The 72,089-nt window shown below is 38.5% G+C and overlaps 1 protein-coding gene across 1 annotated transcript; it reads left to right on the forward strand.

Annotated features, from left to right (window-relative positions):
- The first annotated feature begins 34,513 nt into the window (after positions 1 to 34,513).
- LOC130936099 (probable xyloglucan endotransglucosylase/hydrolase protein 32) lies at positions 34,514 to 37,938 on the forward strand. Its single transcript, XM_057866086.1, has 4 exons — positions 34,514 to 34,865; positions 34,972 to 35,072; positions 35,153 to 35,370; positions 37,252 to 37,938. Exons 1-4 carry the CDS (start codon positions 34,670 to 34,672, stop codon positions 37,616 to 37,618), a joined length of 882 nt encoding a protein of 293 aa, XP_057722069.1. The 5' UTR covers positions 34,514 to 34,669; the 3' UTR covers positions 37,619 to 37,938.
- The last annotated feature ends 34,151 nt before the right edge of the window (positions 37,939 to 72,089 follow it).

The following is a 72,089-nucleotide window of genomic DNA, read 5'->3' on the forward strand; positions in this document are numbered from 1 at the left end:
GCGTTAAACGCCGGAACTGGCATAAAACTTGGAGTTAAACGCCCAAACTGGCATGAAAGCTGGCGTTTAACTCCAGAAAAGGTCTCTACACGAAATTACTTTATTGCTCAGCCCAAGCACACACCAAGTGGGCCCGGAAGTGGATTTTTCTGTCATTTACTCATTTCTGTAAACCTTAGGTTACTAGTTTACTATTAATAGGACCTTTTGACATTGTATCTGTACCTTATGACCTCATGACATTTTTACACGTTTCTTTGTGTACATTCCACGGCATGAGTCTCTAAACCCCATGGTTGGGGGTGAGGAGCTCTGCTGTGTCTTGATGGATTAATGCAATTACTACTGTTTCTTATTCAATCATGCTTGCTTCCATTCCAAGATAATGCTTGTTCTTAATCCGGATGAATGTGATGATCCGTGACAATCATCATCATTCTCAACTATGAACGTGTGCTTGACAACCACCTCCGTTCTACCTTAGATTGAGTAGTTATCTCTTGGATTCTTTAATCGGAATCTTCGTGGTATAAGCTAGAACTGATGGCGGCATTCAAGAGAATCCGGAAGGTCTAAACCTTGTCTGTGGTATTCTGAGTAGGATTCAATGACTGAATGACTGTGACGTGCTTCAAACTCCTGAAGGCGGGGCGTTAGTGACAGACGCAAAAGAATCACTGGATTCTATTCCGGCCTGATTGAGAACCGACAGATGGATAGCCGTGCCGTGACAGGGTGCGTTGAACATTTCCAATGAGAGGATGGGAGGTAGCCATTGACAACGGTGAAACCCTACATACAGCTTGCCATGGAAGGAGCCTTGCGTGTTTGATGAAGAAGACAGTAGGAAAGCAGAGATTCAGAAGATGGAGCATCTCCAAACCTCAGCCTATTCTCCATTACTGCAAAACAAGTAACAATTTCATGTTCTTTTGCTTTTTACAATCAATCCTGATAATTTCTGATATCCTGACTAAGATTTACAAGATAACCATAGCTTGCTTCAAGCCGACAATCTCCGTGGGATCGACCCTTGCTCACGCAAGGTATTACTTGGACGACCCAGTGCACTTGCTGGTCAGTTGTGCGGGATTGCAAAAGTGTGATTGCAATTTCGTGCACCAAGTTTTTGGCGCCGTTGCCGGGGATTGTTCGAGTTTGGACAACTGACGGCTTATCTTGTTGCTTAGATTAGGACTATTTTTGTTGGTTTAGAGTCTTTTAGTTGAGTCTAGTTTCATATTCTAAGTTTGGTGTCAATTGCATGTTTTTATTTTTCTTTTAAAATTTTCGTTTTTGCATATTCTTAGTCCCTTTTTGATTCATAAAAATTCTAAGTTTGGTGTCCTCTTTGTGTTTTTCCTTTAAAAATTTTCGAAAAAATTAGTGTTTGATTTCTAAAAATTTTAAGTTTGGTGTCTTTTTGTGTTTTTCTCTTTCCTCTTATCAAAAATCAAATCTTTTTCATAAAAATTTTTCAATCATATCTTTTTAATTGCTGTTTTCAAAATCTTCTCTTTTACTAATTGATTCAGTTCTCAATTTGCTTTGATTTCATTTCCCTTTTGATTTTCGAATTTTTTTTATTTTATTTTATTTCATTTTAATTTTTTCGGATATTTCAAAAAAAAATAATAAAAATAAACAAAATTCATCTCTTTGCAATCATTATCATTTCCCTTTTGTCCATTATGGACTTAAGTGGAATTAATCAGTCCAAGAGGACTCTGGGGTCATATGCTAACCCCATTACAGCCGCATATGGGAGTAGCATCTGTACACCTCCCATCAAAGCAAGCAGCTTTGAGCTAAACCCTCAACTCATTGTCATAGTGCAGCAAAATTGCCAGTATTCCGGTCTTCCACAGGAAGAACCTACTGAGTTTCTGGCACAATTTTTACAAATTGCTGACACAGTACATGATAAAGAGGTGGATCAGGATGTCTACAGACTATTACTGTTTCCATTTGCTGTAAAAGATCAAGCTAAAAGGTGGTTAAATAACCAACCTACAGCAAGCATAAAGACATGGAAACAGTTGTCAGACAAATTCCTGAATCATTTTTACCCTCCAAAGAGGATGACATAGCTAAGGCTGGACATCCAAGGCTTTAAACAAGAGGATAATGAATCCCTTTATAATGCCTGGGAGAGGTATAGAGGTATGCTAAGGAAATGTCCCTCTGAAATGTTTTCAGAGTGGGTTCAGTTAGACATTTTCTACTATGGGCTTACAGAAAAAGCTCAGATGTCTTTAGACCACTCAGCTGGTGGATCTATACACATGAGGAAGACAATTGAAGAAGCTCAAGAGCTTATAGACACTGTTGCTAGAAACCAATACCTATATTCTAGCAATGAGTTCGTTCTAAAGAAGGAAGTCATGGCATTAGTCACTGATCCTAATCCTCAAGAACAGATGAATGAGCTTAATCAACAACTACTCCTGATGACAGAACAGTTAGCAGAATTTAAGGAGATGCTCCATGAAACTAAAGTTGCTAATAAGAGCATAGAATTGCAGTTAAATCAAGCAAAACAGCAAATATCTAAACAGATAACAGAGGAATGTCAAGCAGTTCAATTGAGGAGTGGGAAGACCTTGAATAACACTGCTCAAAAGAACAAAAAGCCAAACAAGGAACAATTGACAGAGGACAAGCACACTACTGTTCAAAATCTCTCTGAGGACAGTAAGAGCCCAGAGAGGAATGTCATTGGCGTTCAAACGCCAGAAAGGGAAGGAAAGCTGGCGTTAAACGCCCATTCCTTGCCCAATTCTGGCGTTCAAACGCCAGAAAAGGAAGAGAAGTTGGCGTTTAACGCCCAAACTTCACCCTTTCCTGGCGTTCAAACGCCAAGGGAAGATCAGACACCTGAGAGTGCTGATAATTATCCCTCTAACAAGGCTTCTTCAACCACTTCTGTAAGGAATAAACCTGCAGCATCCAAGGTTGAAGAATATCAAGCCAAGATGCCTTATCCTCAGAAACTCCGCAAAGCAGAACAGGATAAGCAGTTTGCCCGCTTTGCAGACTATCTAAGGACTCTTGAGATAAAGATTCCGTTTGCAGAGGCACTTGAGCAAATACCTTCTTATGCTAAATTCATGAAAGAAATTTTAAGCCATAAGAAGGATTGGAGAGAAACTGAAAAGGTGTTTCTCACTGAAGAATGCAGTGCAGTCATTCTAAAAAGCTTACCAGAAAAGCTTCAAGATCCTGGAAGCTTTCTGATACCGTGCACATTAGAAGGCACTTGCACCAAGACAGCCCTATGTGATCTTGGAGCAAGCATCAATCTAATACCTGCATCCACTATCAGAAAGCTTGGGTTGATTGGAGAAGTCAAACCAACCAGGATATGCCTCCAACTTGCTGATGGCTCCATTAAACACCCATCAGGCATAATAGAGGACATGATTGTCAAGGTTGGGCCATTTGCCTTTCCAACTGACTTTGTGGTGCTGGAAATGGAGGAGCACAAGAGTGCAACTCTCATTCTAGGAAGACCTTTCCTAGCAACTGGACGAACTCTCATTGATGTACAAAAGGGGGAAGTAACCTTGAGAGTCAATGAGGATGAGTTCAAGTTGAATGCTGTAAAAGCTATGCAGCATCCAGACACACCAAATGACTGCATGGGCGCTGACATTATTGACTCTCTGGTAGAAGAGATCAATATGGCTGAAAGCCTAGAATCAGAGCTTGAAGACATCTTCAAAGATGCTCAACCTGATCAAGAAGAACTAGAGGAAGCAAAGGAATTTTCGAAAATTCCTCAGGAAGAGGATAAGCCTCCTAAGCCTGAACTCAAACCACTACCACCATCCCTGAAATATGCATTTCTGGGAGAGGGTGACACTTTTCCAGTGATTATAAGCTCTGCTTTAAATTCACAGGAAGAGGAAGCACTGATTCAAGTGCTAAGGACACACAAGACAGCTCTTGGGTGGTCCATAAGTGATCTTAAGGGCATTAGCCCAGCTAGATGCATGCATAAGATCCTGTTGGAGGATAATGCCAAACCGGTGGTCCAACCACAGAGGAGGCTAAATCCAGCCATGAAGGAGGTGGTGCAGAAAGAGGTCACTAAATTATTAGAGGCTGGGATTATTTATCCTATTTCTGATAGCCCCTGGGTGAGCCCTGTCCAAGTTGTTCCCAAAAAGGGAGGCATGACAGTGGTCCATAATGAAAAAAATGAACTGGTTCCTACAAGGACAGTCACAGGGTGGCGCATGTGTATTGATTACAGAAGGCTCAATACAGCCACCAGAAAGGATCATTTTCCTTTACCATTCATAGACCAAATGCTAGAAAGACTAGCTGGTCATGATTACTACTGCTTTTTGGATGGCTATTCAGGCTACAACCAAATTGCAGTAGATCCTCAGGACCAAGAGAAAACAGCATTCACCTGCCCTTCTGGCGTGTTTGCCTATAGGAGGATGCCTTTTGGTCTGTGCAATGCACCTGCAACCTTTCAGAGGTGCATGCTCTCTATCTTCTCAGACATGGTAGAGAAATTTCTGGAAGTCTTCATGGATGACTTTTCAGTATATGGAGACTCATTTAGCTCATGTCTTAATCACCTAGCACTTGTCTTGAAAAGATGCCAAGAGACTAACCTAGTTTTAAACTGGGAGAAATGTCACTTTATGGTGACTGAAGGAATTGTCCTTGGGCACAAAATTTCAAGCAGGGGAATAGAGGTGGATAAGGCAAAGGTAGAGGTAATTGAAAAATTACCACCACCTGCCAATGTTAAGGCAATCAGAAGCTTTCTGGGGCATGCAGGATTCTACAGAAGGTTTATCAAGGATTTTTCGAAAATTGCTAAACCTTTGAGTAACCTGTTAGCTGCTGACACGCCATTTGTGTTTGACACACAGTGTCTGCAGGCATTTGAGACCCTGAAAGCTAAGCTGGTCACAGCACCAGTCATCTCTGCACCAGATTGGGCATTACCATTTGAATTAATGTGTGATGCCAGTGATCATGCCATTGGTGCAGTGTTGGGACAGAGGCATAACAAACTTCTGCATGTCATTTATTATGCTAGCCGTGTTCTAAATGATGCACAGAAGAATTACACAACCACAGAAAAAGAATTACTTGCAGTGGTTTACGCCATTGACAAGTTTAGATCCTACCTAGTGGGATCAAAGGTGATTGTGTACACTGACCATGCTGCTCTTAAATACTTACTCACAAAGCAGGATTCAAAACCCAGGCTTATAAGATGGGTGTTGCTTCTGCAAGAGTTTGATATAGAAATAAGAGACAGAAAAGGGACAGAGAACCAAGTAGTTGATCATCTGTCCCGAATAGAACCAGTAGCTGGGGCGTCCCTCCCTTCTACTGAGATCTCTGAGACTTTCCCAGATGAGCAACTCTTTGCCATTCAGGAGGCTCCATGGTTTGCAGATATTGCAAACTATAAAGCTGTGAGGTTCATACCCAAGGAGTACAGCAGAGTGCAAAGAAAGAAATTAATTTCAGATGCCAAGTACTACCTCTGGGATGAACCATATCTCTTTAAGAGATGTGCTGACGGAGTGATCCGCAGATGTGTACCCAGAGAAGAAGCACGAAGGATCCTATGGCACTGCCATGGATCACAGTATGGAGGACATTTTGGAAGTGAGCGAACAGCCACTAAAGTTCTCCAGTGCGGCTTCTACTGGCCTACTCTCTATAAAGATTCCCGAGAGTTTGTGCGTAACTGTGATAGTTGCCAAAGAGCTGGTAACCTGCCTCACGGATATGCCATGCCTCAACAAGGGATATTGGAGATAGAATTGTTTGATGTATGGGGAATTGACTTCATGGGGCCATTCCCACCATCATACTCAAACACTTACATTCTGGTGGTGTTGCATGAGTTCAAAGGGTAAGTTCCAATCTGGGGGTGTGATAATTGGTGCTGTTGTGAGTTTAAGTTTTAAAGTTTCAAAGGCATGCTGGCAATTTTCATCAAAAACAAAAGGTTTATCAATCATTAACAGATTATTCAAGGGTTTGGCTATTTTAGAAAAATCCTTGATAAACCTTCTATAAAATCCTGCATGCCCCAAGAAACTTCTAACAGATTTCACATTAGTTGGTGGAGGGAGCTTTTCTATTATTTCCACTTTTGCCTTGTCAACCTCTATCCCTTTTCTTGAAACTTTATGACCAAGAACAATCCCCTCAGGCACCATGAAATGGCACTTCTCCCAGTTCAAAACCAAATTAGTTTCTTGGCACCGTTTCAAAACAAGAGTTAGATGGTTTAGGCAAGTATTGAAATTATCACCAAAAACAGAGAAGTCATCCATGAAAACCTCTAAAAATTTTTCAACCATATCTGAGAAAATGGAGAGCATACACCTTTGAAAAGTGGCTGGGGCATTGCATAGTCCGAATGGCATTCTTCTATAAGCGAAAACTCCAACTGGGCATGTGAATGAAGTCTTTTCTTGGTCCTTTGGATCTACCACTATCTGATTATACCCAGAATAGCCATCCAAGAAGCAATAATAAGCATGGCCAGCCAACCTTTCAAGCATCTGATCAATGAAAGGAAGTGGGAAGTGATCTTTGCGTGTGGTATCATTCAGCCTCCTATAGTCAATACACATCCTCCACCCCGTCACAGTCCTTGTGGGAATGAGTTCACTTCTCTCATTAATAATGACTGTCATTCCACCCTTCTTTGGTACCACTTGGACTGGGCTTATCCATGAGCTATCGAAAATAGGATATATTATTCCTGCATTCCACAATTTCATTACTTCCTTCTGGACGACTTCCTTCATTGCAGGATTTAGTCTTCTCTGAGGTTGAATTACTGCTTTGGAATTGTCCTCCAGGAGAATTTTATGCATACACACTGCAGGGCTAATGCCTTTCAGATCATCAATGGTCCATCCTAACGCATCCTTGTGAGCTCTGAGAACATCAAGAAGCTCTCCTTCTTCTTTCTTTGTTAGGGATGAATTAATGATCACTGGGAAGCTCTCTGAAGTGCCAAGAAATGCATATTTGAGATGAGAAGGCAATGGCTTCAGTTCTTGCTTTTGCACTTCTTCTTTCTTGCTTGGTTCCACTTCTTTGTCAATGGAGATCTCAACTCTGTGTTCCTCTATTGTTTCCTGATTGTCTTTTTCTTGCTCATGCTGATTAGTGTCCAACATTTCTTCTACCAGGCTCTCTATCATATCTACTCTCAAATGATCTTCCTGCTCAGGAGGGTGTTGCATTGACTTAAAAACATTTATGATCATTTGCTCATTGTGTACTCTGAAAATCATTTCTCCTTTTTCCACATCTATAATGGCTCTTGCAGTTGCTAGAAATGGTCTTCCCAAGATGATTGAATTGTTTCCTTCCTCGTCGGTGTCTAGGATTACAAAGTCCGCAGGGAAGATGAACTCTCCAACCTTCACTAACAAATTTTCCACAATTCCATTTGGTGTCTTGATTAATCTGTCGGCCATGACTAGTGACATCCTGGTGGGTTTGAGTTCTTCTATGGCAAGCTTCTTCATCATGGATAAGGGCATTAAGTTGATACTAGCTCCAAGATCACAGAGAGCTTTGTCCAAGGCTAGTTTGCCTATGGTGCATGACACTACAAAACTCCCTGGATCTTTAAGCTTTGGTGGAATTCCTTTTTGGAGCACGGCGCTACATTCCTCACTGAGCATTACAGTCTCCTTCTCATTCCAGTCTCTCTTCTTATTGATGAGCTCCTTTAAGAACTTGGCATATAAAGGCATTTGCTCCAATGCCTCAGCCAAAGGTATGTTGATTTCCAGCTTCTTGAAAGTCTCAAGAAATTTGTGGAAATGCTGATCCTTTGCCTCTTTGTAGAATCTTTGAGGATAAGGTAGTGGGGGTGTCAAGCTTTTCTCCCCTTGAAGTTGTCTTGGAATCCGTTCTTCCATTATCTGCTTTCCTTTCTTCAGATTCTGTGGTTGGTTGTTTTCCTCTGTGAGTTTTTCTGGGATATTCTTGCTTGTCATGTCCTTGTTGATGGCTTCATCATTCTTTGTTGGCTCATTGTCATTCTCCATAAGTTTCTTGGTTGCTCCTTGGTTACCATCCACTAACATCTTTCCACTCCTTAGTTGCACGACTTTGCATTCTTCCTTTGGGTTAGGAATGGTGTCACTTGGTAGTGAGCTTGATGGTTTTTCAACAGAAATCTGTTTGGAGATTTGTCCAATTTGCCTTTCTAAGTTCTTCATGGTAGCTTCTTGGTTCTTTGTTGTCAATTCTTGGTTTTTCATCATTTTCTCCATGAGCAGCTCTAGATTAGTGATCCTCTGAGATTCTTGTGAGATGGGTTGGTTTTGGGGTGTTGTTGGATGATGGTAAGTGCTTTGGTTAGTTGGGTGGTTATTGGGTAGGTGATGGTTAGAGTTGGGGTAATTATTTTGTGGTTTTCTGTATGTATTTTGGTTAGTGTTTGGCTGGGGGTTGTGGTTTGTGCTTTTCCAATTGTTCTGACTTGAGTTTCTTTGCCATGGTTGTTGGCTTTGATTGTGGTTGTCTCCCCATCTGAGGTTGGGATGGTTCTTCCAAGATGGATTGTAGGTATCACCATAGACTTCATTTGTTCCAGGATTTTGGTTGTGTATGTATTGAACTTGCTCTTGCTGTTGCTCCTCTTGGGTTTCTTCATTTTGCACCCATGCGGTTGATGGTTGGCTTGTGGTGCTCACTGCTGCTACTTGCAGGCCATCAATTCTTTTGGCCATTTGCTCAAACTGTTGTTGAATCTGCTGCTGCATCATCTTGTTCTGAGCTAGAATTGAATCCACTCCTTCCAACTCCATTACTCCTCTTCTTTGTGATGGTTGGCGTTGCCTTTGATGAGCAAATAAATATTGGTTGTTGGCCACCATATCAATGAGGTTTTGAGCTTCCTCTGTAGTTTTCATGAGTTGTAATGAGCCTCCAGCTGAATAATCAAGTGCCTCTTGAGCTTTTAGAGTAAGTCCTTCATAGAAGTTCTGCAACTTATCCCACTCAGTAAACATCTCTGGTGGACATTTCCTCAGCAGTGCCTTATATCTTTCCCATGCTTCATATAAATTCTCAGCCTCCATTTGAGTGAATGTCTGCACCTCAGTCTTCAATCTTATGATCTTTTGAGGGGGATAAAATTTCGCAAGGAACTTGCTCACCAAGTCATCCCAAGTGTTGATGCTTTCCTTTGGAAATGTTTCTAGCCATTGAGTGGCTTTGTCCCTGAGAGAGAATGGAAAGAGCAACAACTTGTAACTGTCAGGAGGCACACCATTGGTTTTGACAGTGTCACAAATCCTCAAGAAGGTGGATAAATGTTGATTCGGATCCTCCAATGGCCCTCCTCCAAAAGAACAGTTGTTTTGGACTAGTGTGATGAGCTGTGGCTTTAGTTCAAAGTTGTTTGCATTGACATTGGGGGTAAGAATGCTACTCCCATAATGTCTAGCATTTGCAAATGTGTATGAAGCCAGTACTCTTCTTTGTTGTGGGTTATTGTTGGCTCCTCCTTCTGGTTGATTGGGATTTGATGGATCTCCTTCCATTTCTTGGAATTCCTCCTCAGATTCTTCCTCTCCAATGACGTTCTTCCCTCTTTCAGCTCTTCTTATTCTTCGAAGAGTTCTTTGGTCAATTTCAGAGAGAATCGGGGAGGCTCTTCCTGTACCTGACATACAAACACACAATAAGAAACACACAGAACCAGAAAATCAATAAAACTTCAATCTATTGCTAGAATGAATTTTTAGTTAATTTAAGCAAAAATACAAACAGTTAGTGTGTTAGAGAAACAGAAAAGCAAAAGTGCTTGATCTAGACCTCCACTTCACTTAATCATTGTCAATCTAATTCAATCCCCGGCAACGGCGCCAAAAACTTGATGTGCGGAAAACGATCCGACACAAAACTCGCCGGCAAGTGTACCGGGTCGCATCAAGTAATAATAACTCACATGAGTGAGGTCGATCCCACAGGGATTGAAGGATTGAGCAATTTTAGTTTAGTGGTTGATTTAGTCAAGCGAATCAAGTTTTGGTTGAGTGATTTGTATTTAACAGGAAGTAAATAACAGAAAATGTAAATGGGAAAGGGAAGAATTGCAGAAATTAAAAGGAACTGAAAGTAAAAGGACCGAATCTTAAAGAACAAGAAATTAAATGACTGAAACTTAAAGTGCAAGAAATGTAAATTGCAGTAACTTAAAGTGCAAGGAATATAAATTGCTTGAATGAAAAAGGGATCTAAGGACTGGGATATCAGAATCTAAGCAAAGAGAAATTAAATTGCAACAATTGACAGAGCAGAAATTGAATTAGAAGTAATTAGAACATAAACAGGAAGGAAATTAATTGCAGCAGAGGTTCACAGAAGAACCAAAAGGAAAATGTGATCTCAGGACTCCAGAGACTAGGTAGCAAAGCCTAGATCTCAATTGCCTTCCCAGATCTAAATTCTCAAAGCAATTAACAAGGAATTAAAGAAGAAGCAGTAAAGGAAGTGTGTTTGAATTCAATTATGCAGAAAAGAAATCAAAGAGATCTTGAGTGGAGATTGAGACAGAATTTCCTCAATTCTTAACACCCAAGACTCAAACAAGAAAAGTAAAAATGCCCAAGTAAGAACCAGGAAGAAGAGAGATCAATTCTCCTCCTAAATTCTCAGAAATCTCGGTGAAGTCTCTCCAAGAAAAAGTTGCAAAATAAAAGTGAATATTCAAAGCTCAAAGCCAAAAGTTCAAAGTTCAAAAATCAAGTAAAAGGTCCTAATTACATCAAACTAGCTCCTATTTATACACTTTCTATTCTTGGATCTTGGGATTTGGATGGGCTTTTGATTTGGTGAAGAAATGAATTAAATTGGATTTTTAATTCAATTTTTGGCCCATGAAAAATTGCTTCCAGGAGGCTGCCCTGCCCTTGTGGAGGGCAGGGCAGAAAATGGTGCGTGTTGGTGCTTGCGTGCGTGTTTGGGCGCTGCAGGATGCTGCCCTGCCCTTGTGGAGGGCAGGGCAGAAATTTTTGGTGCGCCAGATTTGATGCCCGTGCGCCAGATTGATGCTGCCGAGCCTTCCCTTGGTGCGCCAGAATGGTGCGCTGGCCGTGCCACAACAAAATGCTGCCCTACCCTTGCGGAGGGCAGGGCAATGTGCCAAGGCTGAAGCTCCGTGTTCGAGACTTGGGTGACGCGCACGCTACCTATTTTCCTTGGTTCTCTTGGTACCAAAGTGAGGCTTAATTCCTTGCTTCCTCATGGTGCCGTGTTCGATTCTTGTGGCAAGCAAAGGTGAACTTTTTCTTTGAATTTCTTCCTCTAGTGAGCCCGATACTGCCCTTGAGGAGGGCATGGCAATGTTTTGTTCTTCTTGATTCATGGCACCTAATTTGTGCTCTGCCCTTGTCGTGGGCAGGGCAGAGTTGCCTCTCAAGCCTTGTTTCCTTATGTTGCCCTCCTAGAGGGCAGTGTGCCCTTGTGGAGGGCAATGCTTGCACTCCTCCTTTATGCGCCACGCCTTTTTCTCCTTGGGCCACGCTTTCTTAAGCCACGCTTCCTCTTTTCTTCTTTTCTTCACCTACAATAAACCAAAACAACCACTCAAAGTATCACTAAATTCACAAGGCTTATAAATCAATTAAAATTCAATTAAATTCAGCTTGAACCTTATGAGTTAACATTAATTTCATGGTGGTTGTTTGATTTAAAGAAGTTATGCATTTTCACTCCAAATCACTTACTTAGGATGCAAGAAAGTGCATAAAGGTTAATAAAACAAGTGAAATTAGCTTGAAAAATGGGTATATGATGACCAGTCATCAGCAAGCTATGGTCACCTTGAAAATCTCAGTTAGGCAGATTAAATGGTTATGGATTTCGAAAATTAATAATAAACAGAAAATAAAATAGGATAGAAATACTTATGTAAATCACTAGTGGAAATTTCAGATAGGCGTATGGAGATGCTGTGCTCCTCTTGTATTTCTACTTTCTTATTACATTCATCTAATCCTTCTTACTCCTTTCCATGGCAAGCTGTATGTAGTGCATCACCGTCGTCAATGGCTACTTTTCATCCTCTCGGGAAAATGGTCCCATGCGCTGTCACTGCATGGCTAATCGTCTGGAGGCATCACCCTTGCCGATGGCTACATCCCATCCTCTCAGTGAAAATGGTCCAAATGCTCTGACACAGCACGGCTAATCATCTGTCGGTTCTCAATCAGGTTGGAATAGAATCCCTTGATTCATTTGCGTCTGTCACTAACGCCCAGCCTTCAGGAGTTTGAAGCTCGTCACAGTCATTCAATACCGGAATCCTACTCGGAATACCACAGACAAGGTTAGACTTTCCGGATTCCCGGGATCCTACTCGGAATACCACAGACAAGATTAGACTTTCCGGATCCCCATGAATGCCGCCATCTATCTAGCTTATACCACGAAGATTCTGTTGGGGAATCTAAGAGATATGCGCCCGGCCTAAAGTAGAACGGAAGTGGTTGTCAGTCACGCGCGTTCATAGGTGACAATGATGATGAGTGTCACAGATCATCACATTCATCAAGTTGAAGTGCAACGTATATCTTGGAATAAGAATAAAAGAGAATTGAATAGAAAGTAATGGTGATTGTATTGAAACTTGAGGTACAGCAGAGCTCCACACCCTTAATCTATGGTGTGTAGAAACTCCACCGTTGAAAATACATAAGTGAAAGGTTCAGGCAAGGCCGAATGGCCAGCCCCCCAAAACGTGATCAGAAGACCGAATGGTCAAAAGATGTAACGTGGTCAAAAGATGTAACGTACAATAGTTAAATGTTCTATTTATAATAAACTAGCTACTTAGGGTTTACATGAGTAAGTAATTGATGCATAAATCCACTTCCGGGGCCCACTTGGTGTATGTTTGGGCTGAGCTTGATCTATCCACGAGCTGAGGCTTTTATTGGAGTTGAACGCCGAGTTATAGCATGTTTCTGGCGTTCAACTCCGGGTTATGACGTGTTTCTGGCGTTTAACTCCAGACAGCAGCATGTACTTGGCGTTGAGCGCCACTTTACGTCGTCAATTTCCGAATAAAGTATGGACTATTATATATTGCTGGAAAGCTCTGAATGTCTACTTTCCAACGCCATTAAGAGCACGCCATTTGGAGTTCTGTAGCTCTAGAAAATTTATTTCGAGTGCAGAGAGGTCAGATTCCAACAGCATCAGCAGTCCTTTTGTCAGCCTTTTTCAGAGTTTTGCTCAAGTCCCTCAATTTCAGCCAGAAATTACCTGAAATCACAGAAAAACACACAAACTCATAGTAAAGTCCAGAAATGTGAATTTAACATAAAAACTAATGAAAACATCCCTAAAAGTAGCTTGAACTTACTAAAAACTACCTAAAAACAATGCCAAAAAGCGTATAAATTATCCGCTCATCACTAACCAAGGATTCAACTTGGGATTTTTTATTTTGTTTTTCTGCTTAAGGCTAGTAATGTGGTTATAAAATGAAGGGGGATTAAAAAGCTCAAGGGGGCTAACAAGGATGGCATAAAAGGTATGTTTATTTGGGATAAGTAGGCATAAATACAAATAATAGCCTCAATCATCTCTTGGTATGTCTATATTCCATAATTGGACATATAGATTAAAACAAAATAAAGATTGCAAGCATAAAAAAAGAAGTGCGAAACACACAGGAATGAAATTTATGGTTTGATGTAACCATACAATTAAGCTCAAGACTCACGAGTTGTGTGTTCTTTAAGCTCATAAATCACATATCAGTTATGTATGTCATGCAAGTAGAAATTAAGAGTTTCCATTCAACTCAATGTAAATTTTTAAGGTGCCCCTTAAAATCTTAGTGTTTCTCCTTGATGAAATATTGTTAACTAACTAACATGTAATGCTATATATACAAGGTGTGTGGATTATTTTAATGTACTACGGTTCCTAGCTTACTCTTTTTATTTTTTAATTAAACCAAACTATCATATGCTAAAAAGGGTAAACTATACTAATTAATCCACTTAATATATAACTAGTAAACTAAGATGCAAATTAAGCTAAAATATCCAAGATATATATAGAAAAATGTGCAAATAAAATACAGAAAATGAACAAAATAAGATAAGAGTCTGTAGTGTTTCACCAAAAGATATGCCAGAGATGGCAACCTCCCCACACTTAAATAATATCATCGTCCCCGATGCTCACTCAAACTGGGTGCGAAGAAGTGTCATCTCCGGAAGGGTGGGCTACCGGTGTCTCGGTAGTGGTCTGAAGATCTGCAGTCTCTGTGAGTGTAGGCGGAGCGGTCTGCTGAAGCGGAGGCTCTGTCTGTAGAGGAATGTCCGGATCAGTGGCCTGTAGCTGGTGGTGCTCCTCATGATGTGGGACAGTGTGCTCGGGACCTCCCAACTCAGCCTGGGTAGATGCCTCCTCCTCATGATCGCTTACCTCCTCCTCAGATGTGTCGGATGGCGTGTCGGGCTCAAAGGGTATGTCGCCACCGGATCGGATCATCAGCTTGAGGTGCTCATAGCGTCGCTTGTGGCGATGCTCAGACCTCTCAAAACGTCGCCTATTGCGACGTTCAGACCTCTCAAAGTGCTGCTGGTGACGGCGCTCCATCTGGTCTAAGCAGTCAAAGAGTCGGTGTACTTGAAGATAGACAGGCTCAGGAGCAGGTGGGGGTACAGTGGGTGGTGCTGGGGCAGTGGAAGCAGAAGGAGCAGCTGAAGATGTAGCTGCCTCAGTAGAGTCAGTGAGAAATGGAGGTCGGTAGCCAAAAGCCTAAAACTTCCGACTGTGAGGGATGATCTTTCTGCAGTCCGCGGCGGATGGCTTTTCATCGGCAACCTCCCAAGGTACCTTATCTTGGCGACCCAACTGAGTAATCAAGAAAGGAAAAGGGAGGGTGCCTCTGACATGGACTCTGGTCATGTAATGCCAGATGAAGCGGGGTAGATATAAGTCTTTACACGTCATCACACACCAGAAGAGGGTAATCATAGCAGCTGGCACCTCCGTCTCATGAGTGCTCGGCATCACGTAGTTACTCAGAATCTGTTGCCATAGCCGAGCCTCATCATTCAGATATATTAGCCTAATTCCCTTAGGTACCACTGTGCTCTGTCCCATGACCCATGGAACAGTAGGATCAAGAGTGATATCCCGTTTCACTGCATCTCAATCAAACCTTATGAATCTCATATCCTCCTCAGCTTTCTGGTAACCTTCTGGCAGATCTGATTTAGGTGGGAGCTAGAGGATGTCTTCAATTGCTTCCTCAGTAACCAGAACTTGCTTGCCTCTGAGTTGTACTGCATCCAAGGATGATAAAAAGTAGTTACAGTAGAATTCTCTGACCCAGGATGAGTTGATCTCAGTCAAGTTTCTCTCCAGGAAGAACCAGCCTCTCTGTTTGATCTGATCTGAAGTGTACTGCCTGAGTTCCTCTGGAATTTTGAGTGTCCTTTCCAGGTACAGGTTCCTGGATGTGGCAAAAACTGGATACTTTAGCTCACAGTATTTGTTTGCAAATTTAATCGGGTCAGCCACAGGTACCAACTGATCAGCTTTTTCCTGCGGGGTAAAGTTCTTCTCCCGCCAGGAATCATTATGTAAGATGCCAGGGATGGATATAGAGGATTTGCCTCTTTTCCTTTTGTCGGTGGTTACTTTGCCCTCTCCTCTGCTTTGAGAGTCAAACATCTTGAAAAACAGAAATTTCAAGATATAATTGAAGAATAAAAGCAGAAAAATAAGTAGGCAAATAAGATAATAGCAATATAAGCACAGAGTGGCAAAATAGCAAGAGAAGCATGAATTGAGTCAAATATTGTGCATTCGGGATTATGTTCAAGGGAAAAAGTCGGAAAATAAAAATGACAATCCAAAATACATGATAATTGGAATTCATGTTAATAAGGAAAAATAGTGATCATGCCTTGAGTTAGAAAGTTAAGTAAATAAAGAGAAACCGAAAGGAGAAGTTTGAAAGTTAAAATGGTTAGGATGGAAAAAGGAAGTTAGAAAGTTAAAGAGTGAGTTAGTGAAAAGAAGGTAAAAGTAAGTGGCATGAGAATGGTTTCCTAGGTAACAATAAATTCACAAATTTAAAGAATAATCCACTCATATTCAAGCAGGGATAACAGGGTATAGATGATTATTCATATAGAAACAGAAGTAGCAAAAGTTAAAATCAAATCATCAATAATGCAATTTATTAACCAGGAAGCTTAAAGGAATAAGAAAGCAGGCCCGTACATTCATGAATTGGTTTGGTTGTCGCTAAGTAGTCCAAAATTGAAAATTGTCAAAACCAATTCTCGAATGTAAAAAGGAAACAATTTACAGAAAATTGGGCAGCATTCTGGCTAAAATTGGATGTTCCCGGGAAACAAACAGCAAGAAAAAGCAGGTCATATGAATTAAAATAAGGCTGCAAATAGACACAAATAACATGAACATGAAAGAGCAGTGTAACAGCAGCATGAAACAGTAAAGAGCAACATATGAACAGTATGAACATCACAGCCAGAGCAAAATTGCAGAATAGGTAAAACAAGCAACAAGTACAACACAATTATCAGGCCTAAATCCACTAACCACATCCTAACTACCTAACCACCTAGAATTCACTACAACATGCATCTCTAACTATCCTAATTTGAACATAAACTGAAAAATATGCAATTAATTACGAAGAAAACAACAGTGGCAGAACCGGGTGCGTAGAAGTACAAAGATATGGAACAGAGATGAGGACAGAGAGGTGGTGGTGGTGATGGGGCAGCGCTGGGGGCACGGCGTCGCGGTGGTGGAAGATGGCCGTCGGAGGTTGGCCACGGTGGGAGGGGGAGTGGTGGAGGAAGAAAAGAAGGAAGAGAGGGGGTGGGTGTCGCAGCGGGGTCTGGGCGGTTGGGGGTGGTGTGGCGGTCGGGGGTGGTTGGCTGGGGGGGAAGGAGTTGCAGAGGGGAAAGGAGAGGGGGTTTGGGGTTTGGGACGCGATGGGTTAGGGTTCGCGTGATTTGGGGTTAGTGATCGCAAATCCACGTGAACGCGTGAAACACGCGATCGCGTGAGTAAGGGGGAAAGATGGGTGACGCGGACGCGTGAAGCACGCGAACGCGTCGCTGGAATTTGTGCTAGACGTACAGTTCCAGCGTCGTTCTCGCGCAACTCTCTGTTTAATTTAGGGGGCCATAATATCCATGCGACGCGATCGCATCACTCACGCTTTCGCGTGGGATGGGTGTTGTGCAAGTGACACGTTCACGTCAGGGACGTGCACGCGTGGGTCGTTTTGTGCTAAACGCACACCAGTCACACGATTCCAACCCAAATTTCTAGGCGTTGGATCTTTACGCCGATATCCAAAGCACGCGTTTGCGTGAGTGACACAAATGCGTGGGAGGCATTTTTCTCAACTGACGCTAGCGCGTGGGGCACGTGGTCGCGTGGAACAATTTGTGCCAAAGGCACGCCTCCAGCCATGCTTTTGCGTGACTTTCTGTTAACTTTCCTTGTCTTCCTAATGCACTTGTCTTGATCTGCATTTTTCCAGTCAGGTGGTGAGTAACCTGAATTCTCACTGCAGTGACCAAACAACTTCTGAGATCCTTTCAATTGAGCTTGATACCAATCCTTGCACCTCAAATTGAAGTGTGAAACATCATTGAATCTTGCATACTAGTGCTGAGTGCGAGTCATTTCCCCTTTGCTCTTAAAGCCGCAAAGAGCTCTAAGCTGGCCATCTGTTTCAAGCAAACCATATTCAAGTGGAAAAATAAAGATAAAGGTCAAGGATTTTACCCACTTGAAGTTTGTATTGGGTGGTAATGGCCTTGGGATAAGTGTTTTTAGTGGTTCTGCAAGCTCTACTCCCTTGTGGTCTTCAGTGAATTCCTCTACATCTTTGCAAATTTCTTCCATTTCAACCATGTCTTGATCAAAGTCATCGATATCTTCCTCATCACTTGAGTCATAATTGGGAGGTTGAGAAAAGTCTACCTCTGCATCATCTTCGTATTCACTTGGGGAAGATTCTTCTATCTCAAAGAATTCACTTGCGGATGCAAGTTCATTACTAAGAGAACTTGACTTGTGATCATCATCATCAAGGAAACATGTGTCTTGGGTTATTCCGTCCAATTCCTCAAAAGATACCTGCCTTGGGGGTTGTGCATTATCCTCCTTAGCATCAATTGTAACGTCTTCGACAGAATTCTCCACAACTCTGGATTCCTGCGGAGGTTCGATATCTCCTAAATCTTCAACCAACTCTTCTTTTTCTATAATGACAGTAGTAGCACTACTTATTCTAGTACGAAGTTATGCTCTATACTGTCCACTAGAGTTTCTAGTGTCTCCTTTATGCTACGTTCTTTATTAGATTTTTCACATGAGGCCATGGGAGTCTGTTGAGCGTCCAAATGTCTGGAAGATAGTTGAATTATTGCTTGCTCCAGTTGATGAAGGGTTGCATGAAATTGGTCTACTGATTCTTCAAAGCGAACCTGTGATTCCTGGCTTGATGGATATGAACATGGTGCATAGGGAAGTGGTGTTTCTTGGGAGTAATTGGATTGGCGTTGGGGCGGATAAGGATCATATGGTGGCGAATGGTGAAAAGAAGCTTGTGAGTGTGGTGGTTCGAAGCTATGTTAAGAGGATGGTCTCTGAGCATAGGGTGGGGCTTGTCGGTAGCTACAAGGGGGTCCACCATATCTATCGGCTTGGTATGCATTGTAGAATGGACCTTGTCCATGATATCTAGGAGGGTGTTATTGCCTAAAGGGTTGATCAGATCCTCTTGGCTCCATCCATCTTTGATTGCTATGACCGTGATGCATAGTCCTATTATAGCTTCCATTCCTTTCAACAAAATTAGAACCAAACTCAAAGCGAGAGGGGTGAGAATTCATAGTAGCTATCAGAGACAAGAAGGGAAGACAAAAACAAATAAACAAGTAAAAGAAAAGTATTTACGATAACCAATAATAAGGCACACGTTTGCAATTCCCCGGTAATGGCACCATTTTGAAGATCGGATTTCCTGTCGGTAAAGAAATTCACAAATATAATCGCGTTGTACGTATAGCTTCTAAACCAACAGAAAATCCTTTTGTACAAACGTTTTGGTTGTCACAAGTAACAAACCCAATAAATTTTATAAACCGAAGTATTCAAACCTCGGGTCGTCTTCTCAAGGAATTGCAGGAAAGTATGATTTATTATTGGTTATAGAAAACAGTATTTTGGGTTTTGAAAGGGTTTTGAACAGGAGAAATAGATTGCAAGAAATTAATAAATTAACAACTAATAAAACTCTTGGTAAGGTATGAAAACTGGAAGTCCTATCCTAGTTATCCTTATCAATGGTGCTGAGAATTATATTTTTGCTCCCACTAAGTCAACCTCTAACTATGAAGGTCAGTTAAGTGGACAAATTAATATAACACCTAAAGTCCTAATCAACTCCTTAAGGAAAGACTAGAGTTATAGGAATCTAAATTAATCAGCAAGAATAACAATTATCAATCACGATGAGTTTGATAACTCAAGAGTTACCAATTAATCAACCAAAGCCAAGAAGGGGAAAATATAAATTATTTACATAAATAAAGGAAAGCAATAATGAGTCTGAAATATCTCAAATTATATTAATTAAGAAAATCACAACATGAATGGTCCATAAGCCAATTTGGCAACATATATAATTAACAAATAAGAGAAGTCAAAATAAATGAATATTGAACCTGATACGAAGATGAGATAATCCTATTCCGACATGATCGAGAACCGACAGATGAATAGCTGTGCTGTGACAGAGCGCGTTGAACATTTTTACTGAGAGGACGGGACTGTAGCCACTGACAACGGTGATGCCCAACATACAGCTTGCCATGGAAAGGAGTAAGAAGGATTGGATGAAGACAGTAGGAAAGCAGAGAGACGGAAGGGACAAAGCATCTCCATACGCTTATCTGAAATTCTCACCAATAAGTTACATAAGTATCTCTATCTTTATTTTATGTTTTATTTATCTTTTAATTATCAATCCTCCATAACCATTTGAATCTGCCTGACTGAGATTTACAGGATGACCCTTGCTTCATACCAACAATCTCCGTGGGATCGACCCTTACTCGCGTAAGGTTTATTACTTGGACGACCCAGTGCACTTGCTGGTTAGTTGTGCGAAGTTGTGATAAAGAGTTGAGATTGCAATTGAGCGTACCATGTTGATGGCGCCATTGATGATCACAATTCCGCGCACCAAGTTTTTGGCGCTGTTGCCGGGGAATTAAATGTCCTAACTACAATTTCGCATTTGTTCCCTGCAATAACAGTGCCAAGTTTTGATCCGGCAACAACACCAAGTTTTTGGCGCCGTTGCCTGGGATTGTTTGAGTTTGGACAACTGACGGTTCATCTTGTTGCTTAGATTAGGTATTTTTCTTCAGAATTTTTAAGAATGAATTCTAGAGTTTCAAGGTGATGTTCTTATCATCACAAAGGCTGATTGATTCTCATCAGTTTAGCTGTTGAATGTAATGTCCTGCTGAAGCTTGGCTAGCCATGTCTAATCTTTTTAGACTGCAGCTTTAGACTAACATTGCATGATTCCTAGAAATTCTCATTAAGAATTTTGAACCCTTATTTTTCTTTTCCATATAATTTTCGAAAAAGCACAAAAAAAATTTTATAAAATCATAAAAACCAAAAATAATTTTATGTTTCTTGTTTGAGTCTAGTGTCTAATTTTAAGTTTGGTGTCAATTGCATGTTTCTATTCTTCTTGCATTTTTCGAATTCATTCATGTGTCTTCATTAATCTTCAAGTTGTTCTTGATGATTTCCTTGCTCTGATCTTTAAATTCTCTTGTCTTGAATGTTTTGTTGTTTCTCATATGCATTCTCAATTTGTTAGTGTCAATAGTATACAAACTTCTAAGTTTGGTGTCTTGCATGCATTGTTTATTTGATCTTAGTGGCATTTTGATTATTCCTCATCATTAAAAAAAAATTCAAAAAATTTTTAATTGGTGTCTTTTCAAGTCAATAATACAGAGAATTGAAGATTCAGAACATACAGCAGAGGAATTACATAGAAAAAGCTGGGCGTTCAAAACGCCCAGTAAAGAAGAAAAACTGGCATTTAAACGCCAGCCATGATACCTGGCTGGGCGTTTAATGCCCAAAAGGGTAGCATTTTGGGCGTTAAACGCCAGAATGGATGCCATTCTGGGCGTTTAACGCCAGGATGGCACAAGAGGGAAGATTTTGTTTTTAATTCAAATTTTTTTTTAAGATTTCAAAATTTTTCAAAATCAAATCTTTTTCAAATCATATCTTTTCAATCATATATTTTCAAAATCAATTTCTTTCCATTTTCAAAAATACTTGCTAACAATTAATGATTTGATTCAACATTTCAAGTATGTTGCCTTTTCTGTTGAGAAAGGTTTAATGTCTGAATCATATCTTTTAAATTTCTTGTTAGCCAAGTCATTAATTTTCAAAATCAAATCTTTTTAAATTGTTTTTCAAATCATATCTTCTCAATCATATCTTTTTAAAACTATATCTTTTCAATCATATCTTTTTATCACAATTTTTTTTAAATTAATTTTTCAATTATATCTTTTTTATTTCTAATTTCAAAATCTTTTTCAAAAAAATCACTTTATTTCTTTCCCAATCTTATTTTTCGAAAATCATTTACCATTTCTTAAAATTTCTTTTAATTAATTCACTTTAATTTTCAAAAATTTCTTCCCCTCTTCTCACATCCTTCTATTTATGGACAAACACTCCTCCTCAATGCACAATTCGAACTCTATCTCTCTTGATAAGTTCAAATTCTTCTACCTCCTCCTTCTATTCTTCTTTTCCTCTGACACTTCAAAGAATCTCTATACTGTGACATAGAGAATTCCATATTTTCCTGTTCTCTTCTCTTTCATATGAGCAGGAGCAAATACAAAAGCATTCTTGTTGAGGCTGACCCTGAACCTGAAAGGACCTTGAAGCGAAAGCTAAGAGAAGCTAAAGCACAACTCTCTGTAGAGGACCTAACAGAAATCTTCAAAGAAGAGGAACCCATGACAGCCGAAAACAACAATAATGCCAACAATGCAAGGAAGGTGCTTGGTGACTTTACTGCACCTACTCCCGACTTCTATGGGAGAAGCATCTCTATCCCTGCCATTGGAGCAAACAACTTTGAGCTTAAGCCTCAATTAGTTTCTCTAATGCAACAGAATTGCAAGTTCCATGGACTTCCATTGGAAGATCCTCATCAGTTTTTAGCTGAATTCTTGCAAATCTGTGACACTGTCAAGACTAATGGGGTTGACCCTGAGGTCTACAGACTTATGCTATTCCCTTTTGCTATAAGAGACAGAGCTAGGATATGGTTGGACTCACAACCTAAAGAAAGCCTGAACTCTTGGGAAAAGCTAGTCAATGCCTTCTTGGCAAAGTTCTTTCCACCTCAAAAATTGAGTAAGCTTAGAGTGAAAGTCCAAACCTTCAGAAAGAAGGAAGGTGAATCCCTCTATGAAGCTTGGGAAAGATACAAATAATTGATCAGAAAGTGTCCCTCTGACATGCTTTCTGAATGGAGCATCGTAGGTATCTTCTATGATGGTCTGTCTGAACTGTCCAAGATGTCATTGGACAGCTCTGCTGGAGGATCTCTTCATCTGAAGAAGACGCCTGCAGAAGCTCAAGAACTCATTGAAATGGTTGCAAATAACCAATTCATGTACACTTCTGAAAGGAATCCTGTGAACAATAGGACGAATCAGAAGAAAGGAGTTCTTGAGATTGATACTCTGAATGCCATATTGGCTTAGAACAAAATATTGACTCAGCAAGTCAATATGATTTCTCAAAGTCTGTCTGGAATGCAAGCTGCACCAGGCAGTACTAAGGACGCTTCATCTGAAGAAGAAGTTTATGATCCTGAGAACCCTTCAATGGAAGAGGTGAATTACATGGGAGAACCCTATGGAAACACCTATAATCCTTCATGGAGAAATCATCCAAATCTCTCATGGAAGGATCAACAGAGATCTCAACAAGGTTTCAATAACAATAATGGTGGAAGAAACAGGTTTGGCAATGGCAAGCCTTTTCCATCATCTTCTCAGCAACAGACAGAGAATTCTAAGCAGAGCCACTCTGACTTAGCAACCATAGTCTCTGATCTAATCAAAACCACTCAAAGTTTCATGACTAAAACAAGGTCCTCCATTAGAAACTTGGAGGCACAAGTGGGTTAGCTGAGTAAGAAAGTTACTGAACTCCCTCCTAGTACTCTTCCAAGTAATATAAAAGAGAATCCAAAAGGAGAGTGTAAGGCCATCAACATGGCCGAATTTGGAGAGGAGAAAGAGGCAGTGAGCGCCACTGAGGAATACCTCAATGGACGTCCACTGGCCTCCAACGAGTTCCCTAATGAGGAACCATGGGAATCTGAGGCTCACACTGAGACCATAGAGATTCCATTGGAATTACTTCTGCCATTCATGAGCTCTGATGAGTATTCTTCTTCTGAAGAGGACGAAGATGTCACTGAAGAGCAAGTTGCTAAGTACCTTGGAGCAATCATGAAGCTAAATGACAAGTTATTTGGTAATGAGACTTGGGAGGATGAACCCCCTTTGCTCACCAAAGAATTGGATGACTTGACTAGGCAGAGATTACCTCAAAAGAGACAGGATCCTGGGAAGTTCTCAATACCTTGTACCATAGGCACCATGACCTTTGAGAAGGCTCTGTGTGACCTAAGGTCAAGCATAAACCTCATGCCTCTCTCTGTAATGGAGAAGCTAGGGATCTTTGAGGTACAAGCTGCAAGAATCTCACTAGAGATGGCAGACAATTCAAGAAAACAAGCTTATGGACTTGTAGAGGATGTTCTGGTAAAGATTGAAAACCATTACATCCTTGCTGATTTCATAGTCCTAGAGACTGGGAAGTGCATGGATGAATCCATCATCCTTGGCAGACCCTTCCTAGCCACAGCAAAGGATGTGATTGATGTTGACAGAAGAGAATTGATCATTCAAGTGAATGAAGAATCCCTTGTGTTTAAGGCTCAAGGATATCCCTCTGTAACCATGGAGAGGAAGCATGAAGAGCTTCTCTCAAAACAGAGTCAAACAGAGCCCCCACAGTCAAACTCTAAGTTTGATATTGGGAGGCCACAACCAAATTCTAAGTTTGGTGTTGAACCCCCACATTCAAACTCTAAGTTTGGTGTTGGGAGGTTCCAACATTACTCTGAACATCTGTGAGGCTCCATGAGAGCCCGCTGTCAAGCTACTGACACTAAAGAAGCGCTTGTTGGGAGGCAACCCAATGTTATATTTATCTATTTTCCTTTGTTATTTTATGTTTTCTGTAGGTTGATGATCATGTCACAAAATCAATTGAAAAAGCAAAAACAGAATGAAAAACAGAAAGAAAAACAGCACACCCTGGAGGAAAACTTGATGGCGTTTAAACACCAGTGAAGACAGCAAAATGGGCGTTTAACGCCCAGTCTGGCACCATTCTGGGCGTTTAACGCCAGAAAGGGGTACCAGACTGGCGTTTAACGCCAGGAATGGGCAAGAAGCTGGTGTTAAACGCCAGAAATGGGCACCATCCCGGCGTTTAACACCAGGATTGGCAGAATGAGCATTTTTGCACACCACTTGGTGCAGGGATGAGCCTTCCTTGACCCCTCAGGATCTGTCCCCCACAGGATACCCACCTACCCCACCACTCTCTCTCTTCTTCACCCATTCACCAATCACCTCAATACATCTTCCCCAAAAACCCCTCACCTATCAAATCCCACCATTCTCTTCACCACTCACATCCATCCTTCATAAAACCCCACCTACCCCACCATCCAAATTCAAACCACTTTTCCTCCCAAACCCACCCATAATGGCCGAACCCTACCCCTCTCTCCACCTCTATATAAACCCTTCTTCACTCCTTCATTTTCACACAACCTAAACACTACTTCTCCCCCTTGGCCGAACCACAAAGCCCCATCCATCTCCTCTATTTCTTCTTCTACTCTCTTCTTTCATCTTTTGCTCGAGGACGAGCAAACCTTCTAAGTTTGGTGTGGTAAAAGCGTTGCTTTTTGTTTTTCCATAACCATTTATGGCACCTAAGGCCGGAGAAACCTCTAGAAAGAGGAAAGGGAAGGCAAAAGCCTCCACCTCCGAGTCATGGGAGATGGAGAGATTCATCTCAAGGGTGCATCAAGACCACTTCTATGAAGTTGTGGCCATGAAGAAGGTGATCCCCGAGGTCTCTTTCAAACTCAAAAAGAGTGAATATCCGGAGATCCGACATGAAATCCAAAGAAGAGGTTGGGAAGTTCTTACCAACCCCATTCAACAAGTTAAAATCTTAATGGTTCAAGAGTTCTATGCCAATGCATGGATCACCAAGAACCATGATCAAAGTGTGAACCCGGACCCAAAGAATTGGCTTACAATGGTTCGGGGAAAATGCTTAGATTTTAGTCCGAAAAATATAAGGTTGGCATTCAACTTGCCCATGATGCAAGGAGATGAACACCCTTACACTAGAAAGGTCAACTTTGATCATAGGTTGGACCAAGTCCTCATAGACATTTGTGAAGAGGGCGCTCAATGGAAGGGAGATTCAAGAGGGAAGCCGGTTCAACTGAGAAGGCATGACCTCAAGCCCGTGGTTAGGGGATGGTTGGAGTTTATCCAACGCTTAATCATTCCCACTAGCAACCAGTCCGAAGTCACTATAGACCGCGCTATCATGATTCATAGCATCATGATTGGAGAGGAAGTAGAAGTACATGAGGTTATATCCCAAGAACTTTATAAGGTGGCGGACAAGCCTATCACTAAGAAAAGGATGGAGCAAACAAGAGATCCCACTCATGGACATGAGGAAAATCCTCATCATGAAATTCCTGAGATACCTCAAGGGATACACTTTCCTCCACAAAACTATTGGGAGCAAATCAACACCTCCCTAGGAGAATTGAGTTCCAACATGGGACAACTAAGGGTGGAGCACCAAGAACATTCCATCCTCCTCCATGAAATTAGAGAAGATCAAAGAATCATGAGAGAGGAGCAACAAAGGCAAGGAAAAGACATTGAGGAGCTCAAGCACTCCATAAGATCTTCAAGAGGAAGAACAAGCCGCCATCACTAAGGTGGACCCGTTCTTTAATCTCCTTGTTCTTTATTTTTCTTTTTTTTTCGAAAATTATGCTTTATGTTTGTGTCTTATGATCATTAGTGTCTTAGTGTCTATGCCTTAAAGTTATGAATGTCCTATGAATCCATCACCTTTCTTAAATGAAAAATGTTCTTAAATTAAAAAAGAGAAGAATTGCATGAATTTTGAATTTTATAACAGATTAATTATTTTGATGTCGTGGCAATACTTTGACTTCTGAATATATGCTTGAACAGTGCATATGTCTTTTGAATTTGTTGTTCATGAATGTTGGCTCTTGAAAGAATGATGAAAAAAGGAGACATGTTACTGAGGATCTGAAAAATCATAAAAATGATTCTTGAAGCAAGAAAAAGCAGTGAATACAAAAAAAAAAGAGAGATTATGTGCGAAAAAAAAAGAGAGAGAGAAAGCAAGCAGAAAAAGCCAACAGCCCTTTAAACCAAAAGGCAAGGGTAAAAATAAAGTCGTGATCCAAGGCAAAAAAAAGAGTGTGCTTAAGAACCCTGGACACCTCTAATTGGGGACTTTAGCAAAGCTGAGTCACAATCTGAAAAGGTTCACCCAGTTATGTGTCTGTGGCATGTATGTATCCGGTGGTAATACTGGAAGACAGAGTGCTTTGGGCCACGGCCAAAACTCATAAAGTTGCTGTGTTCAAGAATCATCATACTTAACTAGGAGAATCAATAACACTATCTGGATTCTGAGTTCCTATAGAAGCCAATCATTCTGAATTTCAAAGGATAGAGTGAGATGCCAAAACTGTTCAGAGGCAAAAAAGCTAAAAGCCCCGTTCATCTGATTAATACTGATCTTCATAGATATTTTTAGAATTCATTGCATATTCTCTTCTTTTTATCTTATTTGATTTTCAGTTGCTTGGGGACAAGCAACAATTTAAGTTTGGTGTTGTGATGAGCGGATAATTTATACGCTTTTTGGCATTGTTTTTAGTATGTTTTTAGTATGTTTTAGTTAGTTTTTATTATATTTTTATTAGTTTTTAGTTAAAATTCACTTTTCTGGACTTTACTATGATTTTGTGTATTTTTCTGTGATTTCAGGTATTTTCTGGCTGAAATTGAGGGACCTGAGCAAAAATCTTATTCAGAGGCTGAAAAGGACTGCAGATGCTATTGGATTCTGACCTCCCTACACTCAAAGTGGCTTTTTTGGAGTTACAGAAGCCCAATTGGCGCGCTGTTAATTGCGTTGGAAAGTAGACATCCTGGGCTTTCCAGCAATGTATAATAGTCCATACTTTGCCCGAGATTTGATGGCCCAAACAGGCATTCCAAGTCAGCTCAAGAATTCTGGCGTTAAACGCCGGAACTAGCACAGAAGTGGGAGTTAAACGCCCAAACTGGCACAAAAGCTGGCGTTTAACTCCAAGAAAAGTCTCTACACATGAAAGCTTCAATGCTCAGCCCAAGCACATACCAAGTGGGCCCAGAAGTGGATTTTTATGTAATTTACTCATCTTTGTAAACCCTAAGCTACTAGTCATCTACAAATAGGACCTTTTACTATTGTAGGATATCTTTTGATCATGTTTTTATGATTGAACCCTCTTTGGGAGGCTAGCCATTCGGCCATGCCTAGACCTTGTTCTTATGTATTTTTAACGGTGGAATTTCTACACACCATAGATTAAGGTGTGGAGCTCTGCTATACCTCGAGTATTAATGCAATTACTATTGTTCTTCTATTCAATTCGGCTTATTCTTGTTCCAAGATATCACTTGTTCCTCAACTTGATGAAGGTGATGATCCGTGACACTCATCATCATTCTCACCTATGAACGTGTGCCTGACAACCACCTCCGTTCTACCTTAGATTGAGTGGATATCTCTTAGATCCCTTAATCAGAATCTTCGTGGTATAAGCTAGAATTGATGGTGGCATTCAAGAGAATCCGGAAGGTCTAAACCTTGTCTGTGGTATTCTGAGTAGGATTCAAGGATTGAATGACTGTGACGAGCTTCAAACTCGTGATTGTGGGGCATTAGTGACAGACGCAAAAGAATCACTGGATTCTATTCCGACATGATCGAGAACCGACAGATGAATAGCCGTGCTGTGACAGAGCGTGTTGAACATTTTTACTGAGAGGACGGGACTGTAGCCACTGACAACGGTGATGCCCAACATACAGCTTGCCATGGGAAGGAGTAAGAAGGATTGGATGAAGACAGTAGAAAAGCAGAGAGACGGAAGGGACAAAGCATCTCCATACGCTTATCTGAAATTCTCACCAATAAATTACATAAGTATCTCTATCTTTATTTTATGTTTTATTTATCTTTTAATTATCAATCCTCCATAATCATTTGAATCCACCTGACTGAGATTTACAAGATGACCATAGCTTGCTTCATACCAACAATCTCCGTGGGATCGACCCTTACTCGCGTAAGGTTTATTACTTGGACGACCTAGTGCACTTGCTGGTTAGTTGTGCGAAGTTGTGATAAAGAGTTGAGATTGCAATTGAGCGTACCATGTTGATGGCGCCATTGATGATCACAATTCCGCGCACCATGGTATACCTTGGAGGAAGGCTATAAGGAGGCCAACCAGTGATTACCGGGGGTTGAGTTTGTAATGTGTTACCACGTGGGTATCTATTACACCTGTTAATCCCTGTTTAGGAACTAGTAACCACTACACTTTCACTCACTATATTTCCTTCCGGACGTGAAGTCACGTCCGAAGATTGTGCAACTACAGGTGCACTATCAATTGTGGATGAACCACCGTTAACATTCGAAACCTTGTCTGCCATGTGTACAATTCTTTCACTTCTCAATTGCATACACTATGGCAACATATAACCATTTGACACATCTGAATTTTCAAACTGTTCTACTAGGTGTGTCAATTTATTTTGTCGATTTTTAACAAATCGAGAGTGGTTTGATATCTAGTGGTCTGGGAGCAAAACCTACTCCTCTTTGTGGTACCAGTTTTCTAAAAGTGCATAAAAGGACATTTCAATTGATTAAAATAGAAAGAAAATCTGAAAGACAAACAAAGCAATTTTGAAAATAAATTGACTAAAATTGAAATAAATTGCATTGAATTTAAATGAAAGCAATAAAGTGCCTTCGATCAAATCAAACAGCTTTTGAAATTGAAATCAAAGTACTAAAATGTAAAATTGAACACGAAAATTAAATGTTGCTTTAAAAAGTAAATTTGCAAAGAAATTAAAGACATCAAAAAATGTAAATGAAAGTGTAAAAACAATGGAAGGTACCCTACAGAAAAGTAATTCGAGGCAGATTCAAAAAGTCTCTGGGATGTAAGTGTGCTTGAGTATTTTTTTTGAAAAGATTCCAACCCTTGTTCCTTCGAGTCTTCTCATACTTATAAAAATCTTCGACCGATCATATTGAGATGTAACTTCTACGTTCATTAGCCTTTAAACAACTGTTTCCGCTCTTTTTGCCTAACATAAATAATTGGTAGAAATAACCTTCGACACTTGAACTATTCGATTCAAACATATTAATCAGCATCCTCGACTAAATTCATCGACTAGCTCTTACTTCATATTCTCTGTCATAAACTTTCTCGATACAAAAATTTATTATTTTTTAGGACACAAACTTACTAAATCTCAAATTCAACATTTTTTAAAATAGAATATTTTCGACTAACAATATCATATATGAAATGCTTCACCAAAGATGTGAAAAACTACTCTCTCCTTTAAATAATTATTTCGTTTTCTTTTTAGATTTATTACATCATGTAGTTAATGCACAAACACCATAGCACATTTTCCCCATTGAGAGATTTCCCACACCACCGGCTTTTCTTAATGCAGAATAGCAGCAAATCTTAGTGTCGGTAAGACTTTATCACTTATTTTGGATGGGGTATTTAATTTGTTCGATGATTGAATGCTTTTAGCTAAGCTTTTGTTTTGTTTTGTTTTTCAATGCATGCATGCCCTGTGGATGATGTAATAAGCATCCAAAGGCTATGTTGAAAATTCATTTCAAATGTTTATGATTGAGATTACCCTCATCTTGTCTCATCATCATTTAATCAACTTGTTATGTTTGTAGGATTATCCTTTTTCCTCTTCCCTTCAATAATGTTGTCACATAATGTATATTCTTGGATAGATTATCCTTTAATTTCTTCTTATTGCTTTTTAATTTAATTTGTTTTTAACTCCCATCAGAAAAATAAAACAAAATAAAATTGCTTTTTCCATACAAGCATCTCAAAATTTCTTTGCTTGTGAGACAAGTAGATATACATAGAAATACAAGATAAAAGACGCACAAAAAAAAAAGACATTTCACTTTGCATGTAACTGAAGCTTTTTATGGCCCCCTCCTTGTTTTTTTTTCCTATGATGTTTGCTCAGTAAATTAAACGTATCGCTATCAACCTCTTTCAGCAAGAGAAATCATTCATACTAATTAATTTTCTTCCCTTTACGGTTACAATCAGACATAAAGTACTAACTATAGCACTATTTGGGAGTAGCGCTAATAAGTAATAACATAGTTAAGGAAGACTTACATTGATAGTCACATAAATTTTCGTCCTTAGAACTTTGAATATATCAGCATATTTGCTTTACGGAAATGTGAAAATTAGTAAAAAAAATCATAATTTATTTTATTTAGTATTTATTAATTATTATAATAATTAATAAATATTAAATAAGACAAATTCTGATCGTGTTTTTAACCGTAACAGTTAACAATAATAATATGATAATATATATATTCAGCCCTATCAATAATTTAGAGGTAATGTATAATGTAATTTCTAAAATTATAATGCTCATTAAAATGATCTTTGACTTTTATAAATAATTAAATTATTGATTCTTAAATTTATAAATTATTAATTTTTATACTAAAATTTTAGTCATTATTTTATTGTTGAAAATATTATATCAATACTGTGACATTCTATGTCAGTACTATATTAACAGTAATTGAAGTAAAGAAAAAAGAATTTATAATTTATAAATCAGACATCAATTCAATTATTTTTAAGAAACAAGAGTTATTTTAATAAGTGCTGAGAATTTTATACCAATCTGAGCATTACCTCCAAATATATATGATTGGGGTGTAATGTAACAGCAATATGTAATGGGAGCTAGGTCTAATAATAATCCATGATGAATGTTATTTTTCATAGACAAATTAAATCCTAACAAGTTGTGCATCAATAACATACACATCTCTGATGATATATAAAACAATCCGTTCTAAATTTCTAATTCAAGCTTCTTAGAGTCTTGTGAGTTTTTTATTTTGTCGGGTAAGGGTGGCCCTACACCCAATGTGACCGACAAAATAGTGCACTTCTTTTGAAAAATAAATAATAAGCTCTATGCACTTATGCGGTGTTTGAAAACTTGAATTCAGTGTATATATATGTATTTCTCTTAGCTAGGCTTATTACCACATTAATAATTATATTATATATGTTTGCTTCATCTATCTCTGACTGCTAGCTATATGAGGCTGAATAATTCAATAATAATGGCTCTTCTTGTGTCTTGTGACTTTTTGGTATGCTTCCAGGGAGCCATGCCTTTAGTTCATGTTGTTGACAACTCAGAATTAAGAATTCCACATATATTGTTATATCATACAACATAGATGCATGGAGGCACTATATTGGTCCACAAGATCAATTTTTTTATTTTTAATCTTTTGTGTGTCTAGCTCCACAAGAAGACAAATTAAAATAAATTGGATCTCAAATTATTGATGGCTGACCAAGCATAAATTAAAGTCCTTAGCATTGCATTTTAATTTGATTTTACTATCCAAATTTGCTCAAAATCTTTGTTAGTTGCATGTTTGGGGTTATAGTAATATATGTACTACCATTTATAGCTGAACAAAGTTTGTCTAACATGCCAAATCATGAGTATACCTGAGGAATCATTGACCTAAATATGGAAAATGAAATGTTGCATTAGAGCATGATGATATATTAAAATAATGAAGCATGCATGTTGCCTAGTGCTATTTATCATCACCAATTATTTGATTGTGTTCTTTTCCATATAGGATATTATATCTAATGTGGTTGGTTGTGATAATTTTGGACTTCTTTATTTAATTGATCAGTGTTAATAACTAAGATCACAAAATATTTGTACAATATAGATAGATTATCACTAGCTGGGTAGCAAGGGACATATATTGATGATATACTATATATTATATTCTACGTGTCAATCAGCCATTGTTGTGCCCCACTGATTAATGATTATATCAAATCAAAGTATTTGGGGTCCCTTATTGGATGGTTCATGACCCACTCCATTGATGAAGTTCACAGGATCAAGCACACCTTTCCTCTCTTTGATTCATGACATAATTGGCTCTATTAGCACCTGACCCACATTTTTTTTTTTCCTATCCTCATCCTATCAATTGAAAAATCGACTTAATCATGTTAAATGTAAATTTTCACGCACTATTATATTAATTGAGTACAATATACTTGTGAAACGAATAATGCCATGTGTTATACGTAAAGTAGAAAGTGCAGCCCTAGTTAGAAGAGAGAGAACAAACCAGTGAATCTATTTAGAATTATCAATTTACTTATGAAAGTACCTTTTGAATTTGTTAACCACACAAAAATTCTCAATATATTTTAAAATATGACAAATGTATCAAATCATTAAATATGATTAAACAACTATTTTTTAAAGTATAAAAAATATAAAAATCAAATTTCTGTTTTTTATGTATTTTATAAATAATTATCTAAATATTTTTACAAAATAGATCAAATGCACAGACGATTTGCATCCTAAATTTAAATTTTATTTGTCACTTATAAAAAAAACTAATTTTTTATATTTTTCTTATATTTTTAAATACTTTTAACATATTTTTATTTCTAAGAAATTTGAAAGATACTTCTAATATACAGTGACTTGACAATTGAGGGGGACTTATGTTGATTTACTTTATTTGAGAAATAATAAATAAAGTAGTAGGTTATAAACTTTAATTTTTTACATGTTTTATTAATCTGATTAGTATATATGTTATTTTTTAAATGTCGACTATTCATATAAAACATAATAAAGTAGAGAAATAAAATTTGTCTAGTAAATAAGGAGTGTAACATTCTTTATTTAATAAGAGCATTTAAAGTTAAAATACTTTTGTAAAATCTTATATTAATAAGGCTGATATTATTAATTAATAAAAATTCACATATGATATGGCCTAGGCTGAATGGTAACAAGGACAGTGAGAAAGGGAAATAGCAATGGTGAGTAGCACAGAGAAAAAAGATGGGGGTGGTTGAAATTCAGGGTTGAGTCACAAATTTCTGTAGCCTTGAATGAAATTGGAAAGCATAGAGGTACAAGCTATAAAACTTAATTGGTTGGAATAAAAAAAGGCCATGCAAACACAGAAGAAGATGACATAAATAAAGATCCACATTTAAGACACATTCATCTACCCTCTTCTGTATACCATCATCTTTTTCTAACCTTTCCAACCAAGCTAACAGGTTTTCTGTCATAACCAATAAAGAGAGGTGGGGATAAAAAAAAGATGAAAGAAAAAAGAAGTAGCAATAACGGCAGAAAATGAAAAACAAATAAATTGAAAATATCCTAAGTTCCCTATGCAATGTGTGAATTAAATGTTACCTGAGAATTAAAAGAAACTCCCATTTTGTATATGATGATTTACAAATCATTATTGCTATGTTTGCTTTATCCAATCTATTTGACCAGTGTCATTTTGAAATTCCACAAGCTTAATATTCTGATCTGTTGCAAATTTATGTTTGTAATAAATGTAGACTTTTATCTTAAACGTGGTTATAGAAATTATAAGAAAATAAACTGCACTTATTCTAGCAATTATAATTTTTTTTATAATTAACTTAGATTAATATACTAGTTAGTTTATTCATCTATTTAACCAAGTCTTATAAGTTGGAATTCTTCTTTATATATGCAATAATTTATTGGCCAACAATAAACATTTAAATAAAATTTAAATTTTTAAACAAATAATCGTTGATCTATCAGATTAAAAAATATAGGAAAAAATAGAATAATAATATCTTTTAGATATATTATTTATTGATCAACGTTTAATTCAGCTTAATCCATCCACAATTACAACTCACCATTAATTCTCTGAGGGACCCACTAAATTCTTGTTATTTATACCAAGCTCACTGCCATTACCATAACTCTTATTCCACATATATATATATATGCACCATAATTTGAGCAGTTTTCCCTTAACATTTGTCTTACTTAACAGTTAGGAGTTAGAACACACACCCCTTGCATTGGTACACAACAGAATCACTCTGCTTTCTACTAGACACTTTTGCTCACTGGCCATTGCTTTCTTTCATTCATTCATGGCTCTTTTTGTATTTGCTATTTTAATGTTGATGGCCCCTTCAAGCAATGCTGAGTGGCCACCTTCACCTGGCTACTGGCCAAGTTCCAAATTCAAGACGATGAACTTTTACAAAGGTTTTAGGAACCTTTGGGGCCCCCAGCACCAAAGAATAGAACAAAATGCATTAACAATTTGGCTTGATAGAACCTCAGGTTGTAGTTTCAACACACTTCTTCACTTTATATCATATGCTTAATTATCCAATATAATTACTAACTTTTATTATTAGTTCAATGCTTTTCTGTTCTGCTTAAACAGGAAGTGGCTTCAAGTCTGTTGCTCCGTTTCGATCCGGATACTTTGGTGCTTCCATTAAGCTCCAACCTGGCTACACTGCTGGAGTTATAACAGCTTTCTATGTAAGTACATTAAGGAATCCCACTAATCATGTTTATCTAACTCGTTGCTAATTAACATGATTTTATTTTCTTAATCGAAGCTTTCCAACAATGAAGCTCATCCTGGATTCCATGATGAAGTAGACATTGAGTTTCTTGGGACTACGTTTGGAAAGCCTTACACTTTGCAGACCAATGTTTATATCAGAGGAAGTGGAGATGGTCAAATTATAGGCAGAGAGATGAAGTTCCATTTATGGTTTGATCCAACCAAAGATTTTCATCACTATGCTATTCTCTGGAGTCCTAAGGAAATAATGTAAGTCACTAATTGTATGTAATACATTGTTTTTCATTACTTCAATTCCTACGATCCATACATTAATATAGGTGCCATATTAAAAAGTTAATGTTTCTTCTAAATAAAGATAATTAAGAGAAGTAGATTACTCGAAAAAGGGTAAGCGTTATTTAGGATACGTTTGGTTTAGCTTTTAAGTCTAAAAATTCACATTTAATTTTTTTTAAAAGTCTCAACTTTTTGTTTAGCTATTTTTCTTCTTTTTTAAACACAAATGTAATTCTATATTTTAATTTCCATTCACCTGAATTAACAAATTGTACTTTTTACTTTCAATTATTATGGTTAAAGAAGTAATTAAAAATTTTTTTTTATCAATTTTATCCTTCATTCTTATACGTAAAAAGAGATACAAAGAACAATCATCAAAATTCTCATATTTAATGTTTTTATGATTATGTTTTACAAGTAAATATTTTATTTTTTTCATAATATTATTTTTAGTATTTTCTTTTAAATTTTGATTTTTTCTTATCAGTTTATCATTTATTTTTTTGGTTCATACTTCATACTGTTGTTTTTTTTAGCTTTTTTATTAAGAAGACCAAATTAATAAAAAAAATAAAATACTAAAAAATTATGGCAAAAGAATTATTAAATTTCAACATATAATTTTTTTAATTATAACAAAAAAAATGTTAAAAAATATATAATTTTAAATAATAGAAATTCATATCTTTTTAAATAATTTTTATTTAAAAATAATTTATTAATAATATAATTCAAATAATATTTATTTTATTATATAATCTATTTTAATATAAAATTATCAAATATAAACTACGTTAATATAAAATATTTTTAATCAAAATTAAATTTATAAAATTAATTTGACACAGCGTATTTATAAACATTAATCCAAATTAGACGGTTTCGTTTTCTGCCGAAAGGATATGGAAGAAGATAAAAAGAATCCACAGTATGAACTTGGATTGGACTCTGTGTATGTCTCATCGATTTGATTGGTTCGTTCTGATCATTTTTGCTGTCCCGTTTTAGGAGCGAGCACTGTTTGATATTTTGGAAGATGAAAGAGAAAGGATTCCTCTTTCTCTGAAATTAAGATAGAAAGCTAAGCCAATGGAAATTTGACAGATTTTTAATACTTAATAATACGTTCTAGTGTCACATAAAAAGTATATATAGAATCAAAAAGTATATATAGAATCAATATCACATGAATGGCACAAAAATCATCGTAATCATGCAAGTGTGGGGTGAACAAAATCTGATATAACTTGACTAATGGAAAAAAGTTAAAAGTAACATTAACTAATTTATTGATGTAGCTATTCTTTTTGTTGACAGCTACTGAAACTATCAAATTGAGCACAACAATAAAACTGCATTATTAGAAAAAGGTGCATGCTATGTGCCTATATATTTATCTAATTTATTAACAAAAATAAAAGTTAATATTTAATGTAAAAAATATAAAAATACATAATTTTTAAATATTTAAAATTTATCATAAAAAATACCAAATTTTTTATAGACACTAAAAAATTTGCCTTGGAAAAATACAATCACCATATAGTAAATGTTAAAAAGTGGCCGTTAATCATTCCTTGCCTGCACATTCATATAAATGACTAAATGAGAAAATATTTTATGTACTCGTTATGACTCACATAATAAATTATTGTATATGCATTTAGAACAGGTAATTATTGATAGGAATAAATAGGAAATGATAATGCAATTTTAAATTTTAAAAGTGACATTATATTTTATAAAAGTAGCATTATCATCTTTGGAATAAATATTCGTAACTTTGAAATATGATACGAAAATAAATATAAATAACTTGCATTTACTGAAACTGAAATATGTGATCAGATTCTTTGTGGATGATGTGCCAATAAGGAGGTACCCGAGGAAAAGTGCAGAGACATTTCCAATGAGGCCAATGTGGCTTTATGGTTCAATATGGGATGCATCATCATGGGCAACCGAGGATGGCAAGTACAAAGCTGATTATAGGTACCAACCCTTTGTGGCAAGGTACACAAACTTCAAGGCTAGTGGTTGCACGGCGTATGCGCCGCGCTGGTGCCACGCCGTCTCAGCCTCGCCCTATAGGTCCGGCGGGTTGAGTAGGCAGCAATATAGTGCCATGAGATGGGTGCAAATGTACCACATGGTTTACAACTATTGTCAAGACTCCAAAAGGGATCATAGGCTAACACCTGAGTGTTGGAGTTAAAATAATAATAAAAAAAAAGGTTAAAAAATTTAACATTCATATATGGACATTCGAAGTTGGCCAAATTGAGGTATTGATAAATTGTTAATGGACTCTTCATTATAGGTTCCAAAGAAACACTGTTGCCTTGTGGTTTTATTTTATCTTTTTCCTATGTTTGAGAAAGTTTGTTTCTTTTTTCATTTTCTTTTCTAAAAAGAAAAAAAAAATTATGAGGGGTAACTTCGATTTGGGATTGGCCCCTCACATGACAGCAACATTGATGCAAGTGTTGTTTGAGCGTCCAAGGCTCTCAAGACAGGAGAAAAATTTGGAAGATTGTGAGGGATTTGTTCTTTTCATAATATATATATATATATATATATATATATATATATATATATATATATATATATATATGTTTGGTTTCTTTTTTTTTATAACTTCTGAAAAATAGAAGAAATTAAGAAGAGTGGAGGAAGAAGAAAGGGAAATAATGAAAAGGAAAGTGGCCAATGTGTATCAGTGTATGGATGAATGAATGCGGCACACTCTTCATTTACGCCTTTTAATTTTGGTATTGCTCTTCGAGTAGTGTTTTTTTAATAATATTAAAATTTGATGTATTTTTTTAGGTGAAAATCACAAATCTGAAAATCAATAATTTTTTAATTTTCTTTTAAATATGCAAATTTAAAGATTAAATTTATTTTTTATTTAAAATTGTTTTAAACATACAAATCTGACCTTTAAATTTGTATTTTAATATTAATTTTTTTATATATGTAAATCGGACCTTTAATTTATTTTACAATAAAAAAGATTATTTTAACACAGATCAGACCTATTGATTTGTGCATTATGAATCTGACTTTTAGATCTCTCTATAAATTTTATTATTCCTTAAATTTGAGGATCTAATTTGTTATTTAAAATAAACAAAATTAAACTCATATAAAAAAATATACCAATTCACCATTATATTGAATTACAGACAATTTTCTTTTATTTCTAAAAAAATTAGCCTTATTTATAGTGTTATTGTCACTTATTTGATAATGGCAAGTATGTATGTTATGCACTCCAAGTTTGTTGTTAAAAATAAGAAACCAAATTGAAGAAAATAAAGTGTATTATTGAGTGTAGTTTGAAATAATATAATATACAAAGTTATATATAGATGGTAGAAGAATCAAAGTAATAAAGAAATAACATCCTACAATAAATATACAAATATGCTAAATAATTATAATTGATACTAACTGATTTAATTGATCTTAATTATACTCTAACATTCCCCTCAAACTCAAGTGGGAGTTATGGATACCATCTTGAGTTTGGCACTAGAGTCCAAAAACGAGTAGGATGATTAGTCTTCGTAAAAATATCAGTAGTCTGATCCAAAGTCCTAACAGCTACGAGACGGACAGCATCAATAAGGAGACGTTGCCGAACAAAGTAATAATCAATCTTATGTGTTTGGTGCGTTCATGAAAAACATCATTATAAGCAATCTGAATAGCACTACGGTTGTCACAAAAAATATTATTTGGGGACGACTGAAGGGTACCGAAGTAATTGAGAAGCCAACGAATTGAGACAACCTTAATAGTGGTGTCAGCAAGAGCACAGTATTCAGCTTCGGTGTTTGATCGAGCAGTGAACATTTGCTTCCTGGCTCGCTAAGAAATGAGAGAGTCACCGAAAAGTGATACACGAAATCGTGAATTCACACTTTTCTCATAACTCTGCGCAGTTGACCAGCAAGTGCACTGGGTCGTCCAAGTAATACCTTACGTGAGTAAGGGTCGATCCCACGGAGATTGTCGGTTTGAAGCAAGCTATGGTCATCTTGTAAATCTCAGTCAGGCGGATTCAAATGGTTTTGAGGTTTTGATGATTAAAAGAGAAACAAAACATAAAATAGGATAGAGATACTTATGCAATTCATTGGTGAAAATTTCAGATAAGCGTATAGAGATGCTTTGTTCCCTCTAAACCTCTGCTTTCCTATTGTCCTCATCCAATCATGTGTACTCCCTTCCATGGCAAGCTGTATGTTGGTGAATCACCGTTGCCAATGGCTACCATCCGTCCTCTCAGTGAAAACATATCCGCTACGGTTTCCCGCATGGCTAATCAGCTGTCGGTTCTCGATCGTGTCGGAGTAAGATCCATTGATCCTTTTGCACACTGTCACTGCGCTCAACAGTCACGAGTTTGAATCTCGTCACAGTCATCCCATCCCAGATCCTACTCGGAATACCATAGACAAGGTTTAGACTTTCCGGATCTCAAGAATGCTGCCAATTGATTCTAGCTTATACCACGAAGACTCTGATCTCACGGAATGGAAGGCTCCGTTGTTAGGAGAGGCAACCATGCGTCATGAACCAGGAGGCCAAGAGACACACACTCAAGCTCTTGTAGATAGAACGGAAGTGATTGTCAGGCACGCGTTCATAAGGGAGGATGATGATGAGTGTCATAGATCATCACATCTATCAGGTTGAAGTACGAGTGAATATCTTAGAACAAGAATAAGCGTGAATTGAATAGAGAAACAATAGTACTTTGCATTAATTCTTGAGGAACAGCAGAGCTCCACACCTTAATCTATGAGGTGTAGAAACTCCACTGTTGAAAATACATAAGTGATGAAGGTCCAGGCATGGCCGAATGGCCAGCCCCCAAAACGTGATCAAGAGATCAAAAGTGATCCAAAGATAGTCTTAAAAATGATCTAAAGATATGAATATAATAGTAAAAAGTGCTATTTATACTAAACTAGTAAACTAGGTTTATAGAAAATGAGTAACTAAGTGTAGATAGTGCGGAAATCCACTTCTGGGGCCCACTTGGTGTGTGTTTGGGCTGAGCATTGAAGCTTTCACGTGAATAGGCTCTTCTTGGAGTTTAAACGCTAGTTTTGGTGTCAGTTTGGGCGTTTAACTCCAGCTTTGGTGCCAGTTCTGGCGTTTTACGCCAGAAAAAGGGTCTCTAATGGGCGTTTGGACGCCGGTTTGGGCCATCAAATCTCTGACAAATTATAGACTATTATACATTGCTGGAAAGCCCAAGATGTCTACTTTCTAACGCATTTAAGACGCGCCAATTGAGCTTCTGTAGCTCTAAAAAATTCACTTCGAGTGCAGGGAGGTCAGAATCCAACAGCATCTTCAGTCCTTTCTCAGCCCCTGAATCAGATTTTTGCTCAGGTCCCTCAATTTCAGCTAGAAAATACCTAAAATCATAGAAAAACACACAAACTCATAGTAAAGTCTAGAAATGTGATTTTTGCATAAAAACTAATAAAAATATACTAAAAAGTAACTAAAACATATTAAAAACTATGTAAAAATAATGCCAAAAATTGTATAAATTATCCGCTCATCACAACACCAAACTTAAATTGTTGCTTGTCCCCAAGCAACTGAAAACAAAATTGGATAAAAAGAAGAGAATATACAATAAATCTCAAAATATCAATGAAACTTAGTCCCAATTAGATGAGTGGGGCTAGTAGCTTTTTGCCTCTGAATAGTTTTGGCATCTCACTTTATCCCTTGAAGTTCAGAATGATTGGCATCCATTAGGAACTCAAAATTTAGATAGTGTTATTGATTCTCCTAGTTCAGTATGTTGATTCTTGAACACAACTACTTTATGAGTCTTGGCCGTGACCCTAAGCATCTTGTTTTCCAGTATTACCACCGGATACATAAATGCCACAGACACATAACTGGGTGAACCTTTTTAGATTGTGACTCAGCTTTGCTAGAGTCCCCAGTTAGAGGTGTCCAGAGTTCTTAAGTACACTCTTTTGCTTTGGATCACGACTTTAACCACTCAGTCTCAAGCTTTCCACTTGGACCTTCATAACACAAGCACATGGTTAGGGACAGCTTGATTTAGCCGCTTAAGCTAGGATTTTATTCCTTTGGGCCGTCCTATCCACTGATGCTCAAAGCCTTGGATCCTCTTTATCCTTGCCTTTTGGTTTAAAGGGCTATTGGCTTTTTCTGCTTGCTTTTTCTTTTTCTTTATTTTTTTCGCAAGCTTGTGTTTTTCACTGCTTTTTCTTGCTTCAAGAATCAATTTTATGATTTTTTAGATTATCAATAACATTTCTCTTAGTTCATCATTCTTTCAAGAGCCAACAATTTTAACATTCATAAACTTCACTGTCAAAAATATGCAATGTTCAAGCATTCATTCAGAAAACAAAAAGTATTGCCACCACATCAAAATAATTAGACTAATTTTAAGATAAAACTCGAAATCCATGTACTTCTTGTTCTTTTGTAATTAGGAACATTTTTCATTTAAGAAAGGTGAAGGATTTATAGGACATTCATAGCTTCAAGGCATAGACACTGGACACTAATGATCATGTAACAAAGACACAATCATAGACAAACATAAAGCATAAAAAAATCGAAAAACAGAAAAACATATAACAAGAAAATTAAAGAACGGGTCCACCTTAGTGATGGCGGCTAGTTCTCCTTCTTGAAGATCCTATGGAGTGCTTGAGCTCCTCAATGTCTCTTCCTTGCTTTTGTTGTTCTTCCCTCATGGCTCTTTGGTCTTCTCTAATTTCATGGAGGATGATAGAATGCTCTTGGTGCTCTATCCTTAGTTGCTCCATATTGGAACTTAAATCTCCTAGAGAAGTGTTAAGTTATTTCCAATAGTTGTGTGGAGGAAAATGCATCCCCTCAGGTATCTCAGGGATTTCTTGATGAGGGACTTCCTCATGCGTTTGTTGAGGTCCATGAGTGGGCTCTCTTGTTTGCTTCATCCTCTTTTTAGTGATGGGCTTGTCCTCTTCAATGAAGATGTCTTCCTCTACGACAATTCCAGCCAAATGATGCAAGGGCATCTTGGCCAGTTTCACTAACCTTTTCTTTACTGTTTTTAGGGTAGTTTCATGCATTTCCTTAGAAAATAAGCTAGTTTTGGGTAGATATTCACTTACACCTTGATTCAAGCATACATTGTGCATTTTACATGATTTCATGAGGATTTTGCATGAATTTAGTGACAATTGGTATGTTGCATTACCCATGACTTGGACTAGAACTTTGATGCACTCTTTTGCTTGATTTCAGGACCAAAGGAAGCAAGGAGGAACCACTTAGCAGTCACGTTAATTTAATTAACGTAGCCACTAACGTGGAATGGGATGTAACCTGCAAAGTTAATGAGAAAAGTGATTGCCAATAACACTCTCGAAGCCATCATTGCCCACGTTAAGAGTCACGTTAACTAAGTTAACGTGAGCTCTAACGTGAAGGAAGGACTTTGAGCCAACGTTAGTGACACTTAACATTATCACTAACGTTGGCCAATGATCATAAGTGGCCACGTTAGAGTCCACGTTAACTTGGTTAACGTGGCCTCTAACGTTAATAAGGGGAAGGAAGCCAACGTTAGTGATGTTCAACATTGTCACTAACGTTGGCCTAAGGTGCAATGTGCCACGTTAACTTCCACGTTAACTTGGTTAACGTGGGAGCTAACGTGAGAGGCAAGAATGGTCGACAACGTTAGTGACACCCAACATTGTCACTAACATTGGAAGCAACCACAAAACCCCAAGGAGCCACGTTAACTTCTACGTTAACATAGTTAACGTGGAAGCTAACGGCAATGAGTGAAAGATGAGCCAACGTTAGTGACACTTAACATTGTCACTAACATTGGAAATGGTTTGCAAAGCCACGTTAACCTAGTTAACGTGGACTCTAACGAGAATAGGGGCATATTGGAACGTTAGTGACAATGTTGAGTGTCACTAACGTTCTCGAAGATTCGCACACCTACGTTAAAAGAGCCACGTTAACTAAGTTAAAGTGGACTCTAACGTAGGAAAGGGAGAGGCTCTCAATGTTATTGGGAAAGTTGAGTCCCAATAACGTGTGCGAAGGACAAAGAGGCAATGTTAGTGGCAACGTTTGTGCCACTAACGTTGAGGTTAACGTAGCCTTTACTTGGGTAAGAAACGTTAGTAAAAAAGTTGAATGACACTAACGTTTTCGAACCCATTTTCTCACTGAATGTTAACACCTCTAACATCCTGAGCTAAAGTCTCTGCCCACTTCACACTTTCTCTCTACAAGTAAAACCAAGCCCAAATGAAGAAAAGAACCGCTTCAAACTCAAGATCCAAAGGCCCAAGACTTAACGAACCAACTAGAAGCTGAGAAGAGTAGTATATATAGGAGTAGCTTTGAATTATTAGGGAGTTCTGGAGGTTGAAAGGAGAGCACTACTCTCTGTAGTTTACTCTGTTTTTCTAGTTCATTGATGTATTCTCCATCTTTGCTTTCATTTTCTAGAGCTATGAACAACTAAACCCCTTTCATTAAGTTAGGGAGCTCTGGTATAATTTGATGGATCAATACTAGTTTTCATTATTCTTCTTCTCTCTTTTCTCTTGATTTTACTTGAAAGCTTTCGATCTTCATCCCATTGGGTAGTTATCTTGGAAAAGGAGCTATTCAAACTTGGATCTCTTCTGAGCCTTGAAAGAGGAATGAAGAGATCAAGCTAGAAGTGCTTTCTCATGCTGGACCAAATTGGGTTTGGATGGATATGTGACTATAATCCTCTCAAAACTTGATTTGGGAAATGCATGTGGTATAATCAGTGACCACACTTCATCTTTTCTCATGAGCAATTGACCAAGGAATTGGCTATTGATCAAGATTTGAGAGATTGAATTGCAAGAAATTGTATTTCAATTAATTAAGATTGCCAAAGAGATCAATAAGTGCATTGATTGAGGAAGAGATGAAAATGACTTGATCCAGAGAATTTCAACATCTCCTATGCCCAATGAACTCCCCAAATTCTGATCTAACCCATTCTCTTTAATTTCTGCATTTATGTTCGTGAGCAAACACCCCATTCCCATTTACAATTCTGCAATTTAATTTCAGTCATCTAATTCCAGCTCTTTAATTCTAGCATTTACTTTTAATGTTATTTACATTACTTCCATTTTATTTTCTGCAACTCTCAACCCAAATTCTGAATTAGCTCAACTAGAACATTCTTCTAATTAAAGTTGCTTGATCAATCAATCCCTGTGGGATTCGACCTCACGCTATTGTGAGTTTTTACTTGACGACAAATTCGGTACACTTGCCGAAGGAAATTTGTTGAGAGACAATTTCCACCTGCATCAAGTTTATGGCGCCGTTGCCGGGGATTGATTGTGCATCAACAATGATTAGATTGAAAGATTACTAGATTGAGCATTTTTGTTTTGTTGATTTAATTTTCTGTTTGAGTAATTTACTTTCTGTCTTAATTAACTCCTTCCCTTTCCCCCCTCTACTCTTCGTTTTTCTTTGTTATTTACAATTCAGTTTGCTAACCCACTAACTGTTTGATATATTGCATCACTCACAACTAATAGTAATTCTGACAGCAATATTCTCTGCACATAGTTTTTCCTTGCTTGTACTTGTTGGTTGTATGACAGGGAGAAGAAGCAGGGCTTCAACTTCTTTCGATTCTGAACCAGAGACGACCCTCCTTAGATTAAGGAGGGAAGCAAGAGGGAAACGTGCAATCGGTGCTGAAGAGGAGGAGGAACACTTTGAACTAAACATGGAAGGCAACATAGAAAACCATCATGAAGAAGAGGCTAATAACCATGGGGGAGGAGGTAGAGCAAATCATGTTGGGGAGGATAGAAGAGTGTTAAGCTCTTATATCAATCCCAACCCAGGCAACTGTGGGAGCAGCATTCAGAAGCCCACCATACATGCCAACAATTTCGAGCTAAAACCTCAGCTCATCACTCTTGTGCAGAATAATTGCTCATTTGGAGGAGGTGCTCAAGAAGATCCGAATCAACACTTAACCATCTTCTTGAGGATTTGTGACACAGTGAAGTCCAATGGAGTCCACCAGGATGTCTATAGGCTGCTCTTGTTCCCATTTTCTCTCAGGGACAAGGCATTCAAATGGCTTGAATCCTTCCCAAAAGAAAGCCTGACAAATTGGGAGGAGTAGTGAATAAGTTTTTGGCAAGGTTTTACCCCCCTCAAAGGATCAATAGGCTGAGAACCGAAGTACAGACGTTCAGACAGCAAGATGGGGAGACACTTTATGAAGCTTGGGAAAGGTTCAAAGACCTAACGAGAAGATGCCCACCAGAGATGTTCAATGAGTGGGTCCAACTGCACATCTTCTATGAAGGCTTGTCATATGAATCAAAGAAGGCAGTAGATCATTCCTCTAGAGGATCCTTGAATAAGAAGAAGACCATTGAAGAAGCAATAGATGTCATTGAAACTATAGCTGAGAATGACTACTTCTATGCTTCCGAAAGAGGGAACACTAAGGGAGTAATGGAGTTAAATAATGTAGATGCTCTGCTGGCTCAGAACAAGCTCATTACCAAGCAGTTAGCTGACCTCACCAAGAAGATGGAGAGGAACCAAGTGGCAACAATCATCACCTCATCAACAACCCAAGAAGAAGTTGAAGAAGAGGACCTTGAGCAAGCCAACTACATTGGGAACTCACCTAGACAGAACCATGATCCATACTCCAAGACATACAACTCTGGATGGAGGAACCACCCAAACTTTGGGTGGGGGAATCAGCAAGAGCAAGGCCAAGACCAGAGGCGTTACAACTTCAACAACAATGCAGCTCATCAATAATTCACACAGAGGACATATCAACACCCCCACAACAACACCTCTCATCCTTCCACCTCTAATCCCAATTTACCATCAATTGATGACAGACTCTCTAAGCTTGAAACCTTACTTGAAGGAGTATGCAAGAACGTCAGAAACAGTAAGGCATTTCGAGAGGAAGTGCAGTCAAACATGCAGAATCAAAATGCTGCCATCAAGAAACTGGAGACACAAATTGGTTATCTATTCAAGCAGCTTTCTAACCACAACTTCTGCAATAATAACAATTCAAGAAAAGAGGAGGAGTGTCAAGCTATAACACTTAGGAGTGGGAAGGAACTTAAGGAACTCTCCCAAAAACCACAAGAAGAAAGCTCAACTGAAAAGGAAGAAGAGCAAGATGGAGTTAAAACTCCCACTTCAAGTCCATAAAAAGAAAAAGGGATGCCAAAACTGAACATTTCAAGAGCTCCATATCCTCAGCAGTTGAAGAAAAAGGAAGATGACAACCAGTTCATGAGATTCTTGGAAATCTTTAAGAAACTACAAATCAACATACCCTTTGCTGAAGCAATAGAACAAATGCCACTCTATGCCAAGTTCCTAAAGGAGCTGATGACTAAGAAGAGAAGCTGGAAGAACAATGAGACTGTGATACTAACTGAAGAATGTAGTGCCATCATCCAGCACAAACTACCCCAGAAGTTAAAGGATCCTGGGAGCTTTCAGATCCCTTGTATTATAGGGAAAATCACAGTAGAGAAGGCCCTTTGTGACTTAGGAGCCAGCATCAATTTGATGTCAGTAGCAATGATGAGGAAGATGAAGATCGAGGAGGCTAAACCAACAAAAATGGCCTTACAACTGGCAGATCGATCGTTCAAATTCCCTCATGGCATAGTAGAGGATTTGTTGGTGAAAGTAGGAGACTTCATATTCCCGGCAGATTTTGTAGTGTTGGACATGCAGGAGGAAGCAAAAACCTCAATTATTCTGGGAAGGCCGTTCTTAGCCACTGCTGGAGCTATCATTGATGTCCAGAAAGGTGATCTTACCTTGAGATTACACAATGAAAGGATGACATTCAATGTGTTCAAGGCCATGAGTTACCCACCAGAACAATTAGGGGAATGCATGAGGATAGACGTGCTTAAAGAAGAAGTGCAGGAGTGTTTCGAAGAAGAAGAGCATGAAGAGCCCGAGAGATCAATGGAGGAGGAGTATATACCAAGTGAGGAGGTTGCCACAGCAGAGAGTCACGTTCAAGATGCACCACAGGAAGAGACTGAAAAGTCAGAAGCACCCAAGGTTGAACTTAAAGCATTGCCACCCACTCTCAAATATGCATACCTAGGAGAAAATGAAAATTACCCAGTGATTATAAGCTCGTGCCTCAGCCAAGATCAAGAGGATGAATTGCTCAAGGTGCTACGGGAGCATAAGGACGCCATTGGATGGACCCTTACTGACCTGAAGGGAATCAGTTCAGCTATATGCATGCATAAAATACTGTTAAAAGATGATGCAAAACCATCCATTCAATCCCAAAGGAGGCTGAACCCAATCATGAAGGAAGTGGTACAGAAAGAGGTTATGAAGCTTTGGCAAGGAGGAGTAATATACCCGATCTCAGATAGCCCTTGGGTCAGCCCCGTGCATGTTGTGCCCAAGAAGGGAGGAATCACTGTGGTTCCTAATGAGAGGAACAAACTGATACCTACAAGAACCGTCACAGGATGGCGGATGTGTATTGACTATCGGAAACTCAATGAAGCCACACGAAAGGATCATTTTCCTCTCCCATTCATGGATCAGATGTTGGAAAGACTCGCAGGGCATGCTTATTACTGTTTTCTTGATGGTTATTCAGGATATAACCAAATAGTGGTTGATCCTAGAGACTGGTGCACGAAATTGTGATTCGCACAACTAACCAGCAAGTGCACTGGGTCGTCCAAGTAATACCTTACGTGAGTAAGGGTCGATCCCACGGAGATTATTGGCTTGAAGCAATCAATATTTATTTTATTTGTCTTAGTCAGGATACCAATAGGATTCTTTAGCCTCGTATTTTAATAAAGAAAAAGGGCATAAAATAAATAGTTATTACTTGAACAATAGAGTTATTTGTTTATAAAGGACTGTGGAATATGTTGGAGTTTTGGAGATGCTTTGTCCTTTGACTTCAACTCTTCCTTGAAATCCTTCAATACACGCAAGGCTCCTTCCATAGCAAGCTCTGTGTAGGGTGTCACCGTTGTCAATGGCTACTTCCCATCCTCTCAGTGAAAACGTTCCTATGCTCTGTCACAGCACGGCTAATCATCTGTCGGTTCTCAATCAGGTTGGAATAGAATCCATTGATCCTTTTTTTTAACTGCTTTTTCTTGCTTCAAGAATCAATTTCATGATTTTTCAGATCATTAATAATATTTTTCGTGTTCCTCATCCTTTCAGGAGCCAATATTCATCAAATTCAAAATACAATTTATGCACTATTCAAGCATTCATTCAGAAAGCAAAAAGTATTGCCACCACATGTAATTAATTATAATTTTTATTATTAAGAACTCGAAAAAATATAGATTACTTCTTTATTCTAAAAAAAATCTACTACTTTATTCATGCCTGGTGATGATGAGAAAAATAAATTATAGTTTAATTGGAAATAAAATCAAAATAGACAAACTAAATATCTCCTAAGGTAAATTTCTATAATTATCCTATCACTAAGTTAAAAGCAGGAAAAGGAAAGGAAAAAAATTGGAACTCAGCAACCTGTTGTTTTGAGGAATAGGTGTTCCTCTAATATGTGTGGTGCTTTTTCATGGATTAATCTTTTGGCGCTTTAGCTCCCTTAGATCACGCCCTTGCTCCTCCTGTTCCTTGAGCAGTTTGCAAATCATGCTACTTTAATTATTCTGTTCTTCCTTTATTTGATCCATAGCTTCTTGCAATCTGGAAATAGAAGCCTCAAGATGTTCCCAGTATTCGAATTGGGGCAGTTCTGGGAGAGCTTCTGGTGCTCTCTTCTTGGTTGAATCATCTTGTTGCTGTTGTCTGACCATTGATATTCCAGTAATGGGCTTTTCAATTAGGATATATTCAGTTATTCCCATCTTTACTCCAGCATCTTTGCAAAGCATAGAAATTAAGCTTGGATAAGCCAATCTGGCGTCCTTAGAATTCCTGTTTGCTATTTTATATAGCTCACATGAGATCAGCTGATGGACTTCCACTTCTTTTCCCAGCATGATGCAGTGAATCATGACAGCTCTTTTGATGGTAACTTCAGAACGGTTGCTGGTGGGCAATATGGAACGCCCAATGAAATCCAGCCAGCCTCTGGCCACTGGTTTTAGATCTTCTCTTTTGAGTTGAACTGGGATGCCAGTTGTACTGGTAGTCCACTTGGCTCCAGGGATGCATATATCCTCCAGAATCTTGTCCAATCCTTTATTGATCCTCATCATTCTCCTATTAAAGGAGTCTGGGTCATCCTTCAGTTGGGGAATCTTGAATATCTCCCTGATTTTGTCAGCATTGGTATGAATGATCTTTCCTCTGACTACGGTCTTATGGTCAAAGAGAGCAGCTCCAATGATTCTTTGCCTTTCTGTCTGCCATAGATTAGCATAGAATTCCTGAACCATGTTTCTTCCCACTTTCGTTTCAGGATTGGCCAGAATTTCCCAATTCCTGTTTCGAATCTGCTCTTGGATTTCCGGATATTCATCTTCTTTCAGATCAAATCTGACTTCCGGGATCACTGATCTGTGACACATTATCTTGTAGTAATGGTCTGAATGTTCTTTAGTTAAGAACTTCCCTTGATTCCAAAGTGGCTTTGGAGTGCTTTCTTTCTTGCCTCTTGGGTTGGGTTGTTTCCCTTTAAGAGCCATGATCAAGAGACACAATAGTTTTTGTGATCACGGGTAAAACACACCAAACTTAGAGCTTTGCTTGTCCTCAAGCAAAAGAGAAGAAAGAAGAGGGATAGGAGGAGAGCAATGTGGAATGGTGATGATGAGGAAGTCGCCGAATACAAGATATAGGGAGGGGGGTGGGAAATTTTCGAAAAATAAGAAAGAGATAAGATAGAAGATATGATTTTAAAAGATATGATCAGAAAAAGATATAATTTTTAAAAGAGACAGATATGAATAATAATTTTAAAAGATAAATCTGAAATTTTTAATTTTGAAAAAGATTTTAAAAAGAAAATTGAGTTTTGAAAACAAATTTTTAAAAGATTTGGATTGAACTGGAAAACCATTTGTTTTTATAAATTAAGATACGTTTGATATTTTTGAAAAAAAAGGATTTTAGAAATTGGGATTTTTAGAACACTAATTTGGATTGAGGGATGATAATTTAAAATATGTTTATGTAAGAAATCATGGATTGAAACATAAAAATAAAAAATTTGGATTAAAAACGAAATTGTACCTCCTCCCACCATCCTGGCGTTAAACGCCCACATGGTGCATGGTTTGGGCGTTTAACGCCCAATTGTTGCTTCTCCTGGGCGTTCAACGCCCATTTGGTGCTTCTTTCTGGCGTTGAACGCCAGGAAGTCCTTTGTCACTGGGCGTTTTTCTGAACGCCCAGGATGCTAGCAGACTGGCGTTAAACGCCCAGAAGGTGCATCTTTCTGGCGTTTAACGCTCAGAAGATGCTCTTTTCTGGCGTTTAACGCCCAAATGGCTACCCTTACTGGCGTTAAACGCCCAGTGGGAGCTTCTTTTGGGCGTTTAACGCCCAAAGTATTTCTTACTGGCTTTTTCACGCCAGTGAGCTTCCAAATTTCCCTGTAACTCTGTGACTTCAACCAATTGCTATTTCACCTTTGGAGATACTTGAACTTATACCTGTAGAAAAAGGAAATTTATTTAATTAGTAAATAAACTTTGTAAATGGCTGGGTTGCCTCCCAGCAAGCGCTTCTTTAATGTCTTTAGCTGGACTATCACTGATCTTCAATGAAGTCTCAGTCTTGAGCATTCTTGCTCGAAATTATCTTCAAGATAATGTTTAATTCTCTGCCCATTAACAATGAACTTTTTGTTGGAGTCATTATCCTGAAGCTCTACGTATCCATATGGTGATACACTTGTAATGACATATGGACCTTTCCACCGGGATTTCAATTTCCCAGGGAATAATTTGAGCCTAGAATTAAATAGCAGAACTTTCTGTCCTGGCTCAAAGACTCTGGATGATAATTTCTTATCATGCCACCTTTTTGCTTTCTCTTTGTAGATTTTTGCATTCTCGAAAGCATTGAGTCTAAATTCCTCTAGCTCATTTAACTGGAGCAATCGTCTTTCTCCAGCTAACTTGGCATCAAGGTTTAGGAATCTGGTTGCCCAGTAGGCCTTGTGTTCCAGTTCCACAGGCAAGTGGCACGCCTTTCCATACACAAGCTGGTATGGAGAGGTCCCTATGGGGGTCTTGAATGCTGTTCTGTATGCCCACAGAGCATCATCCAAGCTTCTTGCCCAATCCTTTCTGCGATTAATTACAGTTCCTTCCAGGATTCTTTTAAGTTCTCAATTTGAGACTTCAGCTTGCCCATTAGTTTGTGGGTGATATGGAGTGGCTACCCTGTGGTTAACTCCATAACGTACTAGAGCAGAGTAAAGCTGTTTATTGCAGAAATGAGTGCCCCCATCACTGATTAATACTCTAGGGATACCGAATCTGCTGAAGATATGTTTCTGGAGGAATTTTAACACTGTTTTAGTGTCATTAGTGGGTGTTGCAATAGCCTCCACCCATTTGGATACATAATCCACTGCCACCAGAATATAAGTGTTTGAGTATGATGGTGGGAAAGGTCCCATGAAGTCAATGCCCCATACATCAAACAACTCAATCTCCAAGATCCCTTGTTGAGGCATGGCATAACTGTGAGGTAGATTGCCAGATCTTTGGCAGCTGTCACAATTAAGCACAAATGCTCGGGAATCTTTATAGAGAGTAGGCCAGTAGAAGCCACTTTGGAGGACTCTTGTGGCTGTCCGCTCACTTCCAAAATGTCCTCCATACTGTGATCCATGGCAATGCCAAAGGATCTTCTGTGCTTCCTCTTTAGGCACACATCTACGGATTACTCCGTCTGCACATCTCTTGAAGAGATATGATTCATCCCAAAGATAGTACTTTGCATCTGTGATTAATTTCTTTGATTGCACCCTACTGTACTCTTTGGGTATGAATCTCACTGCCTTGTAGTTTGCAATGTCTGCAAACCATGGCACTTCCTGGATGGCAAACAGTTGCTCATCTGGAAAGGTTTCAGAGATCTCAGTGAGAGGGAGGGACGCCCCTTCTACTGGTTCTATTCGGGACAGGTGATCTGCTACTTGATTTTCTGTCCCTTTTCTGTCTCTTATTTCTATATCAAACTCTTGCAGAAGCAACACCCATCTGATGAGTCTGGGTTTTGAATCTTGCTTTGTGAGTAGATATTTAAGAGCAGCATGATCAGTGTACACAATCACTTTTGATCCTACTAAATAGGATCTGAATTTGTCAATGGCGTAAACCACTGCAAGTAGCTCTTTTTCTGTGGTTGTGTAATTCTTCTGTGCATCATTTAGAACACGGCTGGCATAGTAAATGACGTGCAGAAGCTTGTCATGCCTTTGTCCCAACACTGCACCAATGGCATGGTCACTGGCATCACACATCAGTTCAAATGGTAATGTCCAGTCTGGTGCAGAGATTATTGGTGCTGTAACCAATTTAGCTTTCAGAGTCTCAAATGCCTGCAGACATTCTTTATCAAAGATAAATGGCGTGTCAGCAGCTAGCAGGTTGCTCAGAGGTTTGGCGATTTTAGAAAAATCCTTTATAAACCTCTTATAGAATCCTGCATGCCCCAGAAAGCTTCTGATTGCCTTAACATTAGCAGGTGGTGGCAATTTTTCAATTACTTCTACCTTAGCTTGGTCCACCTCTATCCCCTTGTTCGAAATTTTGTGCCCAAGGACAATTCCTTCAGTCACCATAAAGTGACATTTTTCCCAGTTTAAAACCAGGTTAGTCTCTTGGCATCTTTTCAGAACAAGTGCTAAATGGTTAAGGCAGGAGCTGAATGAGTCTCCAAATACTGAAAAGTCATCCATGAAGACTTCCAGGAATTTTTCCACCATATCAGAGAAAATTGAGAGCATGCACCTCTGAAAGGTTGCAGGTGCATTGCACAGGCCAAATGGCATCCTTCTGTATGCAAATACTCCAGATGGGCATGTGAATGCCGTTTTCTCCTGATCCTGGGGATCTACTGCAATCTGATTATAACCTGAATATCCATCCAGGAAGCAGTAGTATTCATGACCTGCTAGTCTTTCTAGCATCTGGTCTATGAATGGTAAAGGAAAATGATCCTTTCTGGTGGCTGTATTGAGCCTTCTATAATCAATGCACATACGCCACCCTGTAACTGTTCTTGTAGGAACCAGTTCATTTTTTTCATTATGAATCACTGTCATGCCACCTTTCTTAGGGACAACTTGGACAGGGCTCACCCAGGGGCTGTCAGAAATAGGATAAATAATCCCAGCCTCTAGTAATTTAGTGACCTATTTCTGCACCACTTCTTTCATAGCTGGATTCAGCCGCCTTTGTGGTTGAACCACTGGCTTGGCGTCATCTTCCAGCAAGATTTTGTGCATGCATCTGGCTGGGCTAATGCCCTTAAGATCACTAATGGACCACCCAAGAGCTGTCTTGTGCGTCCTTAGCACTTGAATTAGTGCTTCCTCTTCCTGTGGCTTTAAGTTAGAGCTTATGATTACAGGAAAGGTATCACCTTCTCCCAGAAATGCATATTTCAGGGATGGTGGTAATGGTTTGAGCTTGGGTTTAGGAGGTTTCTCCTCTTCCTGAGGGAATTTCAGAGGTTCTACTATTCTCTCTGATTCCTCTAGGTCAGGCTGAACATCTTTAAAGATGTCCTCTAGCTCTGATTCGAGACTCTCAGCCATACTGACCTCTCTTACCAGAGAGTCAATAATATCAACACTCATGCAGTCATTTGGGGTGTCTGGATGTTGCATGGCTTTGACAACATTCAACTTGAACTCCTCCTCATTGACTCTCAAGGTTACTTCCCCTTTTTGTACGTCAATGAGGGTTCGGCCAGTTGCTAGGAAAGATCTTCCTAGAATGAGAGTTGCACTCTTGTGCTCCTCCATTTCCAGCACCACAAAGTCAGTAGGAAAGGCAAATGGCCCAACCTTGACAATCATGTCTTCAATCACGCCTGATGGGTACTTAATGGAGCCATCAGCAAGTTGAAGACATATCCTGGTTGGTTTAATTTCTTCAGTTAAACCAAGCTTTCTGATAGTAGATGCAGGTATTAGGTTGATACTTGCCCCAAGATCACATAAAGCTTGCTTGGTACAATTACCCTCTAATGTGCATGGTATCATAAAGCTCCCAGGATCTTTAAGCTTCTCAGGTAAGCTTTTCAGAATGACTACACTGCATTCTTCAGTGAGGTAGACTTTTTCAGTTTCCCTCCAATCCTTCTTATGACTTAAGATTTCTTTCATGAACTTAGCATAAGAAGGTATTTGCTCAAGTGCTTCTGCAAAGGGAATATTTATTTCAAGAGTCCTGAGATAGTCTGCAAAGCGGGCAAATTGCTTATCCTGTTCCGCTTGGCGGAGTTTTTGAGGATAAGGCATTTTGGCTTTGTATTCCTCAACCTTAGTTGCTGCAGGTTTATTACCTACAGAAGTGGGTTGGGGAGCCTTCTTAGAAAGGTTGTTATCAGCACTTGTATGTGACTGATTCCCTACTGGCAATTGAACACTAGTGGTAGGAGCTGGAGTGGCGTTAGACGCCACTTCCTTGTTTGTCACTGGCGTTTGAACGCCAGAACCATGCTCCCTTTGGGCGTTCAACGCCGGATTCATGCTTGTTTCTGGCGTTGAACGCCAGGAATGAGCATGGTCTGGGCGTTCAGCGCCAGCTTTGTTCCTCTCTGGGCTCTGATTGTCCTCAGAGGGATTTTGAGTATCCTCTTGTTCATTTCTTGGTTTCCTGCTGCTTTGAAGTGAGGTATTTAATGTTTTCCCACTTCTTAATTGAACTGCTTGGCATTCTTCTGTTATTTGTTTTGACAGTTGCTTTTCTGTCTGCTTTAATTGCACTTCCATGTTCCTGTTAGCCATTCTTGTTTCCTGTAATATTTCCTTGAATTCGGCTAGTTGCTGAGTTAGAAAATCTAATTGCTGATTAAATTCATAGAGGATTCACTGCTTAGGTACAGATGCTGATTTCTGGCAACTGTATCAATAAGCTCTTGAGCTTCTTCGATTGTTTTTCTCATATGTATAGATCCACCAGCTGAGTGGTCCAGAGAAATCTGAGCTTTTTCTGTAAGCCCATAGTAGAAGATGTCTAATTGCACCCATTCTGAAAACATTTCAGAGGGGCATTTTCTTAGCATCTCTCTGTATCTCTCCCAGGCATCATAAAGGGATTCATTATCTCCTTGTTTGAAGCCTTGGATGTTTAGCCTTAGCTGTGTCATCCGTTTGGGAGGGAAATAGTGATTCAGGAATTTTTCTGACAGCTGTTTCCATGTTTTTATGCTGTTCTTAGGCTGGTTATTTAACCACCTCTTAGCTTGATCTTTTACAGCAAATGGAAACAGTAATAATCTGTAGACATCCTGATCTACTTCCTTATCATGTACTGTATCAGCAATTTGCAGAAATTGTGCCAGAAACTCTGTAGGTTCTTCATGTGGAAGACCAGAATACTGGCAGTTTTGCTGCACCATGATAATGAGCTGAGGATTCAGCTCAAAGCTACTAACTCCAATGGAGGGTATACAGATACTACTCCCATATGAAGCAGTAGTGGGGTTGGCATATGACCCCAGAGTCCTCTTGTCTTGTCCATTCATACTTACTTCCATGATGGAATACAAGGGATAATTTATATGTTGATAATTATTTATTTTATAGTTGTGGAATAAATAAAATGGAATATATAGAAAAAATATTTTGAAAATACTTTGTGAAAATTTTCCAAAAAATTTGAAATTGAAATTTGGATTTTATATTAAAATTTTCGAAAAAGTAGTTTTAAAAATGGTTAGAAAATAAATTTTTTTTGAATTTTGAATTTTATAATGAAAGAGAGAAATACACAAAAGACACAAGACTTAAAAATTTTTAGATCTAATGCTCCTTATTTTCGAAAATTTTTGGAGGGAAAACACCAAGGAACACCAAACTTAAAAATTTTAAGATCAAGACACAAGAAAAATTCAAGAACACCTTAAAGATTCACAAGAACACCAAGGAACACCAAACTTAAAATTTTTAGAAAACCAAGACAAATTTTCGAAAATTAAAGAAAACTTAACAAGAAAACACCAAACTTAGAGTTTGGTACAAGATTTAATCCAAGAAAAATTATTTTTGAAAAAGGTTCCAAAGGGTATAACCAATTATCAAGAACAACTTGAAAATCAAGGAAGAACCAAGAACACTAACACGAAAATTTTAGAGAAAATTTAAAATATGCAATTAACACCAAACTTAGAACAAGACACTAAACTCACGAAAATTAGCAATTAATTAAAAGAAAAATAATAAATTTTGAAAAGAAATTTTTGAAAAGAAACTATCCTATCAAGATTTAATGACTCTATAACAATAAAAATAAAAATAAATTATTCCTAATCTAAGAAATAAAATAAGCCTTCAATTGTTCAAACTCAATAATCCCCGGCAACGGCGCCAAAAACTTGGTGCACGAAATTGTGATTCGCACAACTAACCAGCAAGTGCACTGGGTCGTCCAAGTAATACCTTACGTGAGTAAGGGTTGATCCCACGGAGATTATTGGCTTGAAGCAATCAATATTTATTTTATTTGTCTTAGTCAGGATACCAATAGGATTCTTTAGCCTCGTATTTTAATAAAGAAAAAGGGCATAAAATAAATAGTTATTACTTGAACAATAGAGTTATTTGTTTATAAAGGACTGTGGAATATGTTGGAGTTTTGGAGATGCTTTGTCCTTTGACTTCAACTCTTCCTTGAAATCCTTCAATACACGCAAGGCTCCTTCCATAGCAAGCTCTGTGTAGGGTGTCACCGTTGTCAATGGCTACTTCCCATCCTCTCAGTGAAAACGTTCCTATGCTCTGTCACAGCACGGCTAATCATCTGTCGGTTCTCAATCAGGTTGGAATAGAATCCATTGATCCTTTTGCGTCTGTCACTAACGCCCAGCCCTCAGGAGTTTGAAGCATGTCACAGTCATTCAATCCCAGAATCCTACTCGGAATACCACAGACAAGGTTTAGACTTTCCGGATTCTCATGAATGCCGCCATCAATCCAGCTTATACCACGAAGATTCTGATTAAGGAATCTAAGAGATATTCATTCAGTCTAATGTAGAACGGAGGTGGTTGTCAGGCACACGTTCATGGATTGAGGAAGGTGATGAGTGTCACGGATCATCACCTTCTTCACAATTAAGCGCGAATAAACATCTTAGATAAGAACAAGCGTGTTTGAATGGAAAACAAAGGAATTGTGATAAATCATCGAGACGCTGCAGAGCTCCTCACCCCCAACAATGGAGTTTAGAGACTCATGCCGTCAAAAGTATGTAATTCAGATCTGAAAATGTCATGAGGTACAAGAAATGTCTGTAAAAGTTGTTTAAATAGTAAACTAGTAACCTAGGTTTACAAAAAATGAATAAACTAAGATAATTGGTGCAGAAATCCACTTCTGGGGCCCACTTGGTGTATGTTGGGGCTGAGATTAAAGCTATCCACGAGTAGAGGCCTTTCTTGGCGTTAAACTCCAGGTTATGACGTGTTTTGGGCGTTCAACTCCGGATCATGACGTTTTTCTGGCGTTTAACTTCAGACAGCAGCATGTACTTGGCGTTCAACGCCAAGTTACGTCGTCTATCCTTGCGCAAAGTATGGATTATTATATATTGCTGGAAAGCCCTGGATGTCTACTTTCCAACGCCGTTGAGAGCGCGCCAATTGGACTCCTGTAGCTCCAGAAAATCCATTTCGAGTGCAGGGAGGTCAGGATCCAACAGCATCAGCAGTCCTTTTTCAGCCTAAGTCAGATTTTTGCTCAGCTCCCTCAATTTCAGCCAGAAAATACCTGAAATTACAGAAAAATACACACACTCATAGTAAAGTCCAGAAATATGATTTTTGCTTAAAAACTAATAAAATTCTATTAAAAACTACTTAAAACATACTAAAATCTACATGAAATTATCCCCAAAAAGCGTATAAAATATCCGCTCATCAGAGACCAAGAGAAAACTTCAGTTACCTGTCCATATGGAGTGTTTGCCTACAGGCGCATGCCATTTGGACTATGTAATGCACCTGTGACTTTCCAACGCTGCATGCTTTCTATATTCTCATATGTGATAGAGAAATTCATTGAGGTTTTTATGGATGATTTCTCGGTATTTGGAGATTCTTTTACTAGTTGCTTGAATCACCTGACCTTGGTATTGAAAAGATGCCAAGAGACCAATTTGGTCTTGAACTGGGAGAAATGTCACTTTATGGTGACAGGAGGAATAGTTCTTGGCCATAAGATTTCTAACCAAGGAATCGAAGTGGACAGAGCTAAAGTAGAACTTATTGAAAAGCTCCCTCCACCCAGTGATGTCAAGGCAATTAGAAGCTTTTTAGGGCATGCTGGCTTTTACAGAAGATTTATTAAAGATTTTTCAAAAATAGCTAAGCCCTTGAGTAATCTCCTTGTATCAGATACACCATTCATCTTCGATGAAACCTGCATGTTGGCATTCGAGCATTTGAAAGAAAGATTGTCCTCTGCCCCTATCATCTCCCCACCTGATTGGAACTTACCCTTTGAATTGATGTGTGATGCATCTGATTTTACAGTAGGGGCAGTGTTAGGGCAGAAGAAAAATAACTTAGTCCATGTAATATACTATGCTAGCAAGGTCCTCAATGATGCTCAAAGAAATTATACCACTACTGAAAAGGAATTGCTAGCCATAGTCTTTGCATTTGACAAGTTTAGATCATATCTCATTGGTGCTAAAGTAATTGTTTTTACAGATCACACAGCACTTGAATATTTATTTGCCAAGCAAGAATCAAAACCAAGACTAATAAGATGGATTTTATTATTGCAAGAGTTTGATATTGAAATCAGAGACAAGAAGGGAGTGGAGAACAAGGTGGCAGATCACCTATCCAGGATTCCTCATGAGGAAGGGAAAACACATGATATGAGTGTGAACGAGCTCTTCCCTGATGAGCAGTTAATGACAGTGAACAAAGCTCTATGGTTTGCAGACATTGCCAACTTAAAGGGAACTGGAGCTCTACCTCCAGGGATCAATAAACATCAAAAGAGAAAGCTCATGAATGATGCAAAATACTTTGTCTGGGATGAGCCTTATCTTTTCAAGAAGTGTTCAGATGGAATCCTTAGAAGATGTATTTCAGAAGAGGAAGGACGAGAAGTACTATGGAATTGCCACAGCTCATGCTACGGAGGCCACTTTGGAGGGGACAGGACTGCAGCAAAGGTGTTACAAAGTGGATTCTTTTGGTCCACCCTTTTCAAGGATGCCAAAGAATTGGTAAGGAGTTGCAATGAATGTCAGAGATCTGGGAACTTGCCCAAAAGAAATGCCATGCCACAGAATTTCATTTTGGAACTGGAAGTATTTGATGTGTGGGGAATAGATTTCATGGGACCATTCCCAACCTCATATGCAAACAAGTACATCTTGGTAGCAGTGGATTATGTGTCCAAATGGGTAGAGGCCATTGCAACCCCAACAAATGACAACAAAGTGGTCATGAACTTCCTCAGGAAGAATATTTTCAGCCGGTTCGGAGTCCCAAGAGCCCTCATCAGTGATGGAGGGAGCCATTTTTGTAACAAACCACTAGAGACTCTTCTCCTACGATATGGGGTGAAACACAAGGTAGCCACACCTTACCATCCCCAAACAAGTGGACAAACGGAGATATCCAACAGAGAGCTAAAGAGAATTCTGGAGAAGACTGTAGGTGCATCAAGAAAAGATTGGGCGAAGAAGCTGGATGATGCTCTTTGGGCATACAGGACCACATTCAAAACACCACTGGGAATGTCCCCATATCAACTGGTTTATGGGAAAGTTTGCCATTTACCACTAGAATTGGAACACAAAGCTCTTTGGGCCATCAAGATACTGAACTTTGACAGCATTGCTGCTGGTGCAAAGAGAATCTTGCAACTGCAAGAGATGGAGGAATTCAGGTCAAAAGCCTATGAAAATACTAAGATATATAAGGAGAAGGCAAAGAGGAGACATGACCTGCATCTTGCACCCAGGGATTTTGAAAAGGGACAGCAAGTACTCCTCTACAACTCCAAATTGATTCTATTCCCAGGAAAACTCAAATCAAGGTGGTCAGGGCCGTTCGTTGTCACTAAAGTCTCACCATATGGGCACATCGAAGTCATGGATGAAAAGTCAGGGAGGACTTTTACAGTGAACGGACAAAGACTCAAGCATTATCTGGGCAACATGGGGGAAAATCCCAGAGTAAACTATCATCTCAAGTAGAGGAGGAATCATCAAGCTAGTGACGATAAAGAAGCGCTTTGTTGGGAGGCAACCCAACCTTAGGTAACTAATTTTTCAACTGCATTTCAATAAAGATCACAAGTTGTTTCCCCTGCATTGCAAGGAGCTAAGTTTGGTGTTCCACATCAAAATAATTCAAGAGTGAAAGTGCGATTCTAAGAGGATGCTAGTTAGAATCACACTATACTCTCAAAGCACATTGCTAGCTCTAACCAATTAAGGGAACCACTTGGATATAGATTAATCTTTAGTTAATTGGCTGCTAACAGCAAGATACGAGGTTCTACACATGTATGCAAGGTTTTGTAGTAAGCAAGGAACTAAGTTTGGTGTTCACACACCCAAAATAAGTTCAGAAATCATAAGCATACATGCGAGCTGACTATTCCTCAAGTGCTTTGGAAACAAGCAACTTCCAATAACCTTGCAGGAAACTTATGAGGAGATGGTGTACCTTCAACTAAGAAAGTAAGGCATCAAGAACTATGACAATGACAACAAGAAGGTAACTGGATTGGCAGAGCAAACCATCTCTCAAAGGTTGTATTGCTACTTAATTCAATCTCCCCATCTTGTTAAAAATTGGAAGTCCGAATGCACTGTTAATTAATAGTCATGCGTTGATTGGAACCTAGTTCAACTCTGCATTTTTAGTTTTATTGCTTAGGTCTATGTTTGTTGGGTCTTTATGTAACTGCACCACTACTTTACTTAATTGTATGTTTGTCCTTAGAATCAAATGAAAAAGAGAATGATTGTGTTTTAAAAAGACCAGAGAGGAGTTCATAATATGGAGTAATTTTCTGAATCTTTGGTGTGATCATAAGTTAGCTAAGTTGGTTCAACCATGAGGTGGAAAGACAACTATCTGTCCTGAATCATATGCTTTGAACACACCCCATGAGACTAGCTAAATAACAAGATCCTAATAAGAGAAAGGGAAAGAACAATGAAATTGAAAAACAAAAGAAAAAGAGTAAGCAATAAGGCTAGGCACCAATGGTTTTAATCTTGAGGCATGTGTCTGTGGTGTTCCTGTGTGAGGGATCTACTTGGATGAATAAGCTCTTAGGGGTGCCTTATCACTTGGTAACTTGGGTTAACTAACTTGGGATTATCAGCTGAAAGTCCACTATCAAGAGTAACCCTCACTACAGAGCATTTAGTAACCCAAAGAGGTGCTGGACACCAAGGTCTCAAGAAAAGAAAACAAATAAACCATATGCCTGTGGTGTGTATGTATGGGGGAGAGACTTGAGGAAGTAAGTCCGTAGGGGTGTTTCAACACCTAGCACCTTGAACCAACTGGTTCGGGAGTGTTGGCTGAAAGCTTATTTTAAAGAGTTGCCCCCTTACAGAGCACCTAGCCTGAAGAACACAAATAAGCCCTGAAATGACGATAAAAGGATCAATAAAGGTCTCATGGTATGTAAGCAAAACCAGTGTTTTAGAGTATGATAAAGGTCTGAAAGCCAGTAATGGAATGAACCTAAGTTGCTATGCATGAAACCACCATAAAATCAGTAACATGACCTCCACAAGAATGACTCATTTCTCTTGGCATTCCATTCATCATTCCCTTGTTCCAGTACTTGCTTAGGGACAAGCAAGCTTTAAGTTTGGTGTTGTGATGCAAGGGCATCTTGGCCAGTTTCACTGACCTTTTCTTTACTGTTTTTAGGGTAGTTTCATGCATTTCCTTAGGAAATAAGCTAGTTTTGGGTAGATATTCACTTACACCTTGATTCAAGCATACATTGTGCATTTTACATGATTTCATGAGGATTTTGCATGAATTTAGTGACAATTGGTATGTTGCATTACCCATGACTTGGACTAGAACTTTGATGCACTCTATTGCTTGATTTCAGGACCAAAGGAAGCAAGGAGGAACCACTTAGCAGTCACGTTAATTTAATTACCGTAGCCACTAACGTGGAATGGGAGGTAACCTGCAAAGTTAATGAGAAAAGTGATTGCCAATAACGCTCTCGAAGCCATCATTGCCCACGTTAAGAGTCACGTTAACTAAGTTAACGTGAGCTCTAACAGTGAAGGAAGGACTTTGAGCCAACGTTAGTGACACTTAACATTATCACTAACGTTGGCCAAAGATCATAAGTGGCCACGTTAGAGTCCACGTTAACTTGGTTAACGTGGCCTCTAACGTCAATAAGGGGAAGGAAGCCAACGTTAGTGATGTTCAACATTGTCACTAACGTTGGCCTAAGGTGCAATGTGCCACGTTAACTTCCACGTTAACTTGGTTAACGTGGGAGCTAACGTAAGAGGCAAGAATGGTCGACAACGTTAGTGACACCCAACATTGTCACTAACGTTGGAAGCAACCATAAAACCCCAAGGAGCCACGTTAACTTCTACGTTAACATAGTTAACGTGGAAGCTAACGGCAATGAGTGAAAGATGAGCCAACGTTAGTGACACTCAACATTGTCACTAACGTTGGAAATGGTTTGCAAAGCCACGTTAGAAGCCATGTTAACCTAGTTAACGTGGACTCTAACGAGAATAGGGGCATATTGGAACGTTAGTGACAATGTTGAGTGTCACTAACGTTCTCGAAGATTGGCACACCTATGTTAAAAGAGCCACGTTAACTAAGTTAACGTGGACTCTAACGTAGGAAAGGGAGAGGCTCTCAATGTTATTGGGAAAGTTGAGTCCCAATAACCTGTGCGAAGGACAAAGAGGCAACGTTAGTGGCAACGTTTGTGCTACTAAAGTTGAGGTTAACGTAGCCTTTACTTGGGTAAGAAACGTTAGTGAAAAAGTTGAATGACACTAACATTTTCGAACCCATTTTCTCACTGAATGTTAACACCTCTAACGTCCTAAGCTAAAGTCTCTGCCCACTTCACACTTTCTCTCTACAAGTAAAACCAAGCCCAAATGAAGAAAAGAACCGCTTCAAACTCAAGATCCAAAGGCCCAAGACTTAACGAACCAACTAGAAGCTGAGAAGAGTAGTATATATAGGAGTAGCTTTGAATTATTAGGGAGTTCTGGAGGTTGAAAGGAGAGCACTACTCTCTGTAGTTTACTCTGTTTTTCTAGTTCATTGATGTATTCTCCATCTTTGCTTTCATTTTCTAGAGCTATGAACAACTAAACCCCTTTCATTAAGTTAGGGAGCTCTGTTGTAATTTGATGGATCAATACTAGTTTTCATTATTCTTCTTCTCTCTTTTCTCTTGATTTTACTTGAAAGCTTTCGATCTTCATCCCATTGGGTAGTTATCTTGGAAAAGGAGCTATTCAAACTTGGATCTCTTCTGAGCCTTGAAAGAGGAATGAAGAGATCAAGCTAGAAGTGCTTTCTCATGCTGGACCAAATTGGGTTTGGATTGATATGTGACTATAATCCTCTCAAAACTTGATTTGGGAAATGCATGTGGTATAATCAGTGACCACACTTCATCTCTTCTCATGAGCAATTGACCAAGGAATTGGCTATTGATCAAGATTTGAGAGATTGAATTGCAAGAAATTGTATTTCAATCAATTAAGATTGCCAAGGAGATCAATGAGTGCATTGATTGAGGAAGAGATGAAAATGACTTGATCCGGAGAATTTCAACATCTCCTATGCCCAATGAACTCCCCAAATTCTGATCTAACCCATTCTCTTTAATTTCTGCATTTATGTTCGTGAGCAAACACCCCATTCCCAGTTACAATTCTGCAATTTAATTTCAGTCATCTAATTCCAGCTCTTTAATTCTAGCATTTACTTTTCGTGTTATTTACATTACTGCCATTTTATTTTCTGCAACTCTCAACCCAAATTCTGAATTAGCTCAACTAGAACATTCTTCTAATTAAAGTTGCTTGATCAATCAATCCCTGTGGGATTCGACCTCACTCTATTGTGAGTTTTTACTTGACGACAAATTCGGTACACTTGTCGAAAGAAATTTGTTGAGAGACAATTTCCACCTGCATCACTAAACTGCATACGTGACAAATGAGATGAGGAAATGCTAACCTTGCCAAAGTGGAGGGCTTGTCAGCCACTTTGTACAGTTCTAGAGGTATGATCTCATGAACATCCACTTCCTCTCCAATCATGATGCTATGGATCATGATAGCCCGATCCACAATTACTTCGGATCGGTTGCTAGTAGGAATGATAGAGTGTTGGATGAACTCCAACCATCCTCTAGCCACAGGCTTAAGGTTAAGCCTTCTTAGTTGAACCGGCTTGCCTTTGGAGTCCCTCTTCCATTGAGCTCCTTCTACACATATGTCCATGAGGACTTGGTCCAACCTTTGATTAAAGTTGACCCTTTTAGTGTAGGGGCGTGCATCTCCTTGCATCATTGGCAAGTTGAATGCCAACCTTACATTTTCCGGACTGAAATCTAAGTATTTCCCCCGAACCATTGTGAGCCAATTCTTTGGGTTCGGGTTCATACTTTGATCATGATTTTTTTGTGATCCATGCATTAGCATAGAACTCTTGAACCATTAAGATTCTGACTTGTTGAATGGAATTGGTGAGAGCTTCCCATCCTCTTCTCCTAATCTCATGTCGGATCTTCAGATATTCGCTCTTTTTGAGCTTGAAGGGGACCTCGGGAATCACCTTCTTCTTAGCCACAACTTCATAGAAGTGGTCTTGATGGACCTTTGAGATGAATCTTTCCATCTCCCATGACTCAGAAGTGGAAGCAATTGCCTTCCCTTTCCTCTTCCTTGAGGTTTCTCCGGCCTTAGGTGCCATTAATGGTAATGGAAAATTAAAAAGCAAGGCTTTTTCCACACCAAACTTAAGAGGTTTGTTCGTCCTTGAGCAAAAGAAGAAAAAAGAGAGTAGAAGAAGAAGAAAAGTGGAAGATGGAGGCTTGAGAAGGTTCGGCCAAAGGGGGGTTTTGAGTGTATGTGATGTATGAAAATGAAGGAGTAATGAGGGGTATTTATAGGGTAAGAGAGGGAGTTGGTTCGTGAGAGAAGGGGTGGGTTTGGGAGGAAAATTGTTTGAATTTGAGTAGGTGGTGGTAGGTGGGTTGTATGATGGGTTTATGGGAATTAGGGAATGGATGTAAGTAGTGAAGGGAATATGGGGAAGAGGGTAAGATTTGATAGGTGAGTGGTGTTTTGGGTAGAGTGTTATGGAGAAGTGTGAAGAGGAGAGAGAGTGAGGTGGGGTATGTGGGGATCCTGTGGGATCCACAGATACTGAGGTGTCAAGGATTTTTTTATCTCTGCGCCTTTCTGGCGTTAAATGCCCTCTATGTGCCATTCCTGGCGTTTAAACGCCAGGCTGATGCCCTTTTCTGGCTTTTAAATGCCAGTCTGCCTACCAGTTCTGGCGTTTAAACACCCAGAATGGTGTCAGGATGGGCATTTAAATGCCCATTTTTCTACCTTTACTAGCGTTTAAATGCCAGTTTGCCTGCCACTTCTGGCGTTTAACACCCATAATGGTGCCAGGCTGGGCGTTAAACGCCCATTTTGGTATCCTTGCTCTTCCTCCAGGGTGTGCCATTTTTGATGCTGTTTTTGATTTTTCTTTAATCTTTGCAGTTGTTTTTGTGACTCCACATGATCATCATCCTAAAGAAAACATAAAATAACAATGGAAAACAAAATAAAAGAGTAATTAATATAGATAAATAAAATTGGGTTGCCTCCCAATAAGTACTTCTTTAATGTCAATAACTTGACAGGAAGCTCTTATAGAGCTTCACAGGTGCTCAGAGCATGATTGTGGCCTCCCAACACCAAACTTAGAGTTTGAATGTGGGGGCTTTGCTTAACTCTGCATGAAGAGAATTGAATGAAACTTTTCATATTTCTTCCTCATGTTTACAGAAGAAGATCCTTGTGCCTTAAACACAAGGTAGTCGTCATTCACTTGAAGGACTAGCTCTCCTCTGTCTACATCAATCACAGCCTTTGCTGTGGCTAGGAAGGGTCTTCCAAGGATGATGAATTCATCCTCATCCTTTCCAATGTCTAGGATTATAAAATCAGTAGGGATGTAAAGGCCTTCAACCTTTACCAAGACATCCTCTACAGTCTATAAGCCTGTTTCTTTGATTTGTCTGCCATCTCTAATGAGATTATTGCAGCTTGTACCTCAAGGATCCCTAGTTTCTCCATTACAGAGAGTGGCATAAGGTTGATACTTGATCCTAGGTCACACAGAGCCTTTTCAAAGGTCATGGTGCCTATGGTGCAAGGTATCAACAACCTTCCGAGATCCTCTTTCTTTTGAGGTAATTTCAGCTAAACCAATGCACTTAGTTCATTGATGAGCAATAGAGGTTCATCCTCCCAAGTCTCATTACCAAATAATTTGGCATTCAGCTTCATGATTGCTCCTAGATATTGAGCAACATGCTCTTCAGTAACATTTTCGTCCTCTTCAGAGGAAGAATATTCGTCAGAGCTCATGAATGGTAATAGTAAGTTCAGTGAAATCTTTATGGTCTCTAGATGAGCCTCAGATTCCTATGGTTCCTCAATAGGGGACTCCTTGCAGTCTAGTGGATGTCCCATCAGGTTTTCCTTACTATGAATCACGTCCTCCTCCTCTTCTATAAGTTCGGCCATTTTGGTTGTATTAATGGCCTTACACTCTCTTTTTGGATTCTCTTCTTTATTGCTTGGTAGAGTACTAGGATGAGTTTCAATAATTCATTTACTCAGCTGACCCACTTGTGCCTCAAATTTTCTTATGGAGGACCGTGCCTCAATCATGAAACTGAGGGTGGTCTTAGATAGATCAGAGACTATGTTTGCTAAGCTAGAGAGGCTCTGCTCAGAATTCTCTGTCTGTTACTAAGAAGATGATGGAAAAGGTTTGCTATTGCCAAACCTATTTCTCCCACCATTATTATTATTGAAACCTTGTTGAGGCTTCTGTTGATCCTTCCATGAAAAATTTGGATGGTTCCTCCATGAAGGATTATAGGTGTTTCCATAGGATTCTCCCATGTAATTCACCTCTTCCATTGCAGGATTCTCAGGGTCATAAGCTTCTCCTTCAGAGGAGGCGTCTTTAGCTTGCAATCCAGTCAGACTCTGAGAAATTATATTGACTTGCTGAATCAATATTTTATTCTGATCCAATATGGCATTCAGAGTATCAATCTCAAGAACTCCTTTCTTCTGAGTCACCCCATTATTCACAGGATTTCTCTCAGAAGTGTACATGAATTGGTTATTTCATTTGCAACCATCTCAATGAGTTCCTGGGCTTCTGCAGGGGTTTTCTTTAGATGAAGAGATCCACCAGCAGAGTAGTCCAATGACATTTTGGACAATTTAGACAGACCATCATAGAATATACATAAGATGCTCCATTTTGAAAGCATGTCAGAAGGATACCTTCTGATCAATTGCTTGTATCTTTCCCAAGCTTCATAGAGGGATTTACCTTCCTTCTGTCTGAAGGTTTGGACTTCCACTCTAAGCTTGCTTATCTTTTGAGGTGGAAAGAATTTGACCAAGAAAGCATTGACCAACTTTTCCCAAGAGTTCAGGCTTTCTTTAGGTTGTGAGTCCAACCATATCCTAACATTGTCTCTTACAGCAAAAGGGAAAAGCATAAGTCTGTAGACCTCGGGATCAACCCCATTGGTCTTAACAGTGTCATAGATTTACAAGAATTCAGCTAAGAACTGATGAGGATCTTCCAATGAAAGTCCATGAAACTTGCAATTCTGCTGTATTAGAGAAACTAATTGAGGCTTAAGCTCAAAGTTGTTTGCTCCAATTGTAGGAATTGAGATGCTTCTTACATAGAAGTTGGAAGTTGGTACAGTAAAGTCACCAAGCATCTTCCTTGCAGCTCCACCATTGTTTTTGGATTCGGCTGCCATGTCTGCTTCTTTTTCGAAATTTTCTGTAAGGTCCTCTCTGGAGTGTTGTGCTTTAGCTTCTCTTAGCTTCCTCTTCAGAGTCCTTTCAAGTTCAGAATCAGCTTCAACAAGAATGTCTTTATCCTTGTTCCTACTCATATGAAAAAGAAGAGAACAAAGGGAGTAGTGGAATCCTCTATGTCACAGTATAGAGATTCCTTTATGTGAGTATAAGAATAAAAAAATAGAAGAATGAGAAAAGAGAGGAGATGAGTAATTCGAATAGAGAGAAGAGAGAGTGGTTCAAATTATGAGTAGAAGAGAAGTGTTAGCAATTAAATAAAATAAACAGAAAGAGATGAAAGATAGAGTATTCGAATTTTAAGAAGAGGGAAAAGAAAAATATTTTTATTTTTATTTAATTAATTAAGTTAGTTTCGAAAATATTAAAAGAAATAAAATAAAATTAGAATTTAAAACAATTAGTTAATTAAAAAGATTTTTGAAGAAAATGGTTAGTGATTTTCGAAAATTAGAAGTGGAAAAGTAGTTCGGTGGTTTTGAAAAAGATCAAAAGTAGTAAACTTTTTAAAATTAAAACAAACAAGTCAAGTAGCTAGTTATAAAAGATTTGAAAATAAATTTTGAAAAGATAAGAAGTTAGAAAAAGATTTTGAAATTAAAATTTTAAAAAGATATGATTGAAATTTATTTTGAAAAAGAATTGAAAAAGAAATTAAAAAGATTTGAAAAAAATAAGGTTGATGACTTGACTAACAAGAAACTAAAAGATATTATTCTAGAACTTAAAGATCGAACATTTCTTAACACGAAAGTAACAAACTTGAAATTTTTGAATACAAAACATTAATTGTTAGCAAGGATTTTCGAAAATATGAAATAAAATTAAGAAAAAGGATTTTTGAAAGATTAGTTTTAAGATTTTCGAAAACATTAAAAGAAAAATGAAAAAGATAAGATAGAAAGATATGATTGATGAAAGATGATATGAAAAAGATAAGATTTTAAAATTTAAAAGGGATGAAAAAGATAGCCATTCAAAATTATGAATTAAAACATGAAAATTTGAAAAAAAATCGAATTGGAAACAAAATTACCTCCCTTGTGTCATCCTGGCATTAAATGCCCAGAATGCTATCCATTCTGGCGTTTAACGCCCACTTGACTTCCTCTTTGGGCGTTTAACGCCCAGCCAGATACCCTGGCTGGCGTTAAACGCCAGGAATCCTTCTTTACTGGGCATTTTTCTAAATACCCAGAATGCTGCCATTTCTTGCGTTAAACGCCCAGAATGCTGTCCATTCTGTCGTTTAACGCCTAGAATGATACCTTTACTGGTGTTAAACACCCAGAATGATAGCCATTCTGGCGTTTAACGCCCAAAATGCCTCGTTACTGGCGTTTTAATGCCAGTGAGCTCTTTTTCTCTGTGATTCCTCTGTTTTGACTTTTGAATTTTTAATGAGGGGAGAGAAAAACAACAAAATAAAACAAAACATAAAATTTTTAAGATCAAAACAAATAATGCATGCAAGATCATTTTGAATGTCAAGATGAACACCAAGAATACTTTGAAGATCATGATGAACGTCAAGAACATATTTTTAAAAATTTTTAAGAAAAGAAAGACATGCAAGACACCAAACTTGAGAACTTTTGTACTAGGGACACTAACAATTCAAAAATGCATAAGAGAAACAAGAAAAGACACAAAACAAGAAAATTTAAAGATCAAACAAGGAAAATTATCAAGAACAACTTAAAGATCAAAGAAGAACACCATGCATGAATTTCAAAAATCTAAGAAAAATTAAAAACATACAGTTGACACCAAACTTAGAATTTGACGCTAGACTCAAACAAGAAACACAAGAATCTTTTTTGGTTTTTATGATTTTATTAAATTTTTTTGTATTTTTTTTCCAAAATTATTTTGGAAAAAGAAAATAAAGAAATTTAAAATTTTTAATGAGAATTCTTGGATTCATGCAATGTTAGTCTAAAGCTTCGGTCCAAAAGAATTAGACATGGCCAAATGGCCAGCCAAGCTTTAGCATAACAAATACAGACATGTCCTTTCTACAATAGAAAGTGGAAACCTCAGTCCAAAAGATTAGACATGGCTTAACAGCCAGCCAGGCTTCAACATATCTCATGAAGCTCTAGAATTCATTCTTAAAAATTCTGAAGAACACTTTTCGAAAACTTTTTTTTTTCGAAAATAAAGATAAAAAGCTTAAACATAAAATAAAATTACCCAATCTAAGTAATAAGATGAACCGTCAGTTGTTCAAACTCGAACAATCCCCGACAACGGCGCCAAAAACTTGGTGCACGGAATTGTGATCACACTTTTCACAACTCTGGTACAACTAACCAGCAGGTGCACTGGGTCGTCCAAGTAATAAAACCTTACGCGAGTAAGGGTCGATCCCATGGAGATTGCCGGCTTAAAGCAAGCTATGGTCATCTTGTAAATCTTAGTCAGGTGGATTCAATTGGTTATGAGCTTTGATAATTAAAAGATAAATAAAACGTAAATTAAAATAAAGATACTTATGTAATTCATTGGTGGGAATTTCAGATAAGCGTTTGGAGGTGCTTTGTTGCTTCTGAACCTCTTTTTTCCTATTGTCTTCATCTAATCATGCGTGCTCCCTTCCATGGCAAGCTGTATGTTGGTGGATCACCATTGTCAATGGCTACCATCCGTCCTCTCAGTGAAAATGGTCTAGGCTACGGTTTCTGTACGGCTAATCAACTGTCAGATTTCTCGTCTCGGATGAAAAATACCAGGCACAGTTACCGCACGGCTAATCATCTATCGGTTCTCACTTATGTCGGAATAGGATCTCTCTATCCTTTTACACACTGTCACTGCACCCAACAGTCGTGAGTTTGAAGCTCGTCACAGTCATCCCATCCCAGATCCTACTCGGAATACCACAGACAAGGTTTAGACTTTCCGGATCTCAAAAATGCTGCCAATTGGTTCTAGCTTATACCATGAAGGTTCTAATCTCAAAGACTCGGTCCGTGGATTAGAGACCTAAGAGATTATACTCTAGCCATAGTTATCAGGACCGAACCGGTAATCGACCCGGCTAAGTTACTGGGTCACTGGGTTAATGGTTCAACCGGTAGGTTACTGGTCAAACCGTTTAACCCGGTAATAATTAAATAAATATATACAATTATAATAAAATTAAAATGTTGATACATTATATTTAATTATGTAACGCTATATCAACAAAAATAATTATTTTTTTATATTAACATCATGAAATAGTTATTCAAAAGAACAAAGGTGATTGATAATTATATAAAATAT

The sequence above is a fragment of the Arachis stenosperma genome, chromosome 6 (genome assembly GCF_014773155.1).
Source record: "Arachis stenosperma cultivar V10309 chromosome 6, arast.V10309.gnm1.PFL2, whole genome shotgun sequence".
In the NCBI taxonomy this organism is placed as follows: domain Eukaryota; kingdom Viridiplantae; phylum Streptophyta; class Magnoliopsida; order Fabales; family Fabaceae; genus Arachis; species Arachis stenosperma.

Bases quoted from the DNA above. Each gene is read 5' to 3' on its own strand.
- LOC130936099 (XM_057866086.1), top strand. From the start codon at position 34,670: ATGGCTCTTTTTGTATTTGCTATTTTAATGTTGATGGCCCCTTCAAGC. The intron at 34,866-34,971 runs GTTGTAGTTTCA...CTGCTTAAACAG, and splicing joins TTGGCTTGATAGAACCTCAG to GAAGTGGCTTCAAGTCTGTT. The intron at 35,371-37,251 runs GTAAGTCACTAA...ATATGTGATCAG, and splicing joins TGGAGTCCTAAGGAAATAAT to ATTCTTTGTGGATGATGTGC.